We start from the raw sequence: 72,089 nt of genomic DNA, 5'->3' as shown, positions 1-72,089 counted from the left end.
CCGTGTGACCTCCTGGCCCTGAGCTGTCTACAATGAACTTGTCTGCTGTCATACTGCACGTCTCTGCTAGAGCACTGACTCAGGTGTATCCTGTCCCCTAGCAAATATTCTGTGGCTAGAAGCCTGCAGCCAATACAAACCATCACCTCAAAAGAATGACAGTTAAGTGCCAGAGAGAGAAGGAACTCACATGATGTTGCTCAATAACTCCTTCGCGCAAAATGTCTGCAAGAGTTCTGCCTGACTTGCTGTCCTAGATGCTGATCAGCATTGCTGAGCAGAAGAACCATTCAGCACTAATCCCTTCCTGAAAAAAAGGAAGGAGAGAAAGCAGAAAGACATTCAGACTGAAAAGGTAACATAAGGATCACTCCCATGTCTAATTCAGCCTTGGGAGCCCTGAAGCTGTTGGCAGTGAATGCTTTCAACGATGAACATCAAGATGTACAAAACTGGCTAAGAGAAAGAATGTGAAAACTGGCCAAAGTACTTTAAGCAAAAAGGAAAATAAGTTATTTTTTTTAATTGCTCCAGCAGGCATATTCTTCAAAGTGAATCTCAGCTGAAGGTATCTTGCTTGCAGTCTGCAGACCATACTGGGACTACAGCGGGAAGTACCAGCCCACAGGGCACCTTACCCTGCCTTCATGGAGAGCACATCAACACATGCCAACCCAGAACAACCTCACTGCTGGGGCCTGGCAGTGGGCTGCTGCTGAGAATAAAATAGCTACGTGCAATCCAAATGAATAATACATGCAGCTAGCTAGTCATCAGCTGCCCCAAACTGCAGAGGTGACAATGGAGGAAGCCTACCTAAAGCCTAAGCCTACCATTCACAGCAAAACTTTGCTAGCCACAAGAGTTCACATGTCACTGTTTTATATATTGTTTTGGTACCTATTCAAGAGCAGCACAATATAAGCAAATAGCCTATCTGCTTTGATGATCTTTCTCTTCCCCTCCGAACTCAAAGACACATGATCTTTTGTAACATGATGAATACCCCAGTAAACCCCCTCTCTGTTCTCAGATATCCCTTAATAAATTTCCAGTTGAATACTGATGACATAATTGGGGTAGAAAGAAAACAAATTCATCTTCTGTTAGTGTCTCAACAACACACAGATGTGCCAAGACTGTGAAAAATAAATCCATTTCTATATTCCTTGTTGTACCCATACCAGTGCTTTCTGCAGTGGCTTTGCAATCAATTGGTCCTATGGTTATCTCACACTTAAGACGATAAAGCCTTCCCATTCACACCACAATGAACTGCATTTCTAGAACAATATACACTGCATTCTACATCACATCACGTATTCATAGCTGTATCTAGAAATATATCAACAAAATGTTAGAGAAATATGCTTCCTAATAGGATATTTTTCTTAAAGCAATCCTTTTATTTTATCACCTTTTACAGGTGTCCTGTAAGTCGTTTGTTTTGCCATTTAAGAAACTGCTGTTTCAATATTTTGGAATGCACTGTCAACACTGAAGGCTGAAGGGAGTGATATTGATATCACACTCCAAAACCAGCATAACTTGATTAATGGCCTCTATTGCAATGAGGAGTCATAGTGCACTGCTATGGATTTACCTTTTTATGAATGTAAAGAATGTGAGGAGAAGGAGAGGAGGACAGCTGTGCGTTTAAAAGGCCAAGCCACAGACTTTCAGACAGTCGTATTTATTTCACAAGTTAAAGGATTTGTTGGGTTTTTTGGTTGCTTTTATCTAGCCCTGGAACTGACAAAGGGAGCCATAAATTTAATAGTTAACAAACCCTATGGAAACGTGACATTAAATCTTAAATCTAGCATGTATTAAATGAGATCTTTATTATGGAATTCTGTGCCAAAGATATTTGCATTGTTTATACAACATCACATATATCTTTGCAGACAAAGCTAAAATCCTCATTTTTTTCAATTTTAGAATAAGGACTTATAAAATGTTAATTAGGTACTCTGAGAAATGGAAAGTATTTTAACATTTTGGATACATGGAAGTAATTCAGAAATAAAGGCATCTGTCTTACACCACCTAACAATATTTCTCTCTTGAATACTGGAAGCATCCACTAAAGAACAACATTAATTCTAGAATCCTCACTGAACAAAGCAATTTAAATACTTCTTCAAAGCAAGCCAGCCATGACAATTGAGGAAAGCAGCAAATCTGCATTAAGTACACATGCTTTAACAAGAGACACGTCCTCTGTTCCTCACAGCTGAATTCAGTAACCATTTTGAAAGTCTGCCTTTGCTTTTATCTAAGGCTCACTATGTCTTTTGCTTTTTCTCTATCATCCTTCTCAGTAACAGTGTTGGATCACAGAGTTGTATCATGATTTCGTAGCTAGTATCTCAGGAGAAACTAATATAAAACTGCCTGCCTCTCGACTTCTTTGAAAGGCATAATTGCAGAATGCTTCATTCCCCATCTTTCCTCCCACTACTCACACATCTACTGAGGAGTCGCCTATGATCCAGCAGTTCACACCATTTCAGCTACTCAAGCAGACAGAAACACACATTGAACAGTGCAGTAGAAAGACTTGGGTCTCATGAGCTTTGCTTAAACCCATTCCCCCTGTCTGAATGATACAATTTTAAAAGTACACACTGGTAAAATTCAGGGTTTATAGTATATTGACTTAGGGACTAAACTGCCTTACATGTAATTTACATGATAGAAGAGATATGACACTGTCATAATCTGTATTAGTAGAGTGATCAAGACTGTGCCCAGTCTGGACCACCAATATGCTTACAAGAAAAGCAACAAGAATACTACAAGGTTCACAAACGCAAACTGTAAAAAAAACTTAAAGGAATGTGTTACTTGGAGAAAGAAAAGACAGCTGTGGAAAGCACTGAGAGAGGAATGGGATATAGCAGTCTTCCAGCACCTAAAGATCACCATAAAGGTGACAGTGATAAATATTCACCATGTCCGCTTGCAATAGAACTAGAAGAAGACAGTTTATCTTGCAGTAAAGAAGATTTAGCTTGGCTACCAGGAGAATCTTTCTTCCCACAAGGATACTGAATCACTGAAATAAGACATGGAGAAAGGTGTGGAAACTGTTCCACAGGTTTAGAAGAAAAGTGTTGATTAATTTCCACCAGATACAAGAATGATTAAGACCTACATTTGTATATTCAAATATCTTTATTTTCATAAACTCTTGTGGGTCAAGAGCTGTATCTCAACACTTGTGTAAATTTTCAAATCTAATAAGCATTTGTATTAATTAAACCAGCACAACAATTTGAATACAGAGAAGTAGTCGAATAACCCACTTGTGTATCTTGAGCTTTTACATTAACACGTGCAGCCATTCCCCTATTTGAAGTAGCTTACTTTCACATCTTCAGTTGGATCTTCACCTTCTTTAAAAACTAAGTTTTTCCCTCTTCACTACTTGTTTCATTTAGGGAGGTAGGAAGGGCCAAAGGATTTTTTAGCAGTAAGCTTGCTAAGAATATCATTTGTGGTTCTTGTAACAAACCAAAGGGTGAGATCAGATGCCTAGATTTGAGAAGACCACTGTACTCGTGCCTGTGCATTTTTATACGCATCTCTGAAACAGAACATAACTATTTTTCAGAATCAAAAGGGAAAAGGACTTCATTATTTTCTGCTCAGTGAGTATGTGCACATGAAGATCTCATGCATATACCTCAACTTTTCTTTCATTTTGCCATTCAATTATTCTGAAAACTTGTTTACACAATTCCCTATCAATTAATATCAAAAGGATCAGGGGCAGTTCCTGAACAGAAGCAGGTTCCTTCAAGCCTCTTGAGGGGAAGGGCAAATACTCACATTGCTGATGTGAGACAAGAGGGTAAGTTTTCTAAACTTATTTTCAAAATCAGAGGGAGACATGTTTCCCACTGCAGTATTTAAGGAGGGCAGGACACAGGCATGTATCACAGGTTTTCAAGGATACAACTGCACATGAAAGGAGCCTCTGCCCTGCCTAGAAACAAGACACAAGGGACCAGCTACCCATAGTGCACCTGCAGGAGGGGTGCATACAGACTTCTGTCACAGAAACAGAACGGATCAATTCCCAATGCAAAAACTCCCAGATTTTTCTGAAATTCAGAGAGGTAAAATGGCTCACTTTTAACTTCCCCTCTGCTTCTTGAATACCAAATGTATGGATAAGGCATAGATGCTCTTCAGGAAACAGAGACTAAAAATGCATGCATTTGAGAATTTAATTTTCAGCACAAGGTGGAAAACTCAGCAAGTTGTGCTGTACACATAGCTGAATCCGAGACATTTGGGGACACAAAAATAAAAGATAAACATGTAGACAAGAGTGTTACAAAGCTATTTTCATCACTTTCCAGTGTGTACATGCACATATGTGAGACTTCCACTGATTAAGTAGAAGCTGCCTATTAAGGACTCCACAAGTAAACAAAACCTGTAATTCCTTCCTTGCTAACTGAACCTCGACCAAAGCAGACAGTGCAACATTGCTATCCCAAGTTAGCTTCACTTCCAAGGTGAAGGAGAGAGGCATTTTAACAGCAACACAGGAACTGGTCTAACTTTATCAGAAAAACTCTAACCAAAAACTGTTTTCTAGCAACATTCACTAAGCCTTCTAAATTTAGCTAATACTGCCACTGAGTTACTATGATTCTGTACATGTGTAGACAACTTCCAAAAGAAGAAATGGGTACAAGTCAGAAATGAAACTATAACAAGCGTCGGAACACAGGTCTGCTCAGTACTTTTGAAAGATGGGTAGAGAATATAAATCTGGCATTTGCACTCAGCCAGACTATGGGATAAGACTATAAAACACACTACGACAGATATTCTTGTAGTCACATTTCCAGTAAAGAAAAATTAAGACATGCTTTTATCTGCTTTAACTATTGCTTCTGTCTTTGGAAAGTTACATATACAGAACACTCTTTTTCCTTTGTACACGGGTGCTCCAGATGTTGCAGCTGCAGTAGTGCCAGTTGCAGTTGAAAACAAACTTCCACCACTTCAGGCAAAAAAAGTCACCTTAGGTGTTCTTTAATGAGGAAGAATGTGTCAGCTGTCTCCTTTTTATAGTCTTCGCAAGAAATCTGGATCCCTTTTATTCACCATCAGAACAAAGAATAATTTAGGGCCTCCCCTCATAAGCAGATACCTCCACACAAGATTTTTTTTAAAAAACTACTGAATGCAATTATAATAGTTTAAAAATGGCATTAATATACCTGCAAATCAAATGTACAAAGCCATAAGAAAGGATCTGTTTGCTAGTCAGATAACTGTGATTCCACTAGGAAAATTAACAATAAATGAATAATAGGTTATCCTCTGTAATGTGAACACTTCACTGGTATCCCCAGAGGGCTTCTTTGCCAATTCTTTCTTTGAATAGCAAATTCCACCTCCCAAATAAAAAAAATGTTTACATTTCCACAATAAAAACATGTATTACCCAGGAATTTTTCCCCTCCTTCTTATAAAAAGAACGAAAATTTAAAAACCAGCCAGCCCTAAACACCCACAGAAACTGTAAAGATTGTGATTCTTAACAACCATGTGCATTCTTGAGAGCTTTGTCAGGGTGGGGAACTCTCTCACCCTACATGAAAACCAGAAAAGACACCCTATAAGCAGGCATTTCTTTTAAAGTTCTTGGTTCTTAGGCTGAAAGTGAAGAAGCTGTGCAAACTGTCTTTTGCATATAACTAGATGGCTGCTAAGAGCATTGCAGCACTGGGAATGGAGTATGTCGGAACATGTCCCCATGTTATAAAAATGCAGAGAGAAGCCACTGAAAACACTAAAAGGAAAAAAAATACCCACCATAAATATTTCCTTCGATTCAGTTTAAAATTTCTAAGCTCCTAAAATACCCATTCTTTCTTAGCTTCCTACTGAGGAGTAAACTAGCACACATCCTATCTGCTCATATTTAGCATGCTTTCTAGTACTCCTTCACTTCAGCTGTACATCCAACACCTGCAAGAAGGCAATTGCTTGCTTTTTATTTTTGCAAGACAATTCAGAATATACACTTCCCATCTAAATGAGTTCAGAACATACTTCTAAACATACATTCATTCAGTGCAAGAATAGCTGTAGGCTTCCCTAACTAGTACATCAGAAGGCAAGAGACTCACAGAAGTTGTAAGCTTCTTTCTTTCCATTTCTGAACAAATCTTGCCATGGTAGGGCTCTGGGCACCTGTCCCATAAATTCATGCACAAAAATAAATAACTGCCTGTAGATATTTGCTTCAGCCCACTCATCCTCAGCAACTTTAGGGAGGGGGAAAGAAAGGTTTTGTAGCAAGCCCAGAAGTTAACAAACACACATTCTTGTAAAGCAAAGGAGGAGAGGTGAGATCTAAAGCCAAAGTACTCCCAAATGAGAATGCCCTGCAGCAGAATCTCTTCTTCATAGTGAGAGAACTCTAGCTGAGCAGCACTGGTGTTTCCAGGGGGAATGGGAAGGGGGGAGCAAAGGGGGAGAGAAAAAAAAAAAAGAAATAGTAAAGGTAAAAAAAAAAAAAAAGAAGAAGGGATGAGGGAGAGTAACATTCCAGCAATCAGGCTCAGCTTCACAGATCAGGCTTAAAAAACACATTTCTTATGGCCTGTGTCTTAAGTAGAATACTGGATGCAGAGCAGTAGTCAAAATCCAAAAGGAGCCATGAGTCCCTGCCTCTCAGCTTACGTGAAGTACATAGTCTTGAAGAAAAGCAGAAGCACCCAGTTCCTTCTGACACTTCAAATGCTAGGACTGGACATAGATGTCTGCAGAGTCTTTTAGGGTGTTTGTGGTGTCAGTTGTTTGCTTATTTCCCCGTTGAGCTCAGCTTTGACAATCACATTACATACACACCAGTTCACCTCCTTTCTGGAGAATAAAGGGGGGGGGGGGGGGGAGTATTAATTTTACTTCAAAGAGCAACTATAGCCATGACTGAAAGGATACTTGGTTTCACAGTTCACTTACTCTGCCAGGGAGAGTCTTCCAAATTATTCCAGCTGGATTAATGTCTTCATAGCCTACTTCCATGTCTTCACTGAATGCACTGGGTGTTTAGTGCACTATCATGCTACAAAAACACACCTCTGACAGGTAACAGTTCAGGCCCCTATTTTTCTTAGAAACTGCCTTCTTTGAAATGAAGAGAGAAAACAAAATAACACTTGATAGCCCAAAGAGAAGAGAGCTTCATTTCTACTTCCCCAGAAGTACTTCAGGTCAGAGAAGCTTTGTACCCTCGTAAATAAATCTGCTCAGCTGTGAGGAGATATAAAGATGACTTAGAACTGCAGCTAGTGGTTGTAATTCCACTCAAGACTTTTATATTAAAAAAATGACAATGAAACAGGGCAGCATGTTTCAGGTACAAGGATGCTGAATAACAATTTAAGTTTGGTATGTATGTCTCCACTGTTCAGCTGCATCAGTTTTGGTTGAAGGCCACATATTAATTCATGGCCCTTTTTCTGTGGGGCTGAGCTCCACAATGGACATAGAGGACTCAGCCCCAAATTCTGCAAGAACAACGCTGGCCCTTGAGGTTAGAGAGGAAGGTATAGGTAAGCGCTTTCTCATCTCCTCCCTTTACACTATAAGCGAAAAAAAGGCTCCCTACTCACAAACCTTTAGCACAGAGATGAAGCCCAACTGAGGCAGGTGTCTTCACCTCACTGATATACTGAGAACTGGCAACATTTACCCTTCACTGTTTTAAACGGTCTCGCAGCTCCTCCTTCCGGCACTCCTTTATTAAAAGCATGTTAAGATAAGGAAAGGGCCACTCCAATATCTATCTCCTAGCAATCAGGATGTCTGGATATGGACAAGCGCTGCATCACCCCAAGTCCTGCATCCCCAAAACAGCAAATGAGTGCACACAGACAAGTGCAGACAAAAGGGGACAAAAGAGTATTGACAGGCTTTTATAAACTTTATGTGGGACCCAGCATATTTTACAGGAGACAAGTATCATGACCATGTTATAAATTGTAAGTTTTGACTTTAAGTCAAAAATAAATACTAAGAGAAAAACGAATAAAGAAAGCAGTCATCTGTAAAGAGATAATACAGTTAAATAAAGGACATAAAACCAGACTGATTTGTGTAACCACACAGGGTAACAAAATTAAAGCAACTTTAGAGCTAGACAACTCAGAGATATCAAAATAACACACATCTGTTTACATTCAGTTTTCAAACCTTAACATCTAAATTGTAGGCAGTATCCGTCTGTAGCAGGCTGGCCACCCATTACTCTGTTAGAACCACAGTATCAACGTCTGCTTCTTTACCAAGTTAAAAAAAGCATATGTGCATATACATACATATTTTAACAATGAACCACGGACATTTCATTCTCCGTATTGTTTTTTTGCTACATTCTATATATAATAATATCATCTAAATGTTTTAAGAGGCAGCTGTTCAAAGTACATGATTTATTTTTTTTGAGGTAGGTTTCTTGATCTCTTCTTCACTCCCAACCTGCACACGGTCAATATGATCAAGTAAAAGCAGTCATTGCAGAAACTCAGGTTGCACAGCCAAGAAAAAAGGTGGAACCTTTGGGGAGAACATTATGCCTGTAATTCAATAGCGCAACTTGCTTATTTCCAGATGCTTCACCAATTCATCGCACTCAGTGCCAGTTAACCAGAGAACTTCAGCTCTTATCTTACCACTTGGTATAGTTCTTGCTTTTAATTCAGTAAAACCCTGCAAGAGCAACTTAGGAGATCCTGACAATTCTCATCAGTGGCAAAGCTGAGAGAACTGCAGGAAGGGATGAGAATGGCTGCTTTGCCTTCACTTCTCCAGCAGCGAAGCAGAAAAATCTGTAGGAACAGATAGGTTGCAGTACTGCAGTTCTGGGGAAAATACAAGCTACACCTACACTACATAAATCAGTCAGTCACAGAAGCAATCAGAGATACTCTTCAAGTCAGTGTATCCGCCCCAGAAGCACTGACAAGCAGCCATGGCTAGAAGCAACATCACAAAATTCCCTTCCCATCTTTTCTTAACTCAAACAGCTTGCAAGTAGAAGCAACAACAGCCTTTCGTTATAATCACACTCTAAAAAAACGCAGTTACTGCACTGTAGGCATTCAGTGAAAATATTTAATTCTCCATATTGTCTAAATCACACCAAATAAAAAAAAAAGTAATGGACAAATTATTATTAATGTAATCAGGTATATTAAACCCTATTCTGCAATATAAAAGCACCAGAATGTTGGCTGGGCATCAACAACACTCAATTCGGCAACAAAAATACCAGGTCTAAACACACGTGTTGTATTTTCTAAGGAAGATGAGAAACATATGGGCAACAGCCGTAAGATGCACCATCTACACACTTGGGAAAGAAACTGTCAATAAGAAAAGGAAGGAAGTGTTCGCTTTCAGTAGCCATGATGACAGATTAAATTTATCCCTTCTGATTCCATTGAAACTATGAATTAGTCGAAGGACCAAATCTGACACAAGTGAACAGTAGAGTTACACTTTGGTTCTCTAGCACTGCTGCTCATCAGAATTTCCTGGCCTGCTGCAGAGCCTGAAAACAGCATTATGCTTCAGATTCGGTCAAGATGGGTTTTGCTACAGCAATCTAAAAACCTGAGATTTGCACACTGACAGGTAATTACAGGTAAAACATATCCTATTAAAGACTAAAATGCTCCAGTATCTCAATATGTTAAGATACACAATAAAAGCTGAACAGTGTTCAGATTTGAAGGCTGTCAGGAAGTTTTTTGCAGTTAGCTCTGTATTGGCCATGACTCCAGATGCTCTGAAGAAATGATCTATGCATATTTGCTGCATGCACATAAACTAAAAGCAGTACTATTATCAAGTTGACTTCATCCCACATAGTTAGCGGAGTCATGACCAATAACATATAACTCTGAAAATATAAAGCTGGCCTCAAACCCCCCAGTTTTTAATTCAGGTTTCAAAATTCCACAGGACAGAGTAATTTCATGAGATCCATAAGAGACACCCGCCCCCAAGAACGCCTTAAACACTTGATGCATGCAGTTTAGCAAGATTTACTGCTAACTTTCATCCCTGGGTATGTGAAAAGTAGGGTGCTTTTGCCTTTAAAAATTTAGTAGGCAACTAAACTGAACATTATACGCAGTATGCATCTTAGTATTTTATTCGTTGCATCTTTTATACAGAATAAGCTTCACTGATACTTAATTCACTGCAGCATTCTGCTGATGTAGCAACAAAAGATTACATTATAAACAAAGAACAAAGTTTTTACTTTAATTTTTTATATAAGTGTAATTTTTTCAGTTGACAAACAGCATCACAATTACTGGAAAAACCTGAAATAAGCCTGTAAGCTAAGGCAATTTTTTTTAATCTCCAATTGATAGTTTTTCTGTATTTATCATAAATATCAGAAGCTAAACTCCAGCAACTAAACATTTCTATAATTTCCTAGCAACCAGGATTCAAATAATGGAGAAAACATAGAACAACAACGTTTCTTTTCACTTAAGTTGACATCTGCCATCTATTTACACTAAGTATGTTAAATTCCAAAAGATCATGGAGGGTAAGGAATTTTGAAATAACCTGTTAAGCATTACTTAAAATGGCACTTTTGTAACTCGGGTCTGGAATTTAAAAATTACTAAAAACAATAAAAGACAATGCACTGCAGTATGTCTATACCAGTATTACATAAAAAAGACAAACTACTCCATAAAGTGTCACTGAGATGCTCAACCAAAAATAATATACATTTGTATCTATATCAAGATAAATATTACTGTAAAAATGCTCACATTAAAAAATATAGTTATTATTGTTTGGATTTTCATTAAAACTAGAAGGGACTACATGAGCCAAGGTATGAGGAATTCATATATAATGACATGCTTCCTCATTTTATAGCACTAATAAAAAAAAATAGAGAAAGCTCTATTATAAATCTTTAACGATGGTATAATTTCCTAGTTTCTTTTAAAAACTTTACTACATGGGTGTATGTGCATGCAAGTCTGTGCACATATGCCTGTGTACATCAACACACAAGCACATAAAAAATATCAAAGTGTACACATTACACATATACACATTCCTGCATGTAACACTTCTGTAATGCAAACAGTATGCAGGGATTCCTCCATGCGACCATCAAGCGCCACACGCCATGCTTTCTTATTTCTCTTTTTATGTTTTATCCAGTAAATGCAATAACACTTTCATATCTGGCCAAATCTAAGTGTTAAGACCTTTAAAAATCATGATGTAATTTAGCCATAACATCACACACAAGAAATAAATGATACTGCAAATACTGCAGATCACAAGTTCAACATGAAAAGTTTGTCATGAAATGGAATGTAAATGATTCTAAAAATTAGTATTCAAAGATTAATTAAATAGTATGTCAAACAGCTTGAATTTGTAGAAAGTTTAAAATGTAATTCACATTACAAAGACTGGAGATACTTTATAGGTAGAACTTTCAAATATGGATATGACTGGCTTTTATTTTTAAGCTTACTTCTATTAGAAATAGACTTGTTTCCTGTACAGGTGATGCTCTGTCTATACCATATACAGTAGAAAAATAAATTCTTTAGCAACCTAGAAATAGTTTATAAAACTCTTGAAGTTTCATTTTCTTTGCTAGACATGCCAAGATTAGACTGAAAACTATAAATAAAAGCTATATAGACAACAGGTAAAGTAGAACAAGTTAAGAATACTACAATTTACACAACAGACTTTATTGTACTATTAACTCCTGTGTGCTTTGCAATAGGAATAGGGTTGACTTTTCTTTTTTGTTTATGTTTTCTTAGAAAAGATAATTACTTGCAAGAATATAACACAATATCAAGATAATTTATAATATACATGTACTTCAAACAGCAGCCCGGTTTATGGTATCGTAGTAATCTAGAATGATACTCCAAGTCATAATTAGAAGTACAATACCTAGGACATAAGTGGCAAAGGCAATTTTTATTTTGGGAAAATGGAGCAAATCAAACTCTTAAAAGCCTTAATTCTCAAAATCATCTATTTACTATAATACATACAAGACGATCTAAAATCTTGTTATAAGTGAAGATTACAACAGTGACCATCATAAAGCTTTTTTTTTTTTTTAACTACACAAAACATTCTAGCAGCTGAATGAGCTGAAACTGTTTTCTTCTTTGCAGACCTAAAAAGGTGAATTTTGAGCATGAAAAAAAAAAAAAGCTCCTATGAAAAGTCTCACAGGTAGTGTTTATCTATGGTCTCTCCTTTGCTACAATTTGTAACCTTCTAAGTTTTTTACCACTAACAAAATAATTAACCCAAAGATTTGTTTAAATTAAGCAGCATTCTTTTACAGCAAAACCGGTACCAAAGTAAAAGTAAAATAAATGAAATAAAAAGAGATAATTTAAAAACATGGTGAAAAAAAAAATCAGTCATTTGAATTTTTAGTACAACATACCACAGGAAAAAAAAAATTAATACAAGTTTATGTGATTTTATATATACACACTCCAAAGAGGTTAATTGTCAGTACCCAAAGTATTTATTGCTATGTATTAGCAATGCATTTTTGTATATCTTTAAAGGGTCACATAAAAATAGATTTAAAGAATAGATTAATTGAAGTCCTAGATTAAAACATTGTTTGGTTTAGAGAATTTTACTACAACAAAATTCATGTTTATGTATGAAAAGTTATATAACCTTATATGAAAATGTCATGAACTATTTTCTAAACACTACATGTATTCCCAAGTGGGAAAAATTAAAATATCTAAAATATATTAGATTAAGTTTACAAGACCATCAATGATCTTTTAAACATGCAGCTGTTTACAGAATTAACAGTTTTACAAAATGTTTAGTTCAGTAATGGAACAGAAAGAAATAAGTAGGCAACATCAAAATTTTTGTACAGTATTTGAAACTCACTTTTACAACAAGCATGTCCTTGGTATTGTGCTGTAAGAAATAATAAGCAAGTTCAGCCACCCTTAACAAACTGTCCACAGGTTTACTTACAAGTAAAGATGGATGGTGAGGGACTGTAAAATTCTCAACAGTGCATTTTGCATTCTTCCATAAACCGTCCTAAGCATACCATCACATAAGTAGCCAGGAGATTACAAAATAAACTATAGCTGGGCTTTAGTTGTTTACACAGAATGCTCGTATGTGAATAAAATTGCCAAAAATAGCATGTTAAATAACAAAAACAGCCATAAAGCAGGCTGTAAGCATTGAATGTTTCATAAATGTATTTTTTTAAATCATTAAATTTCTATAGAAAAATTTTATTCACAATATATTGTGACAAACTGTCACAGGAATGATATAGTGATTGCAATAAGGTATCATGCAGCAGCAGCTTTGTACTTTGTAGCTATTTTTGCTTTTAAAAATTAAACCTCTCCAGTCATGCTTATCACACAGTTTTTATCTGCAGTGTGTACAAATGAGGAACACAGTACAGGATATAACAAAAAGATGTCCAATCAGCTGGATGGGAATTATTTGTCATAAATATGAAGTATATTACTGTATCCTGAAACATGCATGTCTATAGCTTGTCCTTACTGTTCAGTGCCAGGCTGCCTGCAATCATCTTCTGTTCATATAATACCAAGAGGATCTGCTGGTAATTGTGACTGTATCAGCTGAGGCTGCAGCGGTGGTGGTAACTGAAGAGGTACCATTGGCTCTACCATCTGCACTGCGTTGGAAGGAGGTGGCTGACATGCCACTGGGTTAGGTGCTTCTACAATCTCTCCGTTGTAAAAGAAAAACTGACACTGTTGAATGAAGGTCTCTATAACTGACTGGTGGATTTTGGTGGTAGAAAGAAACTCTCTGTTTTCAAAATCAGGTCTCATCAAAGTAGGCCAGAAGCAAATTGATAAGTTATCAGCAGTCATAAAGTTGGTTTTATATTGCTGACTAACCCTGAAAAGAGAATAATATGTACAGTAAGAAATACAACCAGTATGCATTCAACTACAAACATTTTCAGAGCTCTCTCACTGTAAGCATTCTTATTAAACAATCTCAAGGTTTTTATTACTTTTCTCCAGCTATCCATTTAAACAACCATTCTTGGTTTTGTTTAAGCTACTATGCAGAAGAAAATTTAGAAGCCATGACTTTTCAGATTTGAATAGGTAACAAATATAAATCTGATTCAGCTATTAATCAAGAAATAAGTTCAACACTGTCAATATTTTGAAGTGACAATAATAAACTTTAAATTTCTCAATCAGCTACAGGATTTCACAAAAATAACACTTCATACATCAAAACGTCTACAAGACATCTATTAGAATGTCTTATGGAAATGGCTTCTTACTGTAGAACAGTCAATATTAACTAACATCTATGACACTCATGATCTAAATTAATTATTAGAATACTATTATGAGAAAGGAAAAAAACAAAACAGAACACAAACAAAACCAACAACAAACCATCCAGTTACAAAACTTATCATCTACAATTAAATGCCACCTCAGAAAAAAATGCACTGCTTCTCGTAAGTCAGAAAAAGTCAGGATATTCTGTTTTCTAAAAAATAGTCTGCATTCTAAAGCAATATCACCATTTTTTCTAGCAGTAATTGATGAGAGATGAATGAAAAATTATGTGTTAATAAATCCAAAAAACACCTAAGATACTCCTTCAGCTGGGAACATGCAATTCCTAAATTATAGTAGACAGTACAAAGGTAACAGCTACAGTTGTCCTGCAGAAATAGAGATAAAATAAAACTTCAGCAACTTGTCAGCTACAATTTTGATGATCAACAAGAGCAGACTGCAAGAATTTCTGACAGCTGGCTGTAGTCCATAGATTCAAAAGCTGTGAAAACCATAGTAAACACTAGAATTAATGCTATAAGAAAATATTTTCACTCCTTTACACTGCATGTACAGTGGTAACTATAAAGGGTAGACTTCCATTTTCGCATGTGCATTACTTATTCCAAATAGTGTGAGGGTACACAAATACTGGCTCTCAATCTGGTTTGAATAAGCTTGGTCCAAGGGATATTTGGATAACTAGTTCTGAGAGACAGCAATATTCATAATCTTTTTCTTAAAAAAAATTGTATTTTACCTTTATTTAAGGATGAAAGAACCTGAAAAAGTAAATGTAAGCTTACACTTTGTTTAGCATTTTTAAAGAGTTTTCTTCATATACCAGATTCGTTTGTGTATAAATTCCTCCTGACTCCAGTCAGCACAGGTTCATGAAGGGCAGGTCCTGCTTGACCAACCTGATCTTCTACAACAAGGTGACCCACCTGGTTAATGAGGGAAAGGCTGCAGATATTGTCTACCTGGACTCTAGTAAAGCATTTGACACTGCCTCCCACAGCATTCTTCTGGAGAAACTGGCTGCTCATGGCCTGGATAGGTGGATTCTTCACTAGGTTAAAATATGGCTGGATGGCCAAGCCCAAAGAGCGGTGGTAAATAGTGTCACATCTAGTTGGCAACCAGTCACTAGTGGTGTCCCTCAGGGCTTGGTATTGGAGCCACCGATGTTCAGTATCTCCACTGATGATCTGGATGAGGGGATCGAGTGCACTTTCAGTACTGCACTTTTTCAGATGGTGGCTGAACATGAGCCAGTTTGTGCCCAAGAAGCCAAGGAGGCCAACAGCATCCTCACCTGTATCAGCAATAGCACAGCCAGCAGGGTCAGGGAAGTGACTGTCTCCCTGTACTGTTCGGTTCTGGGCCTCTCACTATACTGAGGTGCTGGAGTGGGTCCAAAGAAGAGCAATGAAGATGGTGAAGGGTCTGGAGCACAAGTCTGATGAGGAACAGCTGAGGGAACCAGGATTGTTTAGTCTGGAGAAGAGAGGGCTTACAGGGAACCATATCGCTCTCTACAACTACCTGAAAGGAGGATGGAGTGAGGAGGTGGCTGGCCTATTCTCACAAGTAACAAGTGATAGGACAAGAGGTAATGGCCTCAAGTTGCATCAAGTGAGGTTTAGGCTGGATATTAGGAAATTTCTTCACTGAGAGGGTGATCAGGCGTTGGAACAGGCTTCCCAGGGGAGTGGTGGAATCACCGTCCCTGGAAGTGCTCAAAAGCCATGTAGATGAGTGACACGGCTCTTCTACTTGCACTAATCCAGTTACCTGACACTGAGCATTCAGCTGTACTACACAAATAAGTGACCAACTGAAGACTTATGACAATTCTGGTTGCCACTCTTTCGCAGAAATTTCTATCAGGTCTATTAAGAACTACTGAAACACTTCAGGTAACTTATAACTGTGTCAAATTTGAGATGTTTTGTTTTAACTCCAGATATATGCAAGCACATCTTGTAGTATGTAAACGCATGGAATAATTACATTCATTGATATGATTTTATCTATTTTAGGGCTGAATTTGCTGTGCAGACTAAAAAGGGTTAAAAGGTCCATTTCTGCCCACACATTACATGCTCAGTTGAATCTTTACGAATACCTGCAAAAAAACCACAGAACATGCACTACTCTGGAACAATTTAACAACTTAAATGTCATTAAAAGCTTATTGGTGTATACATATGCAAAATTGCCTGGCTGGAAAGCACCACTGTAGGGTAGGACCTGAAAGTCCTGGAGGACAACAAACTGAACATGAGCCAGCAACGTGCCCCTGTGGCAAAGGCTGCCAACAGCATCCTAGCTTGCATTAAGAGTTCTGCCAGCAGGTCTAGGGATGTGATCCTTCCCCTCTACTCAGCACTGCAAAGGCCACATCTGGAGTATAGGGTCCAGCTCTGGACGGCTAAGCACAACAGACACACGGGAGCAAGGCCAACGAAGGGACACAAAGATCATTAAGAGACAGAGAATCCCAAATGAGGAAAGGCTGGGCAAGCTTGAACTGCTTAGCCTGGAAAGGCTCAGGGGAAGTCTTACAATTGGTTTTAAATATCCAATAGAAGGGTGTAAAGAAGATGGATTGAGATAAACTGAGTGGTGTCTAGTGACAGGACAAAAAGCCACAGGCAGAAAACACACATAGTAAATTCTGGCTGTGGGTAAGAAAACTTTTTTACTGTGAGGGTGACAGCACTAGCACAGGTTGCCCAAACAGATTGTGGAGTCTCCCTCCTTGGAGAAAACTGCAAAACCAGTTGGACATAGTCCTGGGCAATCTGTTCTAGTTGACTCTTCCAAAGCAATGGGGTTGGACTAAACAATTGTCAAAGGTCCATTAAACCTCAACAACCCTCTGATTCTGTCTAAAAGTACAGAAAAAAAACCAAACCAAACCAAAACCCAAAACCCACAAAACTCAAGCTGATCTTTTAAAAAAAAAAAAAAAAAAAAAAAAAAAGCTCTGTAACTGCAGTACAAAGTAGCTCTTTCAAGGTTTTTCACTACATACACCATTCGTGTAACTTTATAGTAGTGATGATGCCAGCTATTTATACGTCAGTAAAATCTGAACAGAATATACAAACCTTTTATCAACCTCTAACTCCTAGTTTCATTTTCGACATTTTTATTAACATGAGCAATGCAGCATGAAATTTGCAATTCTAGTAGTCAATTCATTGTTACAAACAGTATTTTTTGCAATGCTACAACTTAAAATTTTAGTAGAAAAATACTAAACCTGTTTAGATGCGTTATTACGTATTTGAAGACATCATAGTTCACTGGGTGGAATTTCTTCACAATTTCTTTTAACTCATGTAGTCGTTCTGTCTTATCGATGATTTCTACAGGAATAAGTGACATTTACTGATACATCTAGAAAGACATACTGAACAAAGCATTTCCAAGTCTTTTTCCTAGTATAATGGTACAGATAAGATACCCACAGAAAAATGCTGAGAATTCGATAAAACTCCCATCAGCATATACTATTGCATTAAATATTTTTTAATTACAGAAGTATCTAAAGACAAAATTACTTTTCTATATTTAAGCAGAACTATTTATCTGTGTTTAACAGTAAAGAATGACTTGATTAGCTCATCGTTGGCTTGTAGAATGATAATGAACAACGTGACAGAGTTACTTCTTATTAGGTTTTCCTCTGCTTGCAAAATGATATGACTTCAATATAGCTAAGATTTATTTAGACTGAAGCTTCATAAAGATTTGGGGGAAGGAAGATATTCACATGAACTTAGAATACCTTAAGCTTAGCAGTTATTCAAATAAAAAAATTATGAATTGAGCCTGGTGCAGCTATTTTAAATATACTGTTTAAAGGAGAACAGGGATTTTCACAGGCCCAAGGGACATTATCTATGTTTCAAAGAGGAAATAATCAACATGTAAGGAAGAACTAGAGAATAAAAAAACAAAAACAAAACAAAAACAAAAAAAGGTTTTTTAAAGAAAAAGCAACTAGAAAACAAAACAAAACAAAAAAAAAAGAATGCTGCTGCTAAAACACCTGTGGGAAGTACTACTAAAGTACTATAGAACCATACATTCTGTAGAATTATGATTCATATCATAAAAAGGAATGCAAGCTCACCTCTATTACTTGACTGCATTGGTAAAAAAAAATAAATTATGTAAGTCCATTTATATTCTATGCTATTGCATGTTTTCACTGAAATTCAACTGACATACTTTTAAGAAAAAAAAAAAACCAAACTTTAACTAATTGCATTAAATAAGCGATTTGTCAGAAGACTACAGCAGAAATACCACAAATAGGTATCTACAGATATCATTCAAACCCACAAAATTTCTAATGCACTGTATTAATCAAGTCCAGGCTCAAGCCTTACATTTACACTAGTATTTTCATGTTTTGGACAAAAAAGCATTAAGAATACAGTATGTCACAGCTGTATCCTGCAAAAATGTGTAGCAGTCTTTTTCTGAAAGTCTGCTGCCAGTACAAGAGAGATATTCTCACAGAAAAAGGAAGAATTTAGTAGTTTCACTTTGAAGTGTCTGAAAAATGTTTATAAGACGAACAAAATTAAGCATTTCATCTTACAGGGAGTTCAAAAAGAATTTGAAAAAAAATCTGGATCTGGAAGAGAATTACCTAATATTCCATAGATGTGTCTGATCTCTAAAGCCTATTTTGAATGTAAGACTTTATGAATGCAAGGGGGTTTTCCCCTGTTAAGAACTGCAAAACATTTGCAAGAACTTTCATCATATGCAGCAGTAATAAAGAGTGAACAAAACAAAACAAACAAAAAAAAAAAAAAACCCAAACAAAACTAAAAAGAAAATATATATGTATTTCAGCAACTGAATTTCCTAGGAAAAAGAGACATAATAAATCTCAACTTATTTAGAAAAAATATCATCTTTATTCCATTATACAGTTCTGTTAATTTTAAAGACTAAAAAGAACGCTCATGTCTCAGCAATTTAACAATATTTCACTGCAGCTAGTGCTTTCAACTGACAATGAAGTAAAAACTGCAATAAGGGCAATTAATATAACATAATTAGATCAAGACAAGATTATTTATTACTTACTTGATGTTTCTAACAACTCTTGATGCAAAGAGTAAGGAATCAATGGATCTGGCAGATCGGCAAAAAAAGCTTTAAGAGCCCCAGCCACTGCATTTACTGTTACTCCCATAGACTCTAGGCTGATATTATGATCTGTAAAACAAAATGAAACAGCAGTGTAAGTAAAACCTACAGCTATCATTCCTTACAGCATTTTATGAATACAAGAATTCATCCAAAAACTTAAATGTTACAAAATGCACATATTAATTAAACCTACAGATAAGCTGCCATCACTGTGACCCACATGCAATCAACCAAATGTAAGAAAATCTCATAGCGTAAGAAAACAGTAGAAGATCAGAAAAATAAAGTCTAAGTCTCCATGCAGACTTAAATGCTTTTGTAGTAGCCACTGACTGGCTTCTGATTTATCAATTTTGACCAATAATAAGTTTTTAAACAAAATTTTGGGAAATAGAATTTAAAATTTGTGATTGTGTTCATGTGACTACATGAAGCCTTTTAAAGAAGGATAACAAAACATACCAGTGACTACATGTGGCCATATAATCTACTGCTAGATTCCCAAATAACAGAAGCTTTATGGTTTATAACTAGAGAGGGTTTTTTTAATTGAAAGTTGTAACAACAAAGCCACACCAGGTAATTTTTAAGCCAAGGCCAGAAGTAGAAGCACTGAAGCTGGAGAACTTAAGTATTTAAAAACTGAATTTTGAAAATGCTTTTTTACTTTTCAAAAGTCCGCTTCACCTGAAACTCTGGAACATGCTTTAATAAGGGCTGAAGAAAATCTGGCATTATACTCAGATTATCTGCAACAGCACAGCACAGGATAAATAACTAGTACATTTATCTTCCTTATCTTCTAAGAGGTATTTTACTATTTTTCACAGGCAAAAGCTCATGATTAATATCCAAGAACTTTTAAGCAGTGTTTCATTCTGAAATATCAACTGAGATCATAAATTAAATGAGAAAACAGAAGGAAAAAAACACTGACCTCTCTTTAACACATCAAAGTAAACAGCATGATCTACCAATCATATTCCAGTATATTCTAGCATGAAGAAGGTTGTGTTATAAATTTATTATCAAGTTTTAATTGTTAATCCATATTATTCAAGGGAGCTTTCAACAAAATAAGTATTAAGAAGTACTACATATGCAGGGGAGGATGTAAGGGAGAAGTGAATGTCTTAATGCCTAGGACTGATGAACTACTAACATAAAGGCCATGTAGGACTGCATTTTAAACTCTTGAAAACATTGGAATATCATCCAGAAAATATTTTAACAGCACTTAAAGTCAACTGCAATAAGATTCTATTCCATTTGTAATAACATTAATTGTGTAATATGTAACATGTAATAAATTTGTAATAACCTGGACTATACCAATACAACCTACCACAGCATTAGGTACTCAGTGCTATGGAAGTCAATTTGAAGATGCAACCCTTTTATATTGTACTATGATAACTCCATGGAGAATTCAAGTTCTATTTTGGCTTTGAATAAGAAAATCTGCTCTTACCTTGATCAAACTGTTTCTGAATGTTGTCTTGATCTGTTTTATTCCCACTAACACGGTATAGGCCTTCAGTACATAATCCTTGGCAGGGGAGGAAAAAAAATATTAAATATTCAAAAAAAAGTTTATCTACCTCAGAACAAAACAGAGGCAGTCATAACTACTGGTTCAGAAACCAAAAGCAGAAAAACAAATCTTAAGTGTTTAAAAAGTAGCATGTTAACCATTATAGTGATATAGAAGTAACAATACACAAAATACCAGTTGTTTATTTAGTCCACTATCCCATTTAACATGAATCAGAGGAAACCACATTCTAGGATAACAAGAACCTGACTGCAGGCATTTGTGGAATAATTTCACCCAAAATTATTCCCTTCCTGATCTGTACCACACTGTTCTTATTTGCTGTCTTTTTTTTTTTTTTTTAATCACAAAAAATATTAATTCTGGGGTTTGACAGCCACAGAATTTATGTTCTTAAATACTGTCTTCACAGTTTGGGCGTAACAACTTACAATGACAAGCAACAACACATTAATAAATACTCTGCAGCAAAATCAGGCATTTGTAATTGATTCCTAATTTTTTAATTTCATGGTATAACACACTCCTGTATGAGACAAGGACTTAATCTAACACACTTTCCTTTTTATCATTTACATTTTATAAACTTTGCATCTCCTCATTTTTCTATGGTAAATTATCCCATCTTTTACAAGTTTTTCTTTTTTTGGAGGGGAGAAGGGAAAAGGAGACAGCTGTTAGGAAGCAGAGGTTCTTCAGGCTTCTCATTACTACTTCATTTCACTATGTGTTACAGAGTCATTATGATTACAGTAGCCATTCCAGACAAACAACACTAAAAAATACACCTCTATTATGCACACACAAACTTGTTCACTCCACGCCAGTGATTATGCTTCCTTTTACATTGCTATTTTTTTGGCCACAGCTACTCACTGAATGAAAGCATCATCCTGCTCATCACACCATTACCAAAGATCTTTTTCTTTTGTTAATTTAGAACCCATTAAGGAAGACAAACAGTTTATAGTTTTTATAGTTCCATAACTCTCCAAGTTATCTTTATGGGTGTAAAATTATCTATATGCTAGATCTCCATAACAGCACAGGGTTCCAGTTAAAAATCCACAAGTTCAAGTTTTATGAAACATCTTGGCTTTCTACCATCACTGCCCAGTGACTAAATGCATTTCAGATTATCAGATCAATACATAACTCCTCTGTCACACCATAGTCACCACGGGTGCCTTTCATGTTACCAAGAAACACTAGGAATCCTGTTACAATGCTCAAAGTACAGAAAGAATATAACCATTTCAAGCTGCTCAGGAATGTTTATCAATTAATTTGATGTCAACTCTTTTAATACAATTCTTCCTTCTTAATGCATTAACAATTCACATGTCTCTTTACTGGCTGCATCAAGGCTATTTAAGCAAGCTTTTTTCCAATAATTTTTTAGGCCTACCATTTAGCTTTCCAAATCCATAGCCAAATTTTTCTCTTGAAACATACACCTAAACAGTCCTTTCAAGAAAACTAAGCCTTATTCACTAATGACCTCAAAAAGCACCAGAAGGTATAATTTGGTGGCACAGGGCAAAAAGTGGATTCAATGGTTTCCACAGCTGAAAGGGTTTTCAAACTTGTTTTCAAAAGAATGCCCCAAATGCACTACCTGCTATTACAGACAGAAACACTTTGCATTCCTCTTCCAGAAGTGGTAAATAAATAAATAAATAAATAAATAAATATCACTGGCAGATAAGAACAAGCTAGGATCAAGATTCCCTTTGCCTAGTATAACAGAATTCTCACTTGGAGGCCCTACAGCCCCAGGGCATTCAGTGTTTTATCCAACTACTATTCAGTTTCTTTCTGCACAAAAGGAACTGAATGTGCTGCAATAGCATTTGCTGAGAAGTCTGATCCAGTCACTGTTTAACAGGAGTGTTTAAGCCTTGGGCTGCTTTGGAGACAGAGATGCTCTACTGCAGTATCTGGGATTTTATGTTTTTAATTCCCTATTTCACCATGTAGTAGACACCTCTGTTCTCAGACCAGTACAGCTCTGAGAAGCATAAAAAGACAATTTACAGTACTGCAGGAAATTTTCAGATTAAACAAGGGCATGTCTACTGAATTTAAGCATCTTCCAAAAAAAGGCAAGTGCTGCAGTTCTGGATTAAGCTAACTAAATTTGTCTTTTAAAATTCCTCAAGCAAAAATAGTTTTTCCTGCTTGTATATTCTAGAAATTTACACTTCATGAAACGGTTGGTCAACTCTTATCATATTGTTTCTCTGCTTACACACAGTATGCAGAGAAGTCTGAAAGTATAATTTTAAATAATGCTTCAATTCTTCCTGTTGTTTTTTATCATCAACTAGGTCTATGCAATGCTTGTTACATCAAGATCTTCACCAAGTATAAGACATTAGTTCACTAGTTAGCTTTTAAAGTTCTTGCATATCTATAACGTACATCCCTATTGAGAGAGGTAGAGTATCCAACATGCATTTTTTCTTAACGTTGTTTTTAAAATTCAGTCCTTCATCTGCAAGTCTGTTGATTTTTTTCAGAATTCTTACCTATGTTCTTACCCTGCTTCCCTTCTGGTCCAGCTGTAAATTTCAAGCAATCCTTACTGGACACAATGACTGCTGTGATACTATATATCTGAATCATCTGACTTATTGGCTTCCCTGTCCTTTACTATACCTTTAGGCTTAAAGAATCACATTATTTCACATCACAACAGCCCATATTTACTTCAAGATCAAGCTCACCTGCTTTGTCTAGACTATTTCTTTCTCAAAGTGCCTAGTAGCACCTAAAAAATCCTCTTCCTGACCCATCTTTTGTGCTGCCAGTTGTGATCAGGGTTCCATCCCATCTAACTGGAACTTCACATAGGGCTCAAAATGCTTCAAAAGTTGATTACACCTACATGCATACTTAGATTGTAGGACACTTCTACCCTTAAACACCAATATATTTCACAACTCTTCCTCCACAGAACATACTAACTTCTGCACAAAGGCAGACCAAAGTCTATCTGTTACAATATCCAGTTTCCACATCTGTAAAGTAGTATATGCTTGAGGAAGAGCAGGAGAACAAAAAAAAAACCCCCAAAACCAAACAAAACATCAAAAACCCACAACCACAAACCTCCCCCTCCTCCAAACAGCAATCTTTCTGTGGTATAGACTCCCAGTTTTTATGAAATCTTTTTTGTCCTTAAGAAGCAGGAATTTCTCTACTCTTTCCCAGCACCAGTTTTTTCAATTTATATCACTTCTCTTCCGAGCTAATCAATTCAGTCTGTCTTTATAGAATCACAGAATCATAGAATAGTTAGGGTTGGAAAGGACCTCAAGATCATCTAGTTCCAACCCCCCTGACATGGGCAGGGACACTCCACACTAAACCATGCAACCCAAGGCCTCATCCAACCTGGCCTTGAACACCGCCAAGGATGGAGCATTCACAACCTCCCTGGGCAACCCATTCCAGTGCCTCACCACCCTCTCAGTAAAGAATTTCTTCCTTAGATCCAATCTAAACTTCCCCTGTCTAAGTTTGAACCCGTTACCCCTTGTCCTGTCACTACAGTCCCTGATGAAGAGTCCATCCCCAGCATCCTTGTAGGCCTCCTTCAGATACTGAAGACTGAGGTCTCCACGCAGCCTTCTCTTGTCCAGGCTGAACAGCCCCAACTTTCTCAGCCTCTCTTCATACGGGAGGTGCTCCAATCCCCTGATCATCCTCGTAGCCCTCTTCTGGACTTGTTCCAACAGTTCCATGTCCTTTTTATGTTGAAGACACCAGAACTGCACACAAAACTGCAAGTGAGGTCTCACGAGAGAAGAGTAGAGGGGCAGGATCACCTCCTTGGACCTGCTGGTCACGCTCCTCTTGATGCAGCCCAGGATATGGTTGGCTTTCTGAGCTGCAAGCACACACTGAAGCCGGATCATGTTCCTTTTTTCATCGACCGACACCCCCAAGTCCTTCTCTGCAGGGCTGCTCTGAATCTCTTCTTTGCCCAAGAGTTACCGTTTATGTCATATGCAGTATCTTTTCTACCCCAAAACAGACCAACACAAATTGTAACCAATATTCAAACTTTATGTATAGCACAGAATACATAACATTTTTCCCCATATCACTCTCATAATTCTTTTTATTCTTTTTGCTTGGTTCATAGCAAGTACTGAGAGTTGAAGTTTTCAGACAGCTGTTTATGATTATTTTAAAGCCTCTTCCTGAGTGACAACAGCTATACCAATAATTTTGCCTGCTGAAAAGTCTGCCAACTTGTCATCTGTAACCAGGTTCTACTATCACTATTCCATGTTTCTGAATACATGCCACCTAATTACAGCATGTCTGCCTCTCTCCAGTTTAATTCCTTCACCTACAGTGACCAATCAAACTTTTCAAGAATCTCCACTATAATATCTATCATTCCACAGTTACCTTTGTAAATTTTGTAATACATATAATTCTATAATTTTATTCCACAGATTGACCTCACGTACTTCTTCTCAACCCCTATGCTACCCAGACTACACAAGACCAAAGGAACCACGCCACCTTACTGATCCAGAATGGTAATTTCTATGTATACCTCAAATATATGCAATTACAGAGCAAAGAACCCAAAGCCTTTTCAAGCAAGAGTCTAGCACTAAATTTACTTACATAAAACACATTTAAAATTCTACATTTGATGTGTTCTTATCTGTGCATACCAATACTGGCAATTAAAGAACCATGACATTTAATTCACACACTGAAAAAAAAAGTATTTTACCGCTTCTTGTAATAAAATATAGAATATTGAAATGTTCAATAAAAAGTAGTGCAAGAAAATAAGCAGAGCTCTTAGAAAGACTCATTAGAAAGCTCTCATTCAGTGCTGAATTAACATTTCTATAATTTACGTTAACTGATTATTAAACAAGCTCTCAATCATTTTATGAAGTGTCACTCAATCACATATTTCATGCCCCGCTCATTTTGAAAAAAGAATAAAAGACTTCAATTAATATGACATAACAAACATGCCTAGGGAAAGGAAGGTGAATTCCTTACTTTGTTAAAAACTGGTAACATCTGAAGATAATATGCTAGGAAAATTAGAGTAACTGCTTGGCCACTTTTTGCCTAGAGAAAGGAGAGAAATAAGAGGAGCAGCATAGGTACCCTAAGTACTCTGCAAAAGATATTGACATCTTGGTCCAATCTGCATTGTTCAGAAATTCTTTATGCAATTGCCATGAAGTTCCCTCTGAAGATACCTTAATTAGCAATACAGATCAAGTGCACCACATGTGCTTATGAGTATTTCAAAACATATTTGTTTACAGTTTTCAGTGATTCTTGCACACTAATAAATTAACGTATGTGCTCCTCCTCCATTCGTCTGGTAGTCAGTCTTCCATTAGGAGAAACAACTGATGCCTGCTTTCCCTTCCTCTCAAGTTTGGACAGTTTCCTCCTTGTTGATTGACTCCAAAGTTGCAAAACACAAACCTATTCCATGCCAATTTTGAAGTGGTCACAGAAGGGATCCTCAGGAGGTCATCTAGTCCAACATTCTGCTCAAACCAGGCCAATCCTGAATTCAGACTGAGTTGCTTATCTAAACTTGAATATCAACTACAAAAAGAGTAGCTGCCCATAGTCTCTTTGGGCAACCTGAATCAGTGCTTAAATAATCCTCAGAACAAGAGCTTTTCATTTCTTTCTAGTCGGAACTTCATATTTTAATTATCATTATCTCTAATCCTCATGGCACGTACTTCAGTATTTTAGCCTGGCTGCATCCTCTCAGCAACCTCTTTACAGCAATGGGAAGCCACTTTTGGGTATTTCTTCAGCCTTTTCCACTCCAAGCTGAACAAACCTACAGGTCAGGAGCTCCAGCCCCTGACCCTCTTGTGCTAGACTCAATCTAGTTTGTCAACACCTTTCTTGTAGTATTTCAGATGAGATCTACAAAGTGCATAGTAAAAACAAATAATCACTTCTGTTGCTGTAGTGCCTACCCTTCTGTTGGGACAGCATGCTATAGAAGGCATCCACTGACGCACTACTGACTCATGCTTAGCCTATTCACCGTGACCCCCAGATTCTTTTCAGCAGCATTGCTATGCAGCCAGTCAAGTCCCCAGAGTGTACCACTGCAGGTGTTTAGTCCCTGCAATTTGAGCTGCAGGACTTGGCATTTGTCCTTGCTGAATTCCATCAGGTTCCTGTTGTGCCATTCTTCCAGCTAGTCTATGTTCCCCTGAACAAGAACAAGGTTCTGGCCTTGAATATATTAACAACACAGCCACTCTAGGATCACTCACAAACTTGATGACAGTGCAAAATGTACCGTAGGGATATTTAACTCTATTGTTACTGCATCTATCCAGAATCAAAAGTAACACAGTCATGGCCTATGAATTTTTTTTTTTTTTTCCTTTTACTAAACATAACAGCTCATGGGAAGTTGAGTCAACTTAACTGAGCATTATGACTGAAAAAGTTCGTCTAACTCTCTGCCTCAGTCAGTTTCCATCCTTCCCTTGCTCACAGCTGCATAATTCTGCTGCCTGCCTCGACCTGGTTTTGATATATATTTGACCCTTAACTTACCAGCTGTAATACTTAACAGCAGGACCTTGTCCATTTTTGCTGATGTAGCTTTCCAAGACAGTGAACTCCACTGATTCAGAGACATCTGACAAGTGCCCAAAGAGAAAAGCAGCAGAAGCATACAGCAGGAGAGAATCTTACTGGCTGTTTCACTGTTTCTCATGAAACTACCCTCAGGATGCCAGGCCTCATACATCAGGACCAAGGGGGTGGCCACTCTTGCCCTGTTCTGTTCTCTCTCTCTCTAACAGAACAGATTCCCAGAAGCCTCTAGCTCCCTCAAGCCCTTCGAATAAAAGGGGAGATAATTTATCTTGAATTTCTGGATTTTGCAGCCACTACGAATGTATTTCAATGATTTACCAGCCTTTTTACTACAACAGGCACTGCAGACTCATTTTCTTTTCCTACTAATCTCAATTCTACTCAATCCTTGTTCTTTAGAGACAAACTTTGCACTAACTATACTTCCAGTGTAAAAATCTTGCCTCATGGCAGATTCAATGCAAAAGACCTGGATATAACTTAGGTGAGAAGGAAATTTAGAAAAGGCAATATTTTTTACTTGAATTACCTCCAAAATAATAAATTTATCAGCATTACAAAAAGGTATAAATATCAAAAGCAGTAATTATTGTACATACAGCAAATATGAAATTTTTAATTTCACCTATAGCTCTCCACAGAGACCATGTGAGGCATTAAATGAGATGTCGCTCTGTCAAATTCATTCTTCCTTCTTTATTCCATTACTTGTCTTACATAACCTGAGTAACTGAATTATTAAAACACATACTATTCTAATAAGCTTCTGTCCTGGGTTCAGCAGTAGCAGTCAGGTTTTTTTTCTCCTTCTTAGTAGCTGTTGCAGCACTGTGTTTTTGACTTTTGGCCTGGGAACAAAAACTGATAACACTGATGTTTAGACTGACCAAGAACTTTGTGAGTCTCATGCTCTGCCAGGGAGGAGGAGGGGTCGGGAGGAAGCAGGGACAGGACACCTGACCCAAACTAGCCAAAGAGGTATTCCATACCACAGCACGTCATGCCAGGGGATGTAACTGGGAGCCCTCAATTGCTTCATATAGAATTAACACTATATCAATGCTACCAGTTTTCTACAAAGTACAGAATCTAAAATTTCTCATCTTCTCAATGAAGTACATGGACATCAATATTCTACAAAGTTAAAAAAAATATTTGAAAACAGAAAAAAATACTAAAATATTTCTATTAGTATTAGAGTTGAATATAGTCAAGAGACAAATTTATTAAATGGCAAAACTGAGACAGTATTCCTAATATTAATTTGATGCCTCTTTACTTGATAAACAAAATGAAATGTAATTTTTGATAAACTTTTCGCCGATGCATAAGGATGCATACAAAAAGTAAATTCAAAACACCAAATAAAAAAACCCCTGAAATATTAAAATCCCCTTCATATGCCAATACTATCAGTTAGCATAAGTCAGTTGTGCCCAAATTATTATAATTTTGGGAAAGCTAAAAATAATCAACAACGGTATGTGTTAAACAGCACATGAACAGTACTTGAAATTAAATTGGTAGCATGTTAAAACAGCATAAAAAATTAGTAACAAAACACACAAGGTACAAACTTGTCATAAACCTGTAAACTTTTATACTTAAAAAAAATTAGACCTTCAATAGATACTTTTACATGGCAGTGCAATATAAAATTCAAATCATATAAACATTTTGTTGAAGCATTAAATTAGCCTTCAGAAATCTGCATTCCTTTCTCTCAAACAAAACTCTCAGAGTAGCCTCCTTACTCCCTACCTGGTATCTCTTGATATATAGAAACACAGAATTCACGCTATTAATACAGGTAACAAACAATTTAGCTTCAAAAATTATCTCAATTCTGTTGCCTACATTTAGGAAAAAAATGTTACTAAAAAATTAGTTTTCTACATAATTTTTTTTAAATTAGCACTTGTTTTTTTCCTAACTCACCTGATCATAGCCACTACCATTTTCTTAAAAATCAAAACTGAACTCTAGTTTCTCTACTAAATACATTTCCATAAATCTAGTTTATAGAAAACCAATACACTTAAGAACTTCATTTCAAGCGATGTTCACAAAACAACCTTCTATTCAGTCCATCAGAAGAAAGCAACAAAACATACTATAACAACTGTATCACCAAAATCTTTTGGAAGCCCATAACTGAAAATAACTACCACTGTCAAAAAGTCAACTTAAGTAGCTGCCCTCAAGTGCAAGTTAGATACTGATGTGCAAAGAATGTGACAGACGTAAAAGCATAAAATCAGCAGCTTATACATTATGCTATATCACTAACGATATAAATGTGTTTAGATAGTGTGATTCTATCTGTAACCTTTTACAGACTAACTTTCCAGAAAGTTTTCCTGAAAACACTATGCATATATACCAAGACATTTAGTGGAAAACTTGGTAATTCGCCATTATCAAGTTACTTACCTGAAAGATGAAAATTTTTTTTATTGTCTTATTCAGTGAACCAACAAGAGCGAGCTCTGACAACCAACCAAGATTACTCACCATTCTACAGTTACAATGAATTAAAAAATTAAAGGCTTGGATAGAGAAAAGGTTTCCTATAATCATGGACACCATGTAAACACACAAAGTTTGTTTAGAATATTTAGTCAAGCTTTCCTCAGTCCTTTTCCAGAAGTGACAGTGCTACTGAATTTAAGATAATCTTACATGTTATTGTAAAACTATTTTTTTCCCAATCAACAGGTTCCAACAAGACAAAGTATTATGAGCTATTACTGCTTCATACTATCAGTATCAGGAACAGTACACACTACTGCCAAAATGGAGGTTTTTATGCATGCATACTGCTCATTAGGCTTAAATCTGCTCACATATTAGCTACTTCACTCCTTCAGTTTCTATTTCCAATACTACCAAAAAGATTCCAAAGGCATTAAAGCACTAGATTATCATTTAAAAACAGAAATTAGTTGACTCCATAAAGCTAAACCAGTTCAGAATAAAACTTGTTGTTGGAACTGTTGGAACAAGTCCAGAGGAGGGCTACGAGGGTGATCAGGGGACTGGAGCACCTCCCGTATGAAGAGAGGCTGAGAAAGTTGCGACTGTTCAGCCTGGACAAGAGAAGGCTGCGTGGAGACCTCATAGCAGCCTTCCAGTTTCTGAAGGGGGCCTACAAGGATGCTGGGGAGGGACTCTTCATCAGGGACTCTAGTGACAGGACAAGGGGTAATGGGTTCAAACTTAAACAAGGGAAGTTTAGATTGGATCTAAGGAAGAAATTCTTTACTGTGAGGGTGGTGAGGCACTGGAATGGGTTGCCCAGGGAGGCTGTGAATGCTCCATCCTTGGCGGTGTTCAAGGCCAGGTTGGATGAGGCCTTGGGTGGCATGGTTTAGTGTGGGGTGTCCCTGCCCATGTCAGGGGGGTTGGAACTAGATGATCTCAAGGTCCTTTCCAACCCTAACTATTCTATGATTCTATGAATACCCAACTAAATAGGAACACACAGAAAATACCTACACCTTCAGGCCCTGATTTAGGATCCCTTATCTCTACCAGATCTTCTTTTACCCTGACAGGATCTCTATGGCTCCTTCAAAAGAAATATCTGTTGATTTATAAAAGGCTTTGGTTTTGTTTCTTTGTTTTTGTGAGGATATTCGAGAACAGTATGGTAAAACAAAAATCTGATGGTATTTTCTGCATGCACTCAATTCTTTAAGGTTTATGGAGTAGTAAGAATCTTCAAGGACACTTTCTTCCCAACTAAGCATTCAAAAGAGAGAAAACTGATTTTCACACTGCACACTTCCTAGCCTCAGTCACAAAATAAGACAAGTGAGTACAAAGCACTGCCTTGTGTAATTTCATGAGGCAGGAAGAGGGAAAATTAAAAATTAAGATCAGCCCTTAAATTTGAAACACGCCTGCAATTCAGCCACAGTGCAAATTTACATGTGGTAATACAAAGGGGAGGAGCTGACATGGACAGTGGGATTGAGTGCACCCTCAGCAAGTTTGCCGATGACACCAAGCTCTGTGGTTCGGTTCATACGCCGGAGGGAAGGAATGCCATCCAGAGGGACCTCAACAGGCTTGTGAGGTGGGCTGATGCCAACCTTATGAAGTTTAACCATGCCAAGTGCAAGGTCCTCCACCTGGGTCAGAGCAATCCCAGGCACAGCTACAGGTTGGGCAGAGAAGAGATTCAGAGCAGCCCTGCAGAGAAGGACTTGGGGTGTTGGTCGATGAGAAAACGAACATGAGCCAGCTTCAGTGTGTGCTCGCAGCCCAGAAAGCCAACCGTATCCTGGGCTGCATCAAGAGAAGCGTGACCAGCAGGTCCAAGGAGGTGATCCTGACTCTCTACACTGCTCTCGTGAGACCTCACTTGGAGTATTGTGTGCAGTTCTGGTGTCCTCAACATAAAAGGGACATGGAACTGTTGGAACAAGTCCAGAGGAGGGCCACAAGGATGATCAGGGGACTGGAGCACCTCCCGTATGGAGAGGCTGAGAAAGTTGGGGCTGTTCAGCCTGGACAAGAGAAGGCTGGTGGAGACCTCATAGCAGCCTTCCAGTATCTGAAGGAGGCCTACAAGGATGCTGGGGAGGGACTATTCGTAAGGGACTGTAGTGACAGGACAAGGGGTAACGGGTTCAAACTTAGACAGGGGAAGTTTAGATTGGATATAAGGAAGAAATTCTTTACTGTGAGGGTGGTGAGGCACTGGAATGGGTTACCCAGGGAGGCTGTGAATGCTCCATCCTTGGCGGTGTTCAAGGCCAGGTTGGATGAGGCCTTGGGTGGCATGGTTTAGTGTGGGGTGTCCCTGCCCATGTCAGGGGGGTTGGAACTAGATGATCTTGAGGTCCTTTCCAACCCTGACTATTCTATGATTCTATGATTCTATGAACACTGTGAAAGTACCTGAAAAGCTAAAAAGTATGTCCCCTGTAAGAGAAATATACTGATTAGCCTCATTCAAGAAAAGTTGGAAAAGACTGAACCTTCTAGATTAAAAAGACAATGATAAACACTCATTGAATTCAGTTAGCACTGATTCTAGGCTGACTTGATAAGAGATGGTTGAATTATTGGATGATTCCCCAACATTATCAGCTGGGACTGGTACCACTCTGGAGTCCAGCCTGAAGCCAATAGATCCTGACCTGCCTTCTGCAGGCCAGTCATCTCCAAAACAGTATTTGTGGAATTTTCTCTCAGACAGTCCATTAAGTCACTGGATGTGAGTCTATCCCAGTACAGGATATCTGAGGGTAATGCAAGTGAACATCCTCCTTTCCCAAAGGCAACAAATACTTACACTCAGAACACTGCTTGAAACTCAAATACCTACAGAATATTAACCTAATATAAAGATAATACACACTAAATATAAAATTCCCTCAGCCACATATGGAAGGTGACGAGAACAACGAAAGCTACTTACACAGAATCCATAGTAGGAGAAAGAAAATCGTAGTACAGATCAAAAGCAGAGGTCTTGTTCTGTACTAAGTGCTTAGCAGAAACAGCAGGACAACTACTGCCTTCACAGCCACAAAGCAAGCATGAGCATGGCACAATGTTTGTCCAGCTTAAACATATAACCAGAATTAAAATTGTCCAGCTTATCAGTAGCTGCAGCATCCTGGGATGAACTAACACATATTCAACCAGCTAAAGGAAAAGCAGCACCTCCTGAATCCCCACTTTCAACGAGCCCCTCACATTTTGAACACGTAAGTTTCTTTAGACCTGGATTTATAATTTTGTTGTTTGGAAGTATTCTCACAAAGTTAAACATGCTCAAATTTAAGATACTACTTGTAGATTCTACAAACTTCAAGAAGTCACTTGATCTTCATTACTGCTGGATGTCTGGTTTATACAGCCACACGTAGTAGCTGTATATAGTTGTTTCTAAATAACACAAATTCAGATAGTGACTCACCAACATAAAATTATGTTGGTTTGGTTTTGGATTTTTTTTTTTTTTTTGCTACATACAATACCAAACAAAATATATATTAAGCTGTCTATATCACTCTATTACTCGTTGCCTGTCTTCCTCCTTCCCCATTTTTTCCTGGGTAAGGGGGTGGGGAGGTAAGAGGTGGGGAAGAAGGAGGGGAAGCAAAGAGCAAAGGCAAGAGGGAATCAAAAACTGCTGTTACCTTTACATAAAGAACAAGAGGTAAACGTTAACAACAGATTTGTACTAACACCTCTGACTCTCAAAAGATTACTGTCTGAGGTTTCACCTGATTTTTTTTCATTGCAATAATGCAGTATATAAGTCTTCAAAAACAGCTATTAGGCCTATCACCTATAGGAGATCTTCTGGAAACACTGCTCCCACAGATGGCAGATTTTAATTTTGCTAAGACTGTTACTGTCATCTTACAGCCAAAATTGTATTACAAAACCAACAAAACGTCAAAAAAAGGTGCTGTTTTACTTTATGCTAACCAATATCAAACTGCAGACACCCATTGAAAGATATCCTGAACTGCATTTCAGCTCCAGTTTCATACTCTCATTTGCTTCAAATATAGCAATATCGCATTTATGCAATTTCAGAGCAACCAAGATCTACACACTAAGCAAAAACTGGTGCTCACCATCTTAAAAAAAACCCAACAAAACAAAAAAACCCTACAACACCCAAAAAAACAAAACACAAAACAGAACAGAAACCCAACCACAGGTCACTCCCAAACCAAACAACACCCCACCCTTAAATGTAGTCTTCTTTGGACCAGCAAGATGAACCCACATTGCCATGACATCCATGGTCATGGAGTAAACAGGCTGAAAGCAGGGGAAAACACACAACTGGGGAGGCCAGGAAGAAAGGAAAGAGAGGAAAACGTACTGAGAAATTTCACCCTAGTACAAACACATCAATGTTAATATTTTATGTTAAACTGGAAATCTGCAAGTTAAACAAACTGCTTAACATGTTTCCATATAGAATCACACAGTATTTAGAAATGTTTTCATCTCTGTAACAAGTAAAAACGCAAAACCAGGTTTATCAGCAAAATAAAGCAAGGAAAAAGACTAATTCAGCTATACCATGCATCTGTTTTCTGAAACTGGAAAAAATGGATTTCAGAGCTCTTTGATATATGAAGTAAAATAGTAGCAACACGGAGACATGTAAAACTGGAACGCCATTGGGTTAAAAGTCATTTGGCATTAGAGTGTCATACAAACTTTTTAAATTACAGGAAAAAATGCTAAATTTCAATTGTTTGTTAAAATGAAATTAAGTACTTGTGTAAACATAGACAGACATCACATATTAAGCATACAATTTAGAGAATATATTCTACTTTTAAAAAGTGCTTTTTCTATAATTATTTACTTCTGGGATAAAATTCTAAAAGTGCTTTAAAACAGAAAATGAGAGGCTTTACTCATTAATGCAAAGTGGGAAAGTCTTTCCTCCAATAGTTCTCCTGTCTTACCTGTATCTTCAATGAATTGCACACATTTTTCAACAAACAGAGGTATCGGTTTCTCAGGTGTAACCAGATCCTGTAGGGGCATCCCAAAGTAATTACTTTCCCAGTTTCTACGAATTGGAGGATTGAATGTCTTAGTTTTCTTTTTCGGCTACAACAAAACAAAGTTATTTAAGCAATATTCAAGTAATATTTTAACTAACTCATATTGCAACTATTTAATAAAAACAAGCAGATCACACACCAAACATTAAAATTCCTCTATGGCAAACTGAGTAGAAAGAAATGTACTTTAAAATAACATACATTAGACACAAAGCACTCAAATAACATCTAATAGATTTGGTCTTCTTTGCATCACATTAGGAACAGGATGACACAATGCAACAGAAATACTACAGGAACAAAAATAAACACACTACTTACTTAGAGTGCTACAATAAGTCTTTACATACTAGAGTTCCATATGGATTTTTCTTGCTTGTTTTGATCCATCCACAATCATATCCTTCCCTACACCAAGAACGACTGTTAGCAGTTCAACTGCTGGACCACAAGTGGGCGATTACAAGAACTACATGTCTTATGTCTGAATGTTCATGAAAATATTCAGATATGACCATATAAAGCAGTCAATCAATTGGCTGTACATTGGCAACTGAACATGTAAATGGAATGAACATCACCATTAAAATCCAGCATTTTATCTTTATATACAGCAAGAAATTAGTTAAAAGCAGCTGCATTTTCATATAAAAGCTCTTCTGTCAACATCTAATAGTACAAAAGAAAATTAAAAAGCACAACAGCCAGATTTAAATTTAATAACCAGGTTCCTAGAAAGTTATAATTCATAAGACTAAAACTCAAATAGCAATTAAGACAACACATGTTTCCATGCTTTACAACTAGAAAAGTCTGGAATTTCAACCTATGTGTATAAATAAATAAATAAATAAATCAGTTAACTTCTAGACTTTTGTACCATTTACTTAATCAGTCCTTACAGACTACCTAGCAAGGCACACATTCATGACTGCCTTGCCCACTGAGAATTAACGAGATGAAGTTGAATTCTAGAGAAGAAAGTGAAAACTCCAGCCTAAAGAACATTTCTCCAACACTCACGCTACAGCACCTCTGGAATTTCTCCAGTATTTGATAAAAAAACCTGTTAACCAAAGTTTTCAGTAACCTAATTAAGGAACAGTAAAACTTTTTATTTACGCATAAAGCATCTTTGTTAGATACCTTGTGATTCTTAAAATCAGCAGCAGAGTTCCTGTGACTGATCATGGTAACAGAAGGCTAACAAAAAATAGGCTTATCTTTCAAATTCTAGATTTCTATAAAAGAGTTCTTCAAAGTATTAAAAATTGCTCTCCAATACATTTCTCCCGAACTTTTACATTAACTGAAAATAGAATCATAGAATAGTCAGGGTTGGAAAGGACCTCAAGATCATCTAGTTCCAACCCCCCTGACATGGGCAGAGACACCCCACACTAAACCATGCCACCCAAGGCCTCATCCAACCTGGCCTTGAACACCGCCAAGGATGGAGCATTCACAGCCTCCCTGGGTAACCCATTCCAGTGCCTCACCACCCTCTCAGTAAAGAATTTCTTCCTTAGATCCAATCTAAACTTCCCCTGTTTAAGTTTGAACCTGTTACCCCTTGTCCTGTCACTACAGTCCCTGATGAAGAGTCCCTCCCCAGCATCCTTGTAGGCCCCCTTCAGAAACTGGAAGGCTGCTATGAGGTCTCCACGCAGCCTTCTCTTCTCCAGGCTGAACAGCCCCAACTTTCTCAGCCTCTCTTCATACGGGACGTGCTCCAATCCCCTGATCATCTTCGTAGCCCTCCTCTGGACTTGTTCCAACAGTTCCATGTCCCTTTTATGTTGAGGACACCAGAACTGCACACAATACTCCAAGTGAGGTCTCACGAGAGCAGTGTAGAGAGTCAGGATCACCTCCTTGGACCTGCTGGTCACGCTCCTCTTGATGCAGCCCAGGATACGGTTGGCTTTCTGGGCTGCGAGCACACACTGAAGCCGGCTCATGTTCATTTTCTCATTGACCAACACCCCCAAGTCCTTCTCTGCAGGGCTGCTCTGAATCTCTTCTCTGCCCAACCTGTAGATGTGCTTGGGATTGCTCCGACCCAGGTGGAGGACCTTGCACTTGGCATGGTTAAACTTCATCAGGTTAGCATCTGCCCACCTCACAAGCGTGCCAAGGTCCCTCTGGATGGCATCCCTTCCCTCCGGCGTATGAACCGAACCACACAGCTTGGTGTCATCGGCAAACTTGCTGAGGGTGCACTCAGTCCCACTGTCCATGTCACCAACAAAGACGTTGAACAAGACCAGTCCCAACACCGATCCCTGAGGGACACCACTCGTTACCAGTCTCCAGCCGGACATCGAGCCATTGACCACAACTCTTTGCATGCGGCCATCCAGCCAGTTCTTTATCCACCGAGTGGTCCACCCATCAAATTGATGTCTCTCCAATTTAGAGACAAGGATGTCATGTGGGACAGTGTCGAATGCTTTGCACAAGTCCAGGTAGATGACGTCAACTGCTCTGCCCCTGTCCATCAGTTCCGTAGCCCCATCATAGAAGGCCACCAAATTGGTCAGGCAGGATTTCCCCTTAGTGAAGCCATGCTGGCTGTCACCAACCACCTCCTTGTTTTTCATGTGCCTTAGCATGCCTTCCAGGAGAATCTGCTCCAAGAGTTTGCCAGGCACAGAGGTGAGACTGACTGGTCTGTAATTCCCCAGGTCATCCATTTTCCCCTTCTTGAAAATGGGGGTTATATTTCCCTTTTTCCAGTCATCGGGAACTTCACCTGACTGCCATCATTTTTCCAATATGATGGCCAGTGGCCTAGCAACTTCATTCGCCAGCTCCTTCAGGACTTGCGGATGGATTTCGTCAGGTCCCATGGACTTGTGTACGTTTAGGTTTTTAAGATGGTCTCTAACCAGATCCTCTCCTACAGTGGGCCTAGGGTCTTCATTCTCACAGTCCCTGCGTCCACCTTCCAAGACTTAGGTGGCGCAGTCAGAGCTTTTGCCAGTGAAGACTGAGGCAAAGAAGTCATTAAGAACCTCAGCCTTCTCCAAATCTCGGGTAGCGAGTTCTCCTGATATCTTCCGGAGGGGGCCTATGTTGTCCCTAGTCTGTCTTTTATTCGCTATGTACCTACAGAATCCCTTCCTGTTATCCTTAACATCCCTAGCCAAGTTCAATTCTAACTGGGCCTTAGCTTTCCTAACCCAGTCCCTAGCTTCCCGGACAGCATCCCTGTATTCTTCCCAGGCTGCCTGTCCCTGCTTCCACCTTCTATAAGCCTCTTTTTTCCTTTGAATTTTCCTGAGCAGCTCCTTATCCATCCAAGGAGGTCTCCTGGCCCTCCTGCTGCACTTCCTTCTAGTTGGGATGCGACACTCCTGAGCTTGGAGCAGGTGATCCTTGAATAACAACCAACAGTCTTGGGTCCCCCTGCCCTCTAGGGCTACATCCCATGGAACCTTACTAAGCAGGTTACTGAAGAGGCCAAAGTCTGCTCTCTTGAAGTCCAGGGCAGTGAGCTTGCTGCACGCTCTTCTCACTGTCCCGAGGATCTCGAACTCAACCATCTTGTGATCACTGCATCCAAGGCTGCCCCAGAATGTCACATTTCCAACAAGCCCTTCCCTGTTGGTGAGCACGAGGTCAAGCATGGCACCTCTCCTTGTCGGCTCCTCTATTACTTGCAGAAGGAAGTTGTCTTCCACACTATCGAGGAACCTCCTGGATTGCTTGTGCTGGGCCGTACCTTCACTCCAACAGATGTCAGGGTGGTTGAAGTCCCCCATGAGAACAAGGGCCTGTGAGCGTGAGGCTGTTCCTATCTGCCTATAGAGCACTTCATCCACAGATTCCTCTTGATCAGGCGGTCTGTAATAGATCCCCCCAGTAATGTCTCCCATGGCTGTTCTCCCTTTAACCCTGACCCACAAACTCTCTGTCGACTGCTCACCTGTCCCCAGACAGAGTTCCGTACTCTTCAGCCTATCCCTAACATAAATAGCAACTTCCCCTCCCCACCTGCCAGGCCTGTCTTTTCTAAAGAGCCTGTAACCTTCCATTCCAACACTCCAGTTGTAGGAGCCATCCCACCATGTTTCTGTCATGCCTACTTACATCATACCCCCATAGACATGCACAACTCTAATTCCTCTTGTTTGTTCCCCATGCTACAGGCGTTTGTATAGAGGCATCTGAGCCGAGCTCCAAATGAAGCCAGCTCATTGGCTGGAGCAGCTGGAATATCCCTACATCGCTCCCAGCATTTATTATAGGTGCTGGCAACAGACTGGGTGTGTTGGGATGGAACAATGCCCCCCTTTCCCAACACATCTAGTTTAAAGCAACCTTGACCAGCCTGGCAAGCCTCCTACCAAAACCACTCTTCCCCTTCTTTGTCAGACTAGCTCCACCAGCCCCCAGTAGACCTGGCCTACTAACTTGGGTCCCGTGCTCAAGACACCCAAACCCCTGACTATGACACCACCCTTTTAACCATTTATTAACCTGGCCAATCCTCCTAGCTTCACAAAAAAAGAACTTAGAATAAAACTTTATGATAACCTTGCATGACAAAGCAGACAATATCTGAAACCGTTCTTTCCAACTGTCAACCCTTTGCCTAACTTTTACTCATCTTGGATAACTGGTTCTGCCAGTATGTGACTTCAGTTTAGAAACAGCCTTTCCTTTCTTCCTTCTCACTGCAGCAGTCCACAGCTTTGAAGTCCCCAGCACCCAGTTTATTGGCCATTTTCTCTTTAATGGCAAAATCTTATTTATGCAACATTCAGTTCAGATGAGCAGCATCTGAAAGTGCCAACTGAAGCTAAAGGTGTAAAACCCGGACAAAGTGAGTGAAATGTGCCTGCAAAGCCACAATAAAGAATGGGGTTTTTTTCGAGTAATTGTCCTGCATTTAGAAGAGTGGTTGTAAGGGACTGAGATATCAAGCATACACACTCAAAAGAACAGGAAGTTTTCTTATATAGAATTGTCTACCTGAAACAGTTTAACCTCCAATGTAGCTAGTTTGTCTAAAGAATCTAAAGAAGAAAGAATAAAAGAAGAAAAAAACCAAAATAATAATAAAAACAAACAAACAAACAAACAAACAAACCACAACCAAAACCCTGAAGTCCTTCTCAAACTTATCTAAAAGTAGAGTAGGAGACAGGATGAACATTGCAGGGCTATTCCATAAACATGAAATTGGGATTTCACAAGGCAGACAAAGTCACAATAATAATTTTTTCAGCTATTTACCATTATGTACCATTATGTATTTCGTCTCCCTCCTGTTAAATATTTATTTAAATATCTTTCAAGATTTCCCTTTCTTTTGGGGCATCTGAGGGGGTAAACTGTCCATTGACAATGCATATCAAATCTCCGTGCAAATAACATGATCTACACAATCTTCACAAAAACTTCTAATAACTTCTAATACTTTTGCAAATTAACAACAAAACTTCGAGGTATTAAAAATCTACCATGTATTTCCTAATTTGAGACTCCCATACATGTCTAGACTTCTTAAGCAAAGATTCTGTTCTGAACGAGAAAGCATATTACTGTGAGAAAGACCTGATCTTTGTGAAAAGATCAACCATCTTCAGGAAAGAAATGCAGGTCTTATTTCTAACCAAAACAAGCTAGCTTTAGTGAAAGCTCTTTTTTTAATCTCCGTTCCCCACTCTGAGAAAATAGCAGCTCTGGATGGAACTTTTAGGTCTGCTAGTCAGGATAATGACTATCATAAATTTTTCTGTGTAAAATTAACTGTTAAAAGTTCTCTAATGATACAATATTTAAACATAAACACTGTTAAACATTATTGATTTAGTTAAACAGCACCTGAAAAAGGTGAATCACCTTAAATTCCCAGATTTTGGCAGAGAGATTACTCTTTTTGCCATAGGTATTTTTACAAGATAGTAATTCTTACTATTAAAAAAATCAATAGTTTTGCCCAATACACCTTCTCCCCACAATACGGCAGTTGCCTGATACTGCATCCAGAATGTACTAATCTAGGCACAATTCCATATGCTTCTACATCATAATAAAAAAGGACTAGTAGGCACCAAGTTAGAGAAAACAAGAAGCAGCACAGAAGTTTTCTTAGTTAATCCCAGCAAAAAGCTTATTCTTTGACATAGCACTGTTTCGTGTAATTAAAACACAATCCTAACACTGTAACACTGAAATCCTTAGTTGTCATATAAATCTGTTTTTTATAATTGATTGTTGCACTATCGTTAAGCGTTACAGCATGGGTTTCACCACTTGCTTCTTGCCAAAGACAACTTCTCTTCTTACCCTAACAGAGGTTAATAACAAACCTCCAGCTGATCCTTACATATTTTGGCAGTAAAACATTTTAACTCTGAGAAACCCAAACTTGCCTTGCATTGCTGATACCAAAAGCATTTACCTGAAATACTGTTTTAATTACAGTAGTTTAATCACTGAAACGTGTTGCAAAAGATTAGCTAAAGTCCTCTTAATAAAAGGCAAGGTAAACATAAAAACATATATTCCAGTACAGCACCTAATTCTTGATTTCAACACTTAAAATTTCATTATAAAAATCATAAAACCGCGAAAATGGAGATTTAAAGTATACTCCAGATTAACCCTCCTGACTGCAGGTACCCGGGTATTAGCTAAGCAGCACCCATCTTCTAGAGACAAACAAGGCTGAGACTTCAGAGTACAATGCACATAAATGCAACTTATTAAAACTAACTCCAAAACCTAAACAAATCTGCCCAAACCTACCTATCACACACCTTTACGGATGAGCTGCTTACTCTAGCAAGTCCTGTCTGCTTAAGCTGGGCTCCCCTTCCTTTTTTCCTCTCACCTCCATCACACCAGAATGGTGGGATCATCATAATTTATTTATCAAAGGAGAAACTTAACCACTTCTCTACCTCCCACACACTTCACTACTCTTTTAATACAAAGAAAATGTTTTGCCTACTTCATGTGTAGTCAGCCCAAGGGTCACAGAGGGCAAAGTCCATATTTTCAGGTGTATTAAAGTAGTTCATAAAACCACGCACCCTGAACAGCATTCACTTGATAGGCTTAATAAAGCATTTGTAATCTCTACTTCATGGCTAGCTCTTCAGAAATTATACAACATATGAATACTGCAGACGATGGTCCCTAACATGCTCTTTCTTCCCCTCACACCTTCTGCCATTTTTAGAGTTCCAGCTTGCTACACTAAGTTTTAAACTACAGAGGCTCAAGAAGGCATATGGCTCCAAATACACATTTTAAGAGTGTTATATTTGAACAGATGAAACCTGAAAGGACAGATTTTGGTATTTCCTATACTCCTCAGGAGAGGGGAAACAAAAAACAAAAAACAAAAAACAAAAAAATAATCATTCTAGTCTGAAGTAGACAGTACTTTGCTAAATCAACCATTGAATTTACACAAGAACAGCTGAATCCAAATGTAAGTTGATCTTCCATTTCTCATGTTTACCTTAGTCATATTAAAACTGAGATCAACATATATAGGCTGTACAGTTCCTGCCACTATTTCAGTAATAGCTTCAACGTAAAATTCCGTGTAATTTTGAAATATTAAGAGCAAACAAGTTCAAGCACAGAAAAATAGATGTCAAACCTGTATTACTCACTCAGACTTGTTTTAGAACACACTATACGTGATAGTTCATCTAGGTGCTCGTGAATTTTTCCATTGAGAAGTTTACAGATTAAAGAAAAAGGCACCTTACAATCATCTTGGCATAAAGGAAAATGGAAAGAACGTAAGTCACTATCTTATTTGGGAATAACAAATGTTGTTTGCAAACGAGATTGCAAGGCATAATGCTTTAAAGCACTGTTTTTCAGATTTAATTTAACAACACAGCTGGAAACTCCAATCACAAAAAAAAAAAAAAAAAAAAATCAGACCTTGAGTAATGAAACTATTGACTATAGGTTAGAGAAAAAAAAACAGTGAAACTTTTACAGATTTAGTAACTTAACAGTGGTATGTCAAAGAATTATCACTGATCTGTTAATTTACTATATTGTTTACAAGACCTCTGTAGTTAGGATTTGTTTTCAGAAGTACTTTGAGTAACTTCTTCCATTAAAAAAATATAATTCTAATCTGACTCCTACTTTCACAAATGTATTAATAAAATAATTCTTCTATAACAAGACAAGAACACTCATCATATCTCAAAGTATTCATGAAGAGCTCTAAATTAGATGGGTAAATTTTCAATACTCCCACAGTATTGAAATTATTCCATAGTAAAGACCAATAATAAGGCTAATTGTAATTATGTGGAATAGCTACACATTTTCAGATCAGGCAGCCTTCCTGCTGTACAGGGAATTACTAAATTAAGACAACGGTCAAAAATAACTTGCAATCATTTAATGTAGTAATAATAACAAATAAATCAATAATAATTGATAAATAATTTAAAGCATATTTTTATCAAGCTTGTTTACACGAGAAGAACATTCCAAACCAAGAAGCACTATGGTTTAGGTCATATATCAATGCATAAACTGTGTGACAGTTGCAGCTTTAGGGTTATTACAGACATATGAAGAGGTTTCTCCTGTTTGAGATTTAAAGCTTCCTCTAGCAAGATCCCTGTCCTCTAGGAATGATCACTGCCCTTTCATATCCTGAAATCTTCTGCATTTTCTTTCTGTTGCTCCGTATCTCCAAATTCACCAAGTTAAAGACAAAATTAATTTATTATATGGCCTGCAAAGGCTGCTGCTTTTAAAAAGAGTGGTGTGTACCAACTCACAATAATGTTCTATAGCAGACCTTCGTATTACAATACTGAAATTCTAATCAAGCCAAGCATCTACTTGTAGTTCCCACCTGCAATTTTTAAAAAAGATGCAGATGAATGAGCACACATCTCAGCTGGAGAGGTCTGACTTGGCAAAGCAGAAACAGCAGAGGCAAGCTGCAGATCAACATTGTTCTCTGTGCTCAGTTCCTCGAAGTTTGTGAAGAAAACAAATAATCAAACATAGAAAACATGTTGATAAAGGGGAGAATTCTCTCTGGAAAATGATTTTGAGAGATATTTTGTGCAATAACTGCAGAAAGGACTAAGTGCTTTTTCATAAGAGAAACTTTTACAGGAAAAGTTCTGTAGGGGGAAAAAAAAAGACACATTAACAAATACTGGCACATAACATGCACTTGTAAGCGTTCAAGCAGTGTGCACAGAACTCCACACCAACTTGGGTAAGAAGTTGCATGATTGAAGCCTGACTACTTTCTTTTTCTCCTTCTCTTCACTTTTTTCATATACTGCCCTGCCAGAAAATGTTTAACAGCCATTTGTTAACAGCACATGCAAGGCCGTACAATAATTTTTTTCAGAACTTTTAGAAACATGGTAATAACATAAAATAAGATAAAGGTGGGTGTATCACAAGATTGACTATGCTAGACTGATTCAACCTTCTCCATTGAAAACGTACTCTTTTCGACAGGCAAAGAAACCTCAACAATCAGCTGGTTTTACCACTCTGAATGTTAGTAAGGCAATTGATGGTGGCATACAGGAAACTTCTGAGACAACCAGAGTAACAGAAATAGGATGATATTCAACAACAAAAAGGGCAAAGCCATAGACTAACGGAAACATCGTACATTGGAACGTGCATGTAGCATGTACATACATGTATGTACTGTATGTGTATGCATATACTACAATGTGCATGTACTATACAGTAGTAAGTCATTAGCTGGAAATTATGAAGGACAAGAAAAGGCCAAAGGTTCCTAAAGTGACAATAACTGAACTGCAGCTAAGACACTTAAGTGCAATCACACAATTGTGTTAGGCTGTAACTTCTAGTACAGATCAACAAACATTAAGATGATATGAGGCACTTCTATGTCATTCTTTGCAATACTATACACAATTTCAGTCATCCTCTCTCAAAAACCTAAGTTCAGAGGAATTACAAAACCTTTTTTAGTCTTCTAAAACACAGGTCACGAGGCAGCCATATTCTCTTCATCTCTTTGGGGGTGACCAATGACAAAGGGAAAAAAAACATTTCAGAAGAAATGTTAACATAAGGAAAGGTGAAAACTGCATATTGCAAGAAGATTCCTCACTGATATAGAGGAAACAAACTCTGACTGAGTTTTAAAGAACAGTGAGAATGAAGGGATGAAACTTTTCAGAGGAATTATTTCTGTGACAATTGAAAACGGAGCTCAAGCATGGTTCTTCCAGTTCTGACTACCAGCATACAGAAACATGAACTAAAATGCAAACATGGTGTTACGGACAAAAACTATGGGCAAATAAATCAGACCAAAGCACACTTAACTGGCCTCCGTTTCAAATTGTTTAATTTCCTTGGGTAGTATGCAGCATTAGAGGACCTTGCAAGTAACATTAATTGCTTGCCACAGATTTCTCACTGCTATACTTTCCATTGTAAAACATCTTAATTTATTCTTACAAATAGCAACAAGTAGCAGAATCCCGAGTATTTACTTCTGCCTTTAACAATATGTGTTCACAATAGGGTTTTTTTAAAAAGTTTGGTGTATGTGTTAGCAGATGAATTAAACTATGGCTGACAGATTCCGGTTTGTAAAAAGAAACTGTTGGTTTTCCTATTATCATGTTTTCTGAAACTCCCTTCCTCCTCCCTACCCATGCAGCTCTTGCTGCCTTCAATTTTTTACATGACCCCTATGATCACTGTACACCCACTGCCTCCCTATATCTGTCCTAGTGCCTCTACTTTCATACGATTTCATCTGGTAACTTGGTAGACTGGGCTCTGAAAGCATCAGGACAGAAGGAGCACCCTTCAGCAAGATTGTGTCTCTTTCTTGAAACACATTATCTTTAAATGTTTCCTTATTCTGAGCCTGCCTTCAGGACAGTTTCCAGAACAGCCTTCAAGAGGAAAGTAAATTTCCTTCAAGAAACTTTCACTGGTTTTAATTTTAAAGTAATTGTCATAAATGAGGAGGGATAAGGGGATGGGAAGCCAACACACACCCCCCAAAAAAAAAAAACAAACCCAAAACAATATCCCCCAACATAGTCTTACAAAAAATTTGAAACTTAAATGTCTCCAAAGGCAAATTCTGTTTCTATATGAAGTCTGCTTTGCGTAAGTGAAAACTCTAGTACAAAACCCACAAATGACTGTGCATAGGAGCTGTCTGCAATACCATACAAGAAACCCACCCAGAAGCACCACATCTCAAACCCCTCAAACCAACAAAGATGAAAGGAGTATCAAGAATGTTACATCCCATTTAGGCTTTAAAAAGCAATAGCATACTTCGAAGCAAAAGCACAAGATCAAGTTGTAATCTCTTTGACAGAGACAATAAGGATCTCAGACTTTAAAGGCTGTTTTTCCAAACAAATTCATTTTGTTCATAAGAATTCTGTATTTCAGAATCACTATAATTATAGCAAGAGTAGTTACATGTGTATCTTATGTTCCTTTTACATACAACAATTTAGGAAAAGTATCAGTAAGAGCTTTAAGCAACATTAAGAAAAGAGTACAAAAGTTTTATTTATGCCCTTCACATTCAAAGGGTCAAAATTCTCAAAAAAAGCTCAGCAAGTAATCTGTAAGTAGTGGTGCACTAATATCCCTCACATGGACTAAATAACAGCCAACAAGGAAAATATCATTTTAATAATTTTTCAGTTCTGGTAATTAAAGACTACTAGATGCTCATCTAAAACAACAACATGGTGAACATGTTGGAGTAAGTTCCAAATATGGTAAAACTGCATGGCTCTTACAAAAGAATCAACCAAAGGAGTACATTAGAAACTGGAATGATTCTCAGATGAACTGGAACCACTCTCACTTTGACATAATGCAAGTCAACACATACAGAAGTCACTACTTATCAAAAGCAATAAGCACCCAACACTCTTAGACATTTTGAATGCTTGCAAATGTTTCAGTTATCAAGTTAAATTTGCTTTCAACATCATTACAATAACTTGTACTTCTACTATTAATTTTTCTCTGACTAAGTTGAAAGTAGCAGCCCTAGTCCTCAACTTGCAAGTTATAACAAAAAAAAAAAAAAAAAAAAACTGTTATACTCTTCAAGAGTCTTAACCTACTACAAAAATTTAGAACAGCCTGAAACTTTCAACTCAGGCTGCCTCTCAACAGGTCAAAGCCCAAAGCGGAGGCTTTGGTAAACATATCAAGGGGGTTTCTGACACAACACCAGGGAGAGAAGATACCACTACATTCCATCTCCACATTTCAAACATAAACACCCAAGTGAGAGGAACTCTCTGTCAAGTCAACACAGCTCAGACAGTAGGAGGATTACGAATATTGCGTTTCAATTTCTATGTAGCAAGATTATTTCAATCAAAACTATACAAATTATTTTTAAAAAAGTAAGTTTCCCAAAAATAACAACTTCAAAGTATTTTTAACCTTATGATTTTATGCCCACAAGACACCATTATCCATGCTTATGAGTAAGGTTTGAGAAAATTTAGTGCCCTTTAAATCACTCGTGTAATTCAAATCACAGCTGCATGCTAGGAAGTGCAGTTCAGAATTTAATCCATTAGTAAAATTTAACTATGCTCTGCTTGAACAAAACTTATTTCTAAATGCTATTCAAGTGCTGTCAGATTTAAGCTAAAAGGGACATTTTTAAAACACTAACAAAAGACAGTATTAAAAAGGTTGATTCATTTTGAGACTAGAAAGAAAATATCTAAGTGACCAGGCACACTCCTGATTTCATATTAAACATAAACTGTATGAAGACAATGATTGCTAGCCTAAAATTAAGATCTAAACTATAAAGTGCATACATTGAGAATCTACACCACAACACTATACTGATGTAAAAAATTTTATAGCAGCAGGTCAAAAGACAAGTAACTATCAAACTTAAAGATCAAACTAAAAGCACAGACATTTTTCAAGTAGAACGTCATATTATTTAGAAACCCATAACAGGCAGGCATTTTGTTCCTTTTATTTTGTTTGAATTAAGAATTGTACAGGTAGCACAGCTTTCAACATGATTACCTGCTTGCCCATACTAGGAAAATGCAGCAGTCAGTAAAATCACTGAACAAAGTTTCCCTTTCGTGTTCTTGTTTCAGAATTCCAGGTAGACAATTAAGAATTAAAAAGAAACCACCCCTTTCATTCACCAGCCCCAAACTTTGCTCTAGCAGCTAGAACTGCAAGAACCAGTTCTACCCAAGAACTCACAGAGCAACCTTTTTTTTTTTTTTTTTTTTTTTTTTTTTTAAGTTGTTATGATTAAGCAAATTTTGTCTTCACTTAGTCACATGGAAGAGAGACTGCACAGGTACAGAGGTGAAAAAGAACAGAAACTTACTGAACAGCTGATTAGATAGACAAACCATCTCATTCCCCCAGGTTTGCTAGTTCTGAGGAAGTTAAGCAAGAACTTGGACAAAAATCAAACAATGTTACATCAAAATTTGAAAACACCTGTTTCAAGATACGGTGTAACTCTTGCATATTTTGACTCTTCCCTTCTTAGAACATACCAGAAGTTGTAAATAAAATTTAAATCAACTTACCTTCTTATCTTCTTTTACTTTGTGAGTTTTCTTTTTCATTTTTTTCTCATCCAGTTCTTGATCCGATGTAATAGCAGGGTTATCTATGCCACCCTTCCATGTTTCAACAGGTGAAAGAAGTGGGTCTTCTTCACTTCCACGATGTCTTCCTTTTCTTTTAGTTTTTGAGGTGGTGAAAGCCTCATCATCACTTGCATCCGAATGTGTTCTCCTATAGTAAGACTTAGCTTTGCTGAACAGAGTTTTAGACTTGTATTTGTATTTCGAAGGCCTTCTTTCCCCATGACTTTTGGATATTCTATCAGAAAACCCATTTTCTTCCTCACCTTGGGTATTTATAACAATTGAGTTTCGAACCTTAATAATACGATTCTGACTATCATCTGGAACCGCATATATATCATCTGCAAAGCCTTTATGTTTGAAAATAGTGTCAATAGGTTCAGCATAGTTGTCAGATTGGTCTATATCTTCTGGTGGTGCTGCAGGCACTCGAGAAGGTTGTTTCCTAGGGTTTTTGCCAATACCTGCTTCAATTGTTTTCAGGAGATTAGGATCCAGTTTTTTCACATTTGTTCTTGGAACAAGTGGTTTCGGTTTTATTGGAGGAGGCACTTTATGGTTGCGTTCATGGTCATGACAAATGAGTGGTGTACTGTGAACAGGATATTCATTTCCTTCCAAATCTAGTCGGTACTTTGAACGGTCACTAGGTGCTGGGAGTAACCTCACATCATCACCAATTGGACTGTAAGGTGGTGGTCCTTCAGCATCATCCTCTGAATCTGGATAATTATAGTCAAGGGAACTTCCTCTGGGAGATCTGGGAAAAACATCTTCACTTGTATGGGTTGTTTCCCTTGTGCTGTCTGACATATAAGAACTTTCAATCATGTTTTTCTTCTCTAATACGTCACTGAAGAACAATGTGAAAACCTCAGTCTGACGATGATACTGAGATAATGAATATAAAGCTGTAAACTTAGCAGTAATCTCTGTTGCTATATGTTCCCCTTCTGTCATGAGTTCTTTGATTGCTTCATTTTCAAAGAAGTCTGCCTGGCTATCAGTAACAGCCACTAACTGGACAGGAATCGTATCCTGAACTTCAGAAAGAAATGCCCGAAGCATTCCCATGGATGCCTTCCGCTTCGCAGAATAGACCAGTATATATCCATGAACAAGTTCATCTTTCCTTACACCAATTGAAGAATGATATGATAATATAGTTATCTGTATTCGACGCCTCTTTTCACCTATTATTTTATCAAGCATCAAAGAATTATTCTGGCCAGCCTGAGCAGCACTACAGGAGTGAGAGTCAAGGAAGGGTGACAGAATAAGATCCACACTAAACGGATCACCACACATGGCACACATGACTATTCTTAAGTCCGCTTCTGACAGATCTTTAATGGTGGGAACTGGACTTACAACATCAAAATTGTGTTTAACCGCTTCCAGTACTCCCCTCAGAGCTTGTTTTATTTGAGCCTCATTGAATTTGCGTGGATATGTACCAGCAGGTACATCTACAAAAGGACATTGCAATTTATTGGCCAACTGCTGTCCTTGATGTCTGAGAATAGGTAGATTCTTGCTGACACTGTCCCTCTGGTTAGCCAGTATTAACGTAAATGGAAGATTAGCCATATACTTGTCTCTCCTTATCTGAGATGCTTCAGCCCTTATTTTTGCAATGCACTCCCCAATAAAATTCAGTGATTCAATGGAGTTAAACACACAGAAACAACCATGTGGTTTGAAGGCTGAGGTCCACAACTGAGTCAACAGGTATGGGGATTTTGCATCAGCTGGCCTAAGATCGAGTTCATATATTTTTCCATCTAATGCATATTCATCATCAGTGGATTGTGTGCGAATTTCATTTGCCAATTCTTGTGCAAGGCCATCCTTGCCCAAAATGAAGAGATTGACTTTATCAATGTTGGCACTATCATGATATAAATTTGAGCGACCATGGTCTAGTTGCACAAGACTGTTGGCAAGTAACTGCTCTACTTTAATGTCCATGCAATTCTGGCCACTGAGACAAGTTTCTTTAGTTGGGTGATAAACAAATCCTATGTGTTTAAGCAGAAGAGATTCTCTGTCAGGTGCAAGTTTCTGTAAAGCTTTGTATCTAGGTTCTTCACTCAGAACTGCATGAATTTCACTCATTTTATCTGAGCTTGGTGTTGCATTAAGATCCAGGTCATAAAACAGCTCTGAATGTTCAAAAAGCATTTCCTGAAACTCCTCTTTGGCTTTTTCAACAATCTCCCTCTGGTGCCTACCATACACTTCTTTACTATCTGCATCAGTGATGTATTTGAATGCTTCATCCTCTACCACAAAACATATAACTTCTTCCCATGGCTGTCCGGGTGAAATGAACTGGATTTTCTCAAGAGTTTTTTTGAATTTCTCCTTCATTTCAACCCTCCTTTTTTCAGATATAAGATGCTGCACATGGTTTTTGTAAACTTTCTCTGCCTCTGGCGTAGTGAGAAGGTCAAATGGAATCCTTCTGTCATTCACTTTATCTATGTGGTCAGTTTCATCCCAGGGTGTTTTTTCAAGCACTACAAAACAGGACTGGAAGTCAGGCCTTTTCTCCATTACCTTCAAGGCTTCTGACCAGCTCAAGCGTTCAATCTCATCAAGATTTGACAGAAGAGTATTAAGAGCTCTTGGCAATGCATTAATGTATTCTTCTTTTCTTTTTCGAATATGTTCCTGTTTAAGCTGCTCTATGTGTTTTGAAAATGTGTTTTTGGCCTTTTTTGTTCCTTCCAAATTTATGTACTCTTCATAATCAGGGTGGTTTTTCAGTTTATTACTAACAGTTTTCCAAGTTGCATGATAGTCTCTCACAGTTTGGACAAGTTTTTCAAACTTGTCTGTTGCTGTAAAAACTAGCTGCCTTTGAGTTTTATAGGCATCCAGATAGGGGATTATTTTAGGTTTACCACGAGTTTTATCCATCATTTGTACCAATGCAGTAAAACATGTTTCAACATTGACATTGAACCTTGCCGATGTTTCCACTACCACAAGGTTCTTCTTATTTGAAGCAAAGGCCTGAACCTCTCGCAGATAATGATCCACACATTCATCGCATTTCGTTGCTGCTATTATTATGGGTTTTTTGGATTTTGAGAGCTGGATATAGAGATTATTCACAAATTTAAGTTGATCATCAAACTTCCTATTGCAGCCTTGGCTTACGTCAATGCACAATAAAAATCCATCTATGCTTAATTTCCCTTCAGGCATTTGTTTTTGCTCAAAGTCTTGCTCCAAGCCTAGCTGATCTGTGCAAATGTACATTAGTTTTTCTGCTGACTGCAGTTTGGAGGCAGCTGCACGCTTTATATATGGTTGTAAATTCGTACTCCGATGAGGCAAGAAAGTCTGATCATCAATGAACTCAGTCTGTTCAATTACATGAATTCTGCACTCAATTCCATCCTCACCACTTTGTGTTACGTCACCCCAGTACAAAAAGTGATCATTGTTAACAACTCTTCCTCCAAAGTCAATTGTGCTAAGCACAGAGGTATGCTCAAGGTAATATTCATCTGCTTTTGAACGAACAAATCTATTGCACAAACATGACTTTCCAACTCCACAATTACCTTTATCCTTTTCAGTTCCAGACAGTCCAACAACACTAACAGCATAAGATGGGGGGCGTGGTTCTTTGTTTTTTGCCATCATAACTTTCCTCTCATCCTTTTGCAATTATCAAGGTAATTGTATGTGGTTTTCATTCTGGAAAGGCTCCTACAAATTTAAGTTGTATTTCCAGGGTTCCGGAAATAGCTTCCAGTTGTTCCTGCTTCAGCTTGTCATTGAGAGAACCTCAGATAGCCAGGTTGATGAGGATCATCTTCCTAAAGAAAACAAAGAAGGGAAAAAAATTTTAAAGATTGCAGGTATTTCCTTCTAATATTCAAGAGAGAAAAGAGGTTTTAAAAAGCACTTTTGATTGCTCACTCTGAAAGTGTTTCCTAGGTGTATGAAATTTTACAACTACTTTAAATGAAATCTTAAAGTCACAATTAATTCATGTCAATACTATCTATATTATAAATTTGAAACCAAACAGGCTTTAAGTACCATTTAATAATAGTTCATACCTATTTTGATAGATCAGCATACTTCTAAAAAAGAAAAACAACCCATACCCAAAACCCCAAATTACTGGTTTTCTTCATAACTTAGGGTGCTAGGCACTAGAAGCATTTTCCACTACAATAAATGCAACACAAAAACTCTAAACCCAACTCAATATTCACATACACACTCCTACTCACGCTCATACATCCACTAGATAGCATGCTTACCTGTGTGACTAACTACTTTTGTGTGCATTTGTAGGTTTGGGTTTAGATTTCAATAACAAAACTTTCACATAAGCTGTAAAACCAGGAACTTGCCAATGTGGCTTAGCCACTACCTATCTACAGAACTACTTTATTTGTATACTAACAGAAAACTGCTTTTAAGGAGAAGTTTCTAACCTGAATTGTATAGAAAAGTAGAGATATTTTCACAGAGATACTACATACAGAAAATTGAGACTTACATCTGAGATTTTAAGATTACAATGTAGTATTTCTTCTGTTCCTAGGAAAAAATCAAAAACTTTTAATAACTGTAAACAAAAACTACTATACCTACACTCAAGCTTCCACAGAATTACATACAAGGTTCCAGCCGCTTTACTGAAGCTGTCTTTGAGTATAACAATTCCCACAAACTCTGTTATTAATCAGAAGACTCTGCTTAAATACATACTGCAAATTGAAAAATATTTACTGTTTTAAAAACAACTACATTATAAGGGAAACAGAAAACTGAATGGCTAGGCCCAATAGATTGTGTTTAGTGGCATGAAAAGTAGTGGTGTACTCCAGGGACTTTTCAACATCTTCATTAATGACTTCGATGACGGGGCAGAGCGCACCCACTTGCTGTGGCAAGTTTGCTGGTGACAAAAATGGGAGGAGCAGCTGATACACCAGAGGGTTAGGCTGCCATCCAGAGAGACACCAACAAGCTAAAGACATGGGCTGAGAGAAGCCTTGTGCGACACAAAGTCCTGCATCCAGGGAAGAACTCCATGTATCAGCATATGCTGAGAGCCAACTGGCTGGAAAGCAGGTTTACAGAAAAGGACCTGGGGATGCCACTGGACAGCAAGCTGAAAACAAGCCAGCAACACACACTTATGGCAAACAGGGTTAATGCCACCCTGGGCAGCATTAGACAAAGCACTGCCAGCAGGCCAAAGTAGGTGAACCTTCCCCTCTGCAGCACCAGCGAGGCCACACCTGATGCACTGTGTCCAGCTCTACACTACAAGAAAGATACAGAGCTACCTGAGAGTACAGCAAAGGGCCACTAAGCCAATTAAGGACTACAGTATCTCTCATTTAATGAAAGGCTGGGAGAGCTGGGACTGTTTAGCCTAGAGAAGAAAAGGCTCAGGGGAGATCTCATAAATGTGTACAAATATTTGGAGGAAAGATGCAAAGAAGGCAGAACCAGACTCTTTCAGTGATGCCCAGTGACAGGACAAGAGGCAATAGGCACAGACTGAAACATAGGAAGTGCCATACCAGGAAACACTTTTTTATTGTAAGGGTGACTGAGTACTGGAAGAGGTTGCCGAAAAAGGTTGCAAAGGCTCCCTCACTGGAGATACTCAAGAGTCACCTGGACATGGTCCTGGGCAATCTGCTCTAGGTGACCCTGCTTGAGCAGGGAGGCTGGACAAAATGACCTCAAGAGGTGCCTTTCACAATCTACACTGTTCTATAATTTTGTGAAAATATTTTGATAAGAATACTTCTCTCATTTTCTTGGTAAAAAGGCACCTATCACATAGCACTTCAAAAGAAAGACAGACTACTGTACTTATATTTGGTTTTACATTTATGGAGTACAAAATAACAACATAAATATATGTAAACAAACCTGTAAAAAGCCCTTATATGAAGGAAAAAGTATAACAAGCATCAATACTGAAATTTTAGTCTCAGTATCTCAACTTTAGTCATTGTGTATTTTGAATTCTTAGTAACAATTTGATGAGAATGATACTGTAGTACCTTCCTTTTAAAAAAAAACAAACAACAAAACAAAACAAAAAAAATCCACACGTGTAGGATCTGTCACCCAAAAAGCTCTCAAAATCTGCTTTCTGCTTTAATACTTGTAAAACTAATTCAAGACATGAATACATGCAACAGTGAAAGAAGTATGCTGTATTTTCGGAATGATTTTTGGTTTTTTGTTTAAATCAGTTTTCTCAAAGGCACATTCAGAAAAACAACTTGTATTTTAAATTCTGTTTTTATTGTTTCCACTGTGGTTTTTATATTCTTGAAAGACAGAATTTAGAGCTAACAGAAAATGGCTCTGGGAATAAAAATACTTACCAAAACTAAATCCTTCATAAGCAGTGTTTATATTACTATAAATAAGCCTAGTTGTTTTTTCCTACAGCAAAGCTTATCATAGTAGCATCACTCAGACTATTAGAATGAGAAGCTTAGTCAGCACTTCCACTATAAAATGTTTTCTGTTTGCCACAGCACAATACAGATTTGACATGGACTAAACTAGAACACAAAAACCTTCATCCACAGGATTATTTCATTTAATCAGGAAGATGCTGTCAATTTGCAACTACTTTATACAAAACAATCAATACTTTCAGATACTCTTCATCCTCAAGCAGCAAAAGTTCTTCCTTCTCCAGCAATAAATGTTTTGACAAATCGATACATGTTTAAGTCAGGAAGTACAAAGAGTAAGGTGAAATGGGACACCAACAAAGGGAAAATAAACACATTAGTCTCTCACAGATTTCTGACATGGAAGATTTTCACCACAGTGGGATTTGAATCACTACAGATATTTAAAACCAGTGTGGTTTTCTTTTCATTTTTTATACAGTTTCTGCTTTGCACTGATTGTACAAAGCAAAGTCACAAACTTAAATCTATGTTAATTAAGTAATAAATCTGGTCAAAATCTGACATTATAATGACTTCACATTTAATATGTAATCACTATTAAATTGCTCACCAAATGGAAGATTTCTCTTTTCAGTATATCAGTAATTTAAAGGTACTTTATAGTATTGTACAGGTTTGAAATATACACACTGGAAATTCATGGTAAGTTAGCTCAATTATCTGGCTTTAATCTGCCTAATTCTGTTATAACAAATTGAAAACACTCCAAGTCTTCACTTCCCTCCCCCTTCCTCTTTGTTACAAATTCAGAGGAGGGGCTGTCTGATTTCCCTAACTAATTTAAATCTTCAAATTTAAAATAATAGAGCATTTCTATGTTTGAATACAAAAATGCTGGAGAACTACAGAAGACACAAAGTGTATGATATCACTGCAGGAAAAATCTCTGACCTTCTACAGTCAAACCACAGGACCTTGCCTCTACAGGCTTGCAGATTTCCAAAAGCAGCTATAAAGAAAATAAGGTGCAACATCTTGTACTCCTCCCCCCTTAAAGACAAGATTATGAAGACCTAAAGCCCAAACTCACCCTTCGGAAAGCAAGGTGCAAAGCAAGATGATTATCCTGCTGTGATCTTCCTGCAGTAATGTCACACATTTAAACAGTGTCCTTCAGCAAGTCCTTCCCTGAGGGATCTGAAACCAAAAAGTCAGATTCGTTACTAATTTCAAAATCATGAATGCAGAGGCAGCAATCAGAGAAGGTACAATACTGTACCTATGCATGAAGATTGTTTTCCTCATTTTAAACCCATAAACAGATTCAAGAGCTCAGGCTGGTCTTCCTCTAAACATAGGGGATTTAAATTCTGTAAGCACAGCTATTAATACTTGGGACAGAGAAGGCACAATTTTTAAGTAATTAACTACAATTTCGTAAGTTCAACTTGGTATTTTAACAATATCTAGGTTGCAGAAGCCTATTCTTAAAAATAAATGAATATAGAAAATTAATTCCATGATTCTACAGTGCCTCAAGTAACACAAATCGTGAAATATAAACCTAACCACTTTTAGAAGAATTTGGAATTTTAAGATACCTAGAACATAGTTTCATAAGATGAAGTTTGTATAGTCAGTATTTACAAAATACATAAAATGAATGTATATCTAAATACATGTACATACACTTTATTACTAAGAAAAAAAGTACAGTCTACCGCAAACCCTTTTTATCTTTAGTACAGCATTTCTAAATTAAAAAAAAACTCACACGCTGTGACAAATCAGAAATTGAAAGCATAATTATACCTGAAGATTGTGAATTCTCAACTAAGATACAAATTATTAGTATAACCTTGATAAGTGTTGATTTTAACTGAGGAATGCTGCTACAAAGTAACAAAAAACGGAACTCTTTTCCAGTGAACTTCCTCAGTTTGCATCCACACAAAACCCAGATTTTGCATGTCAGGGCAGTGATGCATATTTCAAGATGCAGAAAAGGAAAAGAACTCGATGCACTTTCACCAGATCGTGATGAAAACCACTTTTAACTAAGGAAAGGTGTCACTTTTAAAGCAAGATGCAGCACTACGCTGTGTATGTGCTAAACATAACATCAAGACAGCATGGCAGAGCTTTTTCTTGACTTGTCAGTTACAATTATATTCACTAGTAATTCCACTTTACTTTGGGAATAACAAAGGCAATCGAAAAAGTCTAAGCTTTAGTAACTTCTTAGTAACTTTTACTTCTCGTAACTTTTTTTGGACTAAAGTGTAACCATAGTGATAAGCAATATACCAGTACGACAGTAATACCGTAGTTCTCATGTTGTGGCACCAAACACCATCAAAATCATTAGACAGCAGCCAATCAGTCCTGCACTAAGCCTGGCCTAGCTGCAAAGCTAAACTCAACCACCTGAAAGACAAGACGGAAGGTAAGTCACACTCCCTGCCCTTACCTCCTAGTTGTGGCACTCCATTTTGTCCACAGCTTACATGAGCAGAGCAGATAGTTGCACATGAGAAAACAGACTATGGGACTCCGAAGAAGAGTACATGGAAGAGCAGACAGACTAAAAGAAAAGTCTCTGCCTGCAAGAATGCATCTGGGGCTTGAGGAAAGGGAACACCAGCCACTTTGCAATGCACACTGCCACAAGAGAAAGCTCAGACAGGTCCCCACAAGATCAGCTAAAAGCATTAAGAAGCCACAGAAACCCCTATTTCCAAACATGTCTCCCAGAGTTTTCTAAGCAGAATTCTAAACGTTAGCATAGAATACCATATTACTAGCAAATAATAAATACTAAAATAATCACCTATCATTATTTAGAAATTGTGGCTGCACAATTTTTATAGAACTTGTAGATGTATCCATACCTTAGAAAATCACTTACAAATAAATCTCAGTATTTCTGAATACCTTCAGAAATTCCTTTCTGAATCTAAAAACATTTACCATCTTCAGACCTAACATGGCTGAAGCAGAAATGTTGTCTAGAAGGCTTTACAGAATTGCTCATGACCAACAAATATTTAAGCAGCTGCAAACAATGCCAATAGGCAAATAAGAGTGGTTTCCTTTCCTCACTCTGTAATGTTGTCTAGATGCAACAGTTTCCAACCAGTATTTTTCAGGATTAGTTTCAATTACCATAGCTATGTGACAATGTTTGCAAAAGGGCCCTCACAGTCTGCAAGGTATACAAATACACTAACAGAAAGTTATTGTGACCAATACAGCAGATCACAAAGTAAAAAAGTCCTGGGTTCAGCCATAGCAGTCATTTTCCTCCTCCTTAGTAGCTGGTGCAGTGCTGCGAGTTGCCTTCACATTCTAGGAAGGGGGGCATGGAGTGAGCAAGCGGCTGCGTGGTTCTGAGTTACTGGCTGGGTTCTGAGCTACTGGCTGGGCTTAAACCAGGACAAAAATCAAACTCACTGAAATGGTTTGCAGGATGACTTTTGAATGAACAATACTTTCAAGTATTCAAGTATTGCTCAGGAAAATTCAAAGGAAAAAAGAGGCTTATAGAAGGTGGAAGCAAGGACAGGCGGCCTGGGAAGAATACAGGGATGTTGTCCAGGAAGCTAGGGACCACGTGAGGAAAGCTAAGGCCCAGTTGGAATTGAACTTGGCTAGGGATGTTAAGGATAACAGGAAGGGATTCTATAGGTACGTAGCGAATAAAAGACAGACTAGGGACAATGTATCCGGAAGATACCAGGAGAACTGGCTACCCAGGATTTGGAGAAGGCTGAGGTTCTTAATGACTTCTTTGCCTCAGTCTTCACTGGCAAAAGCTCTGACTGCACCACCTAAGTCTTGGAAGGCGAACGCAGGGACTGTGAGAATGAAGACCCTAGGCCCACTGTAGGAGAGGATCTGGTTCGAGACCATCTTAAAAACCTAAACGTACACAAGTCCATGGGACCTGACGACATCCATCCGCAAGTCCTGAAGGAGCTGGCAAATGAAGTTGCTAGGCCACTGGCCATCATATTGGAAAAATGATAGCAGTCAGGGGAAGTTCCCAATGACTGGAAAAAGGGAAATATAACCCCCATTTTCAAGAAGGGGAAAATGGATGACCTGGGGAATTACAGACCAGTCAGTCTCACCTCTGTGCCTGGCAAACTCTTGGAGCAGATTCTCCTGGAAGGCATGCTAAGGCACATGAAAAACAAGGAGGTGGTTGGTGACAGCCAGCATGGCTTCACTAACAGGAGATCCTGCCTGACTAATTTGGTGGCCTTCTATGATGGGGCTACGAAACTGATGGACAGGGGCAGTTGATGTCATCTACCTGGATTTATGCAAAGCATTCGACACTGTCCCACATGATATCTTTGTCTCTAAATTGGAGAGACATCAATTTGATGGGTGGACCACTTGGTGGATAAAGAACTGGCTGGATGGCCGCACGCAAAGTGTTGTGGTCAATGGCTCGATGTCCGGCTGGAGACTGGTAACGAGTGGTGTCCCTCAGGGATAGGTGTTGGGACCGGTCTTGTTCAACATCTTTGTTGGTGACATGGACAGTGGGACTGAGTGCGCCCTCAGCAAGTTTGCCAATGACACCAAGCTGTGTGGTTCGGTTGATACGCCAGAGGGAAGGGATGCCATCCAGAGGGACCCTGACATGCTTGTGAGGTGGGCTGATGCCAACCTGATGAAGTTTAACCATGCCAAGTGCAAGGTCCTCCACCTGGGTCGGAGCAATCCCAAGCACAGCTACAGGTTGGGCAGAGAAGAGATTCAGAGCAGCCCTGCAGAGAAGGACTTGGGGGTGTTGGTCGATGAAAACATGAACATGAGCTGGCAGTGTGTGCTCGCAGCCCAGAAAGCCAACTGTATCCTGGGCTGCATCAAAAGGAGCGTGACCAGCAGGTCAAAGGAGGTGATCCTGCCTCTCTACTCTGCTCTCGTGAGACCTCACTTGGAGTATTGTGTGCAGTTCTGGTGTCCTCAACATAAAAAGGACATGGAACTGTTGGAACAAGTCCAGAGGAGGGCCACGAGGATGATCAGGGGACTGGAGCACCTCCCGTATGAAGAGAGGCTGAGAAAGTTGGGGCTGTTCAGCCTGGACAAGAGAAGGCTGCGTGGAGACCTCATAGCAGCCTTCCAGTATCTGAAGGGGGCCTACAAGGATGCTGGGGAGGGACTATTCATCAGGGACTGTAGTGATAGGACAAGGGGTAACGGGTTCAAACTGAAACAGGGGAAGTTTAGATTGGATATAAGGAAGAAATTCTTTACTGAGAGGGTGGTGAGGCACTGGAATGGGTTGCCCAGGGAGGCTGTGAATGCTCCATCCTTGGTGGTGTTCAAGGCCAGGTTGCATGAGGCCTTGGGTGGCATGGTTTAGTGTGGGGTGTCCCTGCCCATGGCAGGGGGGTTGGAACTAGATGATCTTGAGGTCCTTTCCAACCCTAACTATTCTATGATTCTATGATTTTAAGTACCAAAGACCGTAATTCCAAGGAAGTTTTAGTTCTGGATTCATGTTATTGCTGACAGTAAGTTTTTATACCAAGTCATCCCTCACTTCACACTTTTTAAGAACCAAAACTTGGCGTTGGAAAATGTTGAGTATGGTACCCAAATTCTAAGACCCATCAGCACATCAGTAATTACAGCTCCACCCAAAACATATCAGAATAACAATTCAACCATTTGCACTTCAAGAACAGTTAAAAAAAAAAAAAATAAATCTGTTGATGTAGCTTTATGTAATGTTGTTACTTCTCATTCAATATTTACCAAGAGGTATCTTTTTCTCTCCAACAAGCATAAGAGATCTCTTCAGATCTAAATCCTTTTTAGAAACTAAAACAGGTATGGAGTATACCAATGTCATCTTACCAACAATTTCAATTCATCAAAGTCTGTTGACGTTCTAGCCACTTAATGTGTCCTGTTCTCTTTGCTAACATGGCCTTCTTGTCTTCACAAATGCTGGTAATCTTACTTAAGTAACTGTATTTGTAATCTTATTTTCAAGTAAGGGTAAATACAATGCTCCCTGGTAAAATTCTGAAAGTACAGCAAGTACCACCCAACACTAGGGAAAAAAAGATTCAGATTGGTTATCAGGAAATAAGCTCAATCAAGCAATAACAAGATTGTAAAGGACAATGCCTTGAAATGACTTCAATAGTGATACTGTGACTGAAAAGGAATTCAGTTTAAGTGGTATAGTGATTAGTCATGCTAGGTAAATGAAGGATGAGAATGGATTACCCCAACCACTGTTCGTTTCAGATTGTTAGTATGATGGCCAAATACCATTCCTAAAGGATGGCCATCATACTAACTGAATGTAGCCTAGATAATTCTTTGCACACAAAAGCAAAGTAATAAATTTAGAAAAAAAGAGGGGGAAAAAATTACTGCCCACTTCATATTACATATTAATGCAATAGTGTGCTTAAAAACAGAAGTTCGAAGTTCTTAGTTCTTACTAAGCTCACTAAAGTTCTCCTATTAATAACAATACTCTGAGGACCACCAGTGTATTACCCAAAATTAAATCAAGGCCTAAACTTTATTCCTAAATTCAAAACAAAACACAATTCTTTAGCTGGAATTTAGCATTCCAGGGGCATCTATTATCATTATTGCTGTTTACAAAAAATAAGAGAGGGGAAAAAAAAAAAAAAGGAAAAAATACCCTACACAAACCAACCTACACAAATTAGATCACAAATTAGATCAAGGTGCAAGAAACAGGTAAACTGCAAAAGTTCAAATTATCGGCATTGATAATAATTGATAAGTCCAAACTTAGGCCTCTCAAGTTACTTATCTACAAATTTCCAAATATCTGGGAGTATTCAATATACGTTTAAAGCCTGTATTTTAACAGGAAAGGAAAAAGTATAAGTTTATAAGAAAAATAAATTCTTAATTTCTTTTTGCCTGGAAGATCCTACTAAAGACATGCACAGCACTCACAGAAGTTTCTTAGTGTAAGACTACCTGATCAGGCTTACTTACAAAGTCATTCAGGAAGAACACAAAAGAACTAATGGAGAAATTTTGCATGAGGGATCCAAAAAAGGATTGATAAAAGCATAAGAAAAAGAAGCAGTTGAGCAAAGAAGGGTCAAGGTAAGGACAGAAAAAGGGGTGAACTGCATTTCCTGCAAAAAGAAAAAAATCAACACCTGGTTTCAGCAACTTGAACAAATTTCACTGATGCACTTATTTGGATCATTTCATGTTATTTCGCTTCATGAGGAACCACAATACAGAATCCAGGACCTGACACCATTAAGTTTTGAGACTTAATTCAAACAGTAGTTTGTTGTTTGACCTTGTACAAGGCAAATGTGTAATTTCTACCTGTGTAAAATAAGAACTCTGGATATTCACTTACTTTTTTAAATTATGATTTAGGCAAGTAAAAAGGCATAAGTAAGCAGCAAATACTATTCTGTATAATAATTAGCCAACTTAAATAAATTAATGCCAAGATGCAACAATATCCATATTTCCAAAACTGTGCACAGAATCATAGAATAGTTAGGGTTGGAAAGGGCCTTGAGATCATCTAGTTCCAACCCCCCTGCAACGGGAAGGGACGCCTCACACTAAACCATGTCACCCAAGGCTCTGTCCAACCCAGCCTTGAACACTGCCAGGAATGGAGCTTTCACAGCTTCCTTGGGCAACCCATTCCAGTGCCTCACCACCCTTACAGTAAAGAACTTCCTCCTTATAACCAATCTAAACTTCCCCTGTTTAAGTTTTAACCTGTTACCCCTTGTCCTATCACTACAGTCCCTAATGAAGAGTCCCTCCCCAGCATCCTTATAGGCCTCCTTCAGATACTGGAAGGCTGCTATGAGGTCTCCACGCAGGTATTGGTTTCACCGTTTTAAATGCAAGCATTCTTTTATTATGGTTGTATGTGACTGACACAGAATGTGTGGGAATCACAACTCAAAGCAAAGAAACAGCTCTAATTGATCACACAATGTGATGTGCAGAACTAACCACAGATTAACTTTTTGACTTCTGATAGGTGTTAGTGACTAGGAAAGCACAGTTATTACTCAAATCAAAACAACTTTACTGCAATAGCTTCAGATTTTCCTATGAGGAATTTTGAACTTACATTTCTTTAATTAAACATAAATATAAGGAAGTTATGAGAGGGCTCAACCAATAATCTGTAAACTGTAATGCCCTTAAAAGTACTTTGTAAAACTCATGAAGAAAACCCAATAATATTCCAGCTCACTTGCACTGACCTTTAGGCTAAAAATTCTCAGGGGTTAGGGAAAAAAGAGAAAAAAGGGAAAAAGCAAACAAGAAAAAGAAGTAAAAGTTAACACTGTTAAGATTTTGTGTGCCCATTAAGATCAAGTAACACAGATATGGGGGGAAAAAAAAACCTGGCAGTCCTAATACAGAATTCCCACCGTTACCGACACAACTTAAAACCTAACCACTAAACTTTTTCGTACAGTCAGGAGCACGGTGCAGCTTAAAACCGGTCAGGTCCTGCGCTGACTTCCGAGCACCTGGTTGCAAGGGTTAGAGCAGCCGCGCCACCGGCGGGACGCGGGCCGGGCCACCCCGGGACCCGCACGCGCGGGCAGCCCCCTAGCGGCGGCGCCGCCGCCACCGGCAGTAGGAGTTCCCGCCGGTGCGGTGAGCTCTGCCGAGCCACGCAAGCTCCCTCCACAGCATTCCTTTCTTATCATGCTGCAAGAACGCACCGCGGGCTTTACTCCCGTAGGTACGTCGTGTCCGTAAAAGTGTCAGCTTCCAGCTCCTCACCCACACAGCCATGCCAGCAGAACTTCATGCCGAGCATTTGGCTTTGCAAACTGCCATTCCTCCAACAAAGGTCAGAGTTATCATCCCTGACGGATGCCTTGCACACGCAATTCGAAGAACACACCATGTACTAGTTAATCCACTAAAAGTAGTGATGTGGAGTGTTTTGAAGTTTTACACAAAATTTTCCTGAAGGATGCTGGTACACGGGATTTACCTTCTCCTACAAAAGTACTTTTGGAAGTCTTCAGACACCGTCAGCATCCTCTTAATACCTTTACTAAACAGAATGGAATTATTTTTGCACCATCTACTCAAACAACAAATCCCAAAGGGGAAGCTTACACAGAACAACCTATTATTATGATCAGTGCTTTTCTTTCCTACAAAGTCTGCACACAGAAAAACACCTACGGCTTTAGGAAAATGTATTTTATCTTTAACCTCAGAAACCTGTGCAACATTTCATTCTGTTAGTGCTAAATATAGCATTTTAAAACAATTCAGTCTGAGCCTAAAGTATTTAATTGGATTATGTTCCATATGCAACACCTTGACTAAAATAAAGTCCAATACCAGGCAGTGGTAGGCATTTGGTTGCAATTATTTACATTTACAATGCTACCAGCTGCTTTATGTAGGGATACTTTAAAAAAATGTATCTTCTGAGCTTAAAAGCAACTTGTTATACTGAAACAAGCTAGTGATAATGTAACAGAGCTTAAAGAATTTCTGATACTTTAAGTACTGAAGACTCTTTTAAAAACTACTGTTCTTTACATTATACTTCTAAGCTCTAGTAGCACTGAGTTTCAGTAGTGTACTATAAATAGAATTTTAAGGATTTTAGCACTTCCTAATAACAATTTCCAAAGCAGCACAAAGGAAAACAAACCCTTATAAAAATGCATCTGGTTTAATATTTGTAACATGCTCATTTTAGTTATGAACTAATAATTTTAAGTATGTATGGGGCTTTTGAGAAAACACTTAACTCTGGTCGCTGATGTCACTGCTGAAAACAGCCATCATACCGGAGAACCTTAGGAAGGTAAGACAGCACAACAGAAGATAAGCTACTTATTAATTCTTCATTCATTTGTGAATACAAGAATCAGTGCTGCAACTGGCTTCAGTACACAGGTTTAAAATGGACGTCCAACTGACCAGCAATCGCTGTTCCCTCTACTGTTTTTACTCTGCAGCATAGAGTTTTTAAATTTCTGTCAAGGATCTCTATTAAGAAAAAGAAAGAAAATCCTCCAGTTATCTGCATGACACTAAACTAAAGAATACACACATACCCCCACAGGCCTATTTTGGTCTAGAATAAAAACGTTTCCCTCCTACTTATTAAGGAAATATTCCATGCTGGTATCAAAACCGACACAGAAGAGGGCAAAAGGGGGGTATAGAGGAAGGGTGGGGTGTATTCTGAGGGGAAGGTGACAAGTATGTCTTCCTTTTATAAGCAAATGCTCTGTCTTCTATTTTTAATTAAATCAGTGTTTTATACTCCTTATGTCCTATATTTACAACACCATAGCATTATATCTGTATGTCTCTGGTGCTTCCCTTGGGTGGAGAGAGTCTAAAGGTTATGCTGGCTAGAGAGATTCAAAATGCTTGAAAGCTGCAACACTGCAACTGGCTACCCTATTTCAAAGCCTTAAAATCCACCTGGTGGAAAAACAGAAATGCACACACATCATTAGGAGAGTGAAGTTTTCTAAAATTTAATACCGAGCAATATTTGAAGGTGAAAGGAAGGAGGAGAGAAATTGACAACTGTTCAAATTTAGTAGAGAACGAAAAGCATAGAGAAGATGAGAATGAGTACAAGAAAGCAATGAGGAGAAAAAGAAGTACAGAGAAAGGAGAACAGAAGGGGGGAGGAAAAGGTGGTGGGAATGGAAGAAGGGAGGAAGCTAAAGGAGTCGGGGGAAGAAGGGAATGAGGAAGGAAGAAGAGGAGCAGGGAAGCTCCCCTTCCTGCTTGCCTTCCTCCCTCCCTGGTGAGCCGTGACCAGCTGGCAGCCTCGTACAGCAGGCTCAGACCCTCCCATTGCTCAGGCCTTCATCACCTGTCTGGGACCAGGCACCAGGCTCCCTGCCCTCCCTGCCTCCCCTCCCTCGTGCGGAGGCGGCTGACCGAGGGCAGGAGGGGGACCGGCTCCCCTCTCCCCACTCCAGCCCCGGCCCTTTGAACTGGTTACAGCCAGCGGCCGCCGCACCAGCTCGCCGGGCTACAGCCGCCTCCTCCCCCCGCTCCCCTTCAGCCTGCCGAGCCGGCCGCCCCGCTCCCAGCCGCTGGGCCAGGCCAGCTCCCACGGGACCGGATTCCTCCCCTCACCTCGCGCCGTCGGGATCCGGCTTCTCGGCGGCGGCTGGAGCGGCAGCATTCCCGGGACGCTCTCACCACGCCGGCACCCCCAGCGGCTTTTCCTCCCCGCGGGGCTCTCTCCGCTCTCCGGCCCGCAGCTCCCGAGCGCTCTCGGCCGCCGCAGCCCGAGTCCCACCTCTCCGCTCGCTCCCCGGCGCTCTCGTCTCAGTAATGGCGGCCGCCGAGCCTCCCCAGCTCTCGCTTCGCTGACGGAGTCTCTCTCTCCCCCTAACTTTACCTCAGCAGCTTCCCTCCCCTCCCCCCTCCCTCCCGCCGCCGCGGCTCAGCGCGCGCCCGCCGGGCCAGCTGCGCGTGCGCGGGGGAAGCGCCTCTCCTTCCTGCTGCCGCTGGATTCCCGGGAAGCCTGGGAGTGCGCGCGCGACCGGCCGCCAGCTGCGCGCGCACGCGCGCCGCCCTTCCCCTCCTCGGCCCGTGCGGGCGCGCGCGCGGGCGCCTTGCTTGTGCCCCGGTGGCCGCGTGGGTACAAGCGAGGAGTCGTCAGGCGGCGGGTCGCAGGTTCTAGTCCCGCTTACGGATGGAGGAGCGGGCCCGAGACGTCGCGTTCGGTCCCGCCACCCTGCGCGGGAGCGGCTCCGAGGTGTGGCCGCCGGCAGCGCGGAGGCTCCGCGAGGGGACAGTGAGGGCTAGAGCCTGGCAGCCCAGCCCGTGCTTTGAGGCACCAGCCGTGCCCCAAGGGAAGTGAATGGCGGTTGGCTTGGATGGGATTAAAAAGTGCCGAAATAATGCGTTGGTGGGCCCTGCTCCCACCTCTTTGCTCTTGCCAGGCTGGCGGTAACTTTTCACAATGTTTCCCAGGTTTACCCAGTGTAACACAACACTTGTTTCGGTTTTTAATCATTAAAAAGCAAGAATGGGCAGCAGCGCCTGCTCCGTGGCCTACAGGTATAAAGTTCACCTGTACAGGGGATGTGGGACGTGGCTCCGCAAACAACACCAACCACCTTGACAATTTAGGAGTGGGATTAAGCAGCCCACTGTAATGCACGCTTATCTTCCATGTTATCCCCCTGTGCCACCACGTTTCAGGTGGGGAGTGGAAGGTGGAATCCCTCTCCTGCTCCCAGAGGCCTCCAAACCCTCTCAGAGGGTTGCAGTTAAGGCCTGTTAAACACTCATGCAGTGATGGTGGCCAATACAGGTAGTTGTGCTTCTGCCTTTGGAGCTGGGATTGTTTCCACAAGCAGTGATAGGTGAGGCAAGGCATGCAGCGAAAAACTAGTAAATAGATGCTAAACTGTTCCATCCGCTGCAGGGGACAGGGCATCTCTGGGCATTGTGCACGTACACCTTATTTCTGCATGCACAGAAATGCATATTCGATGCACATTTATTACTAAAGATCATTTTCATGTGTGAACACAAAGGAACGAATTAATATTTTACTCGCAACCTTATTCCTTTCACAGTCCAAGTTTGAGTATTTTACGTGTAATCATAATATTTGGTAACAGTATGGTTCATTCTGTGCAACTTTACGTCTTGCAGGCACCTCTGAAGGTTTTACATCTGAAAAGTAATTGAAAGGTTTAAAAATTCAGATCCTTTCTAAAGACACATTACCTGTAAACTTGATCTTTTGAGAAAATTTAACTAAAATTTTTTGTATTAAAATTCGAGTGAGCAGCCTTGTGTGGACACTGCCTTACAGGATAGCATTTCTGGAAACACTTAGGTCCACAGTAAAGAGCTTTTGTGGTCACATCCTAGTTAAAAAAAAAAAAAATAAAAAAAAAATAAAAATTAAAAAACCCAAACAAACAAAGAAAAGAAAAGCAAAGAAACACTGGCTAAGCAAGCCTAAAATCAGAACTTAATTTTAATTGCCTGATCTAGAGTTTCTTGGGGGCTTTGCGAGGTTGGTTGGTTGGGGGTTTTTTGTTTAAAATACATATCTTGGGGTATTAAAGCCCCATTTCACATGGCCAGAATTAAAACCTTATACTCAAATTAAAAAAAAAAAAAAAAAAAAAAAAAAAAAAAAAAAAAAAAAAAAGTTTTGAGATTTCTTGGCTTAGTAAAATAGAATTTTAAAGGAGTGAGATCTGTACCCTTCTGAAACTTTTCATACATATTAATTACCTTAAGCAATTAATATTACATAGCATAAAGTCACATCATGTAGAAGAACTTCCATGTAGAAAAACTCTCAGGTAGTAATTTATTGTATCACTTACTTTGATCCTTATCTGAGTCAGTCAAAAAAACCCAACACCTCAGCAAAGCAAGTAAGCTCACATAGGTGTAGATAAAAAAAACCAAAAAATAGTAATTAATGAAGCAGGCCATGAGCTTGGGAATAGCAGGACACCTTTCCCAGCAAGCTCAAAGCTGACGCATGCAAGGACAGCCAGGAGTGCTTCAGTTAGAAGCAGATAGCAAGGCCATTAGTTACAGGGAGGGTAGAGGTACTCTCTTCACAAGGGTGCACAGTGACCGGATGAAAGGCAACAGGCACGAGTAGCTTCCTATGTTATTAGTCCCCGGTCGACACACCATCGGCTCCAAAAGCAGTCCTTGGTGAAAGAAAGGAACAGGTTTCCAGGTAGAATTAAATCAGCTAATTCTTCTTCCTCTGACCCTAAATATTCCCAAGAAAAATTAACATAATAAAGGAAAACTGTAAAGTCAGAAATTGATTTTCATATAGATTTCCTCACTTCAGATCACCACAATTAGAGGAAGCTGATGTGCAGAAAATCCATTTGCTTGTTGCCTTCCAGGAAGCATGCAAAGTTCTGGCAGGCTACAGTAGGCAGCTTGCTATGATTTTGCAGAGCTTATTAAACCCTTTGATTTTGGATAAATCTACAAAAAGTCAAGAATTATGGCCAACGAACCAGCAAACAAGGTTATAAGCAGATTTCTGACACTGTTTTTCCTAGACTCAATGAAATTTATAAGCTTTGCAATTTAATATTAACTATTGGGTAGAGATAAACACGTAGCCCATTGCAGATGCATATTAAGAAGACATCCAAGGTTTACAAAGTTTCAAAGGGAAAGTGCTGAGAAAATTGCAAGTCCATAAGAAAACAGTAGACATACAGGTAGTTTTATGCCCTTACAAAAGCATAATCATTAGAGCTATAGGGCTACTTAAAGATTTCATGTCACTAATGAAGCAATAAGATAAATAAAAACAACTCGATCAAAGTATTTTTAATATAAAACTTTATTAAAATACCTCAGAAATACTTGTCAGAAAAAGTCTTTTGAAAAATCTTCTCCATGACCAAGAAGAATACAGGGAGCATTATAACTTAGAGACAGCATAAAAATAAAGTATAATCTGATTAATAATTTAGCTAGGTTAGTTAAATATACAGAAAGACATTTCTTTTAGTAAATTTTGAGAAACTCAGAAGAAACTAATTAATGATGTGCAACATTTGTTATTTATAATGACTACTGCTATTTGAGCCTTTTCCTGTAGTAGATTTCTCCTTAGAAAGACCCTCATACTTCATAGGCTGATTATAAACACAAGTAAAGTAAGCACCTTCTAGATAACTGGAAGCCTATGCAAGGTGAGCTAAGAATGGACATTTTGCTTGTCTTTCTTTTTGGACAGCAGGGCCTTAGGAATAGAAAACAACAGCAGTATCAGCAATCGAACATTTTCCAGCCTCTTTCTGTCTCTCTTGGGCCAAACAAGAGAAAACTTCAGATCTCACTTTCCCCATGCTTCTGGAATTGGGGGATTTCAAGCCACAAATCAGATCAGCAATGCACACACTCCTCATGGATACAGCATTTTCTTAGTTGCCTTCACTCTTCCGTCATTGCTTTCCCTACCCCACCTGGAACTGCGAAGCAAGCAATCTTACCAGTCTACTGAACCGAAAATCAGTGTGCTGTTTCTGGTTGTAGAGCATGAGATCTGCACGTATTATTTTACCACAAACTGCCCTTCAGACCTCTTCCCCAACATCCGTCATTAAACAGCAGAACTGCCAGATCTGTCTCACTTCAAGGAGAAAGCACTGTTTTGCATCAAGTTTAAGAATCAATGTTACAGCACCTTCTCTGTGAGAAAATTTTCACACAGTTTGAAATTGCACTATTTACACTTATGTTAGTTCATTTAGATAAATGCATCCACTTACCAAGAGATCCACATCACTGAATAACTCCATGGTGCTAAGGGGAAAGCTCACTCGCATTACTGGTTTCCTGATCGTCAGTACACCTGACAAAGCAAATAGAATATTCCAATTTCTTTACCTTTCTCTGAATCTCCACCCTTGTTCTTGTTGGGGGTTCAGGTTTTGGGGTTGTGTTTTTTTAAACAAGTATTTTATTCATTTTTATGGATAAAATTGATCACCATTTTTTATACATTTGGGTGATCTGCCATTTCAAAAGGAACATGAGGAGCATGAGCAGTGATTGGACTGAACCTGGTTTATGCAAAACCAAGCCTTCTTCCCTATAAGACTTTTTCTTTTAAGGATTCATCACATAAATACAGAAAACTATTAATAAACAATCAATTAGCCATAGATCACTCTTTGGGTTTCTAGAAGTCAATTATTTTGGAAATAAATTATGGAAGATTTTCTTCCCTTAAAGTTTTATTCACATTTTGTGCAGCAAAATGCTATTTTATCTATTGAAAACTGACATGTAAATAAATCTTTGAATACATCAATGCCCTGCTTTATACAAGTTGCCTATACACAACATTGTTACCTAAAATCATAATTTCATTTCATGATTCCTGTTTCATGAATATTATTAAGTACTTTTTTCTCATTCTGTGGCTTCAGTATGGTTTGGTTAAGTGCAAGTGACAGAACCATCATTCTTTCCACACATACAAGAAAATCAGATAGCATCCAAAGGTTTTTTGTTTGGGTTTGTTGGTGGGGAATTGGTTTATTTATTTTTTTCTCCCCACAAAATCCATTATTTCAGATGATGTTGCATAATGGTGTGCAGCATGTAGGCAAAGCGTAGGAGAGGGAACTGAGCCTGGTCAGTAACTCAACTATGACTTCACACACTTCTTTGTCTTCTTATAGATGCCGGCACACCAAATTCTTGTCATCCTAATCAATTTCTATAGTCCAGCACAGACCATATTTCTATGTACTGTTGGAAAAATATTCATTTCATAGGAGTGAAAAAAAGAAGCAGTTTTGAAGGGGACTTTAAGCAGAGCATGTTGTACAAGAAAGCTCTTTCTTCTGTCCCCTTGTACTCCTGAGAAGGGCTCAAAAAATTCTGCTCATGAATGAGCAGTAGCCTGAATTCTGCCATACAAAAGAAGTTGTCCCATTATTTAAGTTGGATCAAAACATCCTTATCACACACCAATACAGGAATGACAGCTACCAAATATGCATAATCAATTCTTTGTGCCATGATTCCCTTTTTCTAAGCCATGCTACATTCCACCCTGCCAGTATGGAGCCCATGACTCCTCAGGACTGGAAAATCCCTGAGGAGTGCAG

General features: G+C 38.7%; 1 protein-coding gene across 2 annotated transcripts; it reads right to left on the bottom strand.

Annotated features, from left to right (window-relative positions):
- Positions 1 to 13,664: 13,664 nt before the first annotated feature.
- ARHGAP5 (Rho GTPase activating protein 5) lies at positions 13,665 to 52,654 on the bottom strand (the record flags this gene model as incomplete). Of its 2 annotated transcripts, none has more annotated exons than XM_080619841.1 (6): positions 13,665 to 13,995; positions 17,677 to 17,782; positions 19,524 to 19,655; positions 21,061 to 21,138; positions 35,241 to 35,388; positions 48,932 to 52,654. In XM_080619841.1, 6 exons carry the CDS (start codon positions 52,652 to 52,654, stop codon positions 13,665 to 13,667), a joined length of 4,518 nt encoding a protein of 1,505 aa, XP_080475967.1. The 2 variants fall into 2 exon arrangements, with proteins under 2 accessions (XP_080475967.1, XP_080475968.1); XM_080619842.1 differs by having other exon boundaries at positions 35,241 to 35,385.
- Positions 52,655 to 72,089: the final 19,435 nt, after the last annotated feature.

Source organism: Psittacula echo (assembly GCF_963264785.1).
Source record: "Psittacula echo genome assembly, chromosome: 5".
NCBI classification, from domain to species: Eukaryota; Metazoa; Chordata; class Aves; order Psittaciformes; family Psittacidae; genus Psittacula; species Psittacula echo.
Note: the sequence above shows the minus strand (reverse complement) of the source record. Positions and strands in the feature narration are given on the sequence as shown.